Here is a 72,089-nt window from a genome sequence, read left to right on the forward strand (position 1 = left end):
CAAGAACTTTTCATTCAGAAACCTTTGTGAATATGCAAGTTTACAAATAATTTGAGCATATAATTTACTTCCATAAAATGATAAAATGCAACTAGATATAATCACAGAAGTCAAGTTCCATGGGGGTAGGAATTTTTGTCTTTTATTCACTGCTATACTCCTAGTTACCAGAATAATATCAGCACATGTGCATATTTGTTGATTGAATAAATGGTCCAAATATTTAAAGAAACCGCAAATCCTGTTAAATATTTTCCATTAGTTCTTCCAAATTTAATTTACAAACTCCAGCCTACTTTGTACCACAAAATGTGGACCTTTATAGAGTCCACCAAAGGTTGTCCTTACTCTTTGGCTTCAGTTAAGGCTCAACCAATAACGGGCCTAATCAGGAAACCAGGTGGAAGGATAGATATTTTCCTGGCTCATCTCTTTTAAGTTGCCATGGGTTGGCCACACCTCTTCTCTGAAGGCTGCTGCCCGATAAGTTAGCCACCACCATCTTCAGGTTCAAGTACCCACTCCCATTTCTTGGCATTTGGACCTATGAGTGGTAATAGTCCCCACTTTTTCTTGCCCTGGGGTCCCAAACCATTGCTTGCTTGTTTCTTGTAAATTTGTATTCACCTTTGCAAATATTTATTTTTCTTTCTCGCCCTTCAATTATTCAAATGTACAATCTTCTTCCTGCTCAGACTCTACCTCTTACAAAGATTAAATTCATGAAGAGATTACAATAAATGTGATTTGAGCATCTACTGAAACAATTTCATGAGTTATCTGGTCTTCATTCTCTAAAGATAGTTGGTAGATTCATTAAAAAAAGAAATTGATTGGCACTCACTCTAGTGTGCCATGACTTAATTTAATTGATGCTCCTATTTTCTAGCTAAAACCCATTTAGTTTTTAGACTTAGGTATGTTCTCTTCACTGCAGTCATCCATATTTTAGAGCCATTTTCACACACAAACATACAGTCCAGAAAATTTTGTCGTTACTGTTTTATCACTTTGCATGAGCTGTTGCCAACATAGTGATAAGGAGGAACAATAAAGCTGAGTTGAAAGGTGAGTACTTTAACACTCCCATACACTAGCCTTTCTATACCTAAGACTTCTATCTCAGGAGTATTATACATTATTACAGATCTTCAGAGTTGCTCACAACCAGCTAAACTATGAATATATTGGTCATACATGCAAAGAGCCTTGTGTACTATTTTGTGAATCAATTTGCAGTCTCCTAGCTGGTATGACTTATAAAACAGTATCACAGGATGAATTAGTGAAGCACTATATCCCTTATTAATAACAACAAATTATTGAGGCAAGTACTCCTCATTTTCAGATAAGGAAAGAGAAATTCAGTTAAGTACATTACCCAAGTTCACAGGGTTATTAAGTACTATAGATGGGATTCAAATAAGTGGTCTGGAGGCTCCAGAGTTTATGTTCTTAACTCCAAACTCTCAAGTAATTAAATGGAAGTATAGACCAATGAGTATTATTTGTAAGCCAATATACAGTAAGATTAGTCTTGATAAAGACTAATTGTACCCTTAATAAAGATTAAATGACTCATTGTATGTCCTCTTCAGACACCATTTTCACATATGTAAAACACAGATAATAAAAGTGTCAACTGATGGAGTTGTTGTAACTGATCAAATCAAATAAGAAAACGAATGTAAAATACTTGGCTCAGTAAATTTTAAACAATAGTATTTTTTAAGTTTCTGGAAATATCTGTCAATATCTGAGAAAATAAATCTTCTATTTCTTCCACATTGTAACTATAAGCTGTATAATTCACATGTAAGTCACTATTTATAATCTCTCTGATATTTAAAGCAAAAAATACACATTAAAACCCAAATATCAAACAGGGTTAGATGGAAAAACATCTTTCCCAGACTCCCCAGAGATGGAAAAGCAAGTTTTCCTGATTTTTCTGGTGGAAAATTTGAATACTATTTCAAGAATTCCAATGTGTTGGGTGGTATTCTCATGACAGTTCCTCTATGGTCAGACTCTTCTCAAAAGACTAGCTACTCAAGCAGTCCATGACATTATAGGAAATCTAGAATCTTTTTTTGAAACATATTCTTTCCCATCCAGTTCTACCTAGTAGGCAAGATTTAGGGTGAAACGCAGGATCTTATTAGAGTTCAGTAATGGCAAATATGATGAATTCACATGGATAAAAGCTGAGGAAATCCACAGGGCAAACAAATTTAATGCTCTGCTTTACTTCCAAGGTGCATTAACAGTTGTTGCTGCCCAGATTCTCCAATAGATAGGTAGTATAGGTAGTCTGGGAAAGTAACAAGAGCATGCAACATGAATGGCTTTCTTTGTGGCTCATTGCTGATCAAAATGTGTCTTGTACCAGCCCTTAGCCCACTAAGTATGTAAGCCCACTAATGTATGTAATGTATGTATGTAAGCCAATGTTCTTGCAATTACACAACTATGTATGTTTTAATTCCTATCTTTCAAGGTAGTTTAAGAATACAAAGTAAATATGGTACCTATTTTAGAGTATCAACTTATTTGATGGTCAATTAAAATATAATTTTCTTTCTTAAAACAAAATTATTATGGACTATGATTTAAAAGTCACATTAATTTTCATGAAGAAATACAAAATTTCAGAGAAATTTGCCTCTTGGTTCAGGCCTCTTCTACAAAGCCCCCAGTGATGTCTAAGCTACTAATTTATCTATTACAATACTGCTAATGGCAGCTTAGTTAAAACTAAAGGTATCATCTACAAAGCAGATAATAATACTTTGGGTTATGAAATGTTAGGAGGTTTGCCATTGAAATCTTTCCTTAAATCAATATAATAATTCTTTGGCTCTCTTGTATATACCACAGTACATTAAATATAAAAGAGCCTTTCTATGGTTAAAGTAAATACCCAGAAGACACAAAGTTTTTAATTCAAAATGATGATGTACTTGGAGTAGAGGAGGCAACCTTGAGAGTAGAGAACAAGAGCTGATTCAGACATTTTGGATGTTAATTTCAAGACAGTGGTGAAGTGCAGGTCTTGTAAGGTAAGGGAGTCAGGAATGCAATTATATTATACATAAATATAATTTATGTATTTTAACCCTAAACTAGTTTCCATCTACACACACACACACACACACACGCATGCACACATACTTCACTACTGCAGAATAAAAACGTAAAACTAGGGGAGGAGTCAAGATGGCGGAGAAGTAGCAGGCTGAGACTACCTCAGCTAGCAGGAGATCAGCTAGAGAGCTTATCTAAAGATTGCAAACACCTGCAAATCCATCGGCAGATCGAAGAAAAGAAGAACAGCAATTCTAGAAACAGAAAAACAACCACTTTCTGAAAGGTAGGACTGGCGGAGAAGTGAATCCAAAGCGACGGGAAGATAGACCCCGGGGGGGAGGGGCCGGCTCCTGGCAAGCGGCGGAGCAACGGAGCACAGAATCAGGACTTTTAAAAGTCTGTTCCGCTGAGGGACATCGCTCCGGAGGCTAAACCGGGGCGAAGCCCACACGGGGTCCGCGTGACCTCAGGTCCCGCGGGGTCACAGAAGGATCGGGGGTGTCTGAGTGTCGCAAAGCTTGTGGATATTGGAACGGGAAAGCCGGCTGCAGAGACAGAGCCGACAGTAAGCTCGCAGCTCGGAGTTGCCTTGAACCGGTCGCAAGCTTGGTGAGCTCGGAGCGCGGCCGGAGGTTAGGCAGACGCGAGTTACCAGGAGCAGTTCGCTGAGGGCGCACAGGGGAGCGGGGCCCTGGGCTCTCGGCTCCTCCGGGCCGGAGACCAGGAGGCCGCCATTTGTATTCCCGTCCTCCGGAACTCTACGGAAAGCGCTCAGGGAACAAAAGCTCCTGAAAGCAAAGCCGAGCAGATCACTCAGCCCCGGCCCCTGGTAAGGGCGGTGTAATTCCGCCTGGAGCAAAGACACTTGAGAGTCACTACACCAGGCCCCTCCCCCAGAAGATCAACAAGAAATCCAGGCAAGACCAAGTTCACCTACCAAGGAGTGCAGTTTCAATACCAAGGAGAGAGCAGCAGAATTCCAGAGGAGGAGAAAACAAACCACGGAATTCATGGCTTTCTGCCGGTGATTTTTTAGTCTTGCAGTTAATTTATTTTTTTTTTCTTTTTTTTTTTTTCTTTTTCATTTTTTTCTCTTCTTCTGCTAAAATTTTTTGTAATTTTACCCTTTTCTTTTTTAATGTTTTTTAACTAGATTATCTAATATACATATATTTTGCTTTTTTATACTTTTCTTTATTCATTTTCTTTTTTTTTTAATTCTTTTTTTTTCTTTCTTTCTTTTTGAACCTCTTTTTATCCCCAAATCAGAAGAGATCCTAATCTCTTCAATCTTTTTTTTTCTTAACTCTTTTTTAAATTCTTGATTGAATTTTTAATTCAATCTCTTTTTTTTTAATTCTTTTTTACTTTTTTTCTTTCTTTCTTTTTGAACCTCTTTTTATCCCCAAATCAGAAGAGATCCCAAACAGAAGAGATTGGGAGATCCCAATCAGAAGAGATTGGGAGATCCCAATCAGAAGAGATTGGGAGATCCCAAACAAAGGAGATCCCAATCAGAGGAGATCCCTCACCCAATCATGAGGGGGGAGAAATCCCCCCGCATGATTTGGGATCTCTTCTGATTTGGTTAAAGCATATTTTCCTGGGATTGTTGCCACCCTTTTAGTATTTTACTTGCTCCCTCATATACTCTTAGCTGGACAAAATGACAAGGCGGAAAAATTCACAACAAAAAAAAGAACAAGAGGCAGTACCGAAGGCTAGGGACCTAATCAATACAGACATTGGTAATATGTCAGATCTAGAGTTCAAAATGACAATTCTCAAGGTTATAGCCGGGCTTGAAAAAGGCATGGAAGATATTAGAGAAACCCTCTCCAGAGATATAAAAGCCCTTTCTGGAGAAATAAAAGAACTAAAATCTAACCAAGTTGAAATCAAAAAGGCTATTAATGAAGTCCAATCAAAAATGGAGGCTCTCACTGCTAGGATAAATGAGGCAGAAGAAAGAATTAGCGATATAGAAGACCAAATGACAGAGAATAAAGAAGCTGAGCAAAAGAGGGACAAACAGCTACTGGACCATGAGGGGAGAATTCGAGAGATAAGTGACACCATAAGACGAAACAACATTAGAATAATTGGGATTCCAGAAGAAGAAGAAAGAGAGAGGGGAGCAGAAGGTATACTGGAGAGAATTATTGGGGAGAATTTCCCCAATATGGCAAAGGGAACGAGCATCAAAATTCAGGAGGTTCAGAGAACGCCCCTCAAAATCAATAAGAATAGGCCCACACCCCGTCACCTAATAGTAAAACTTACAAGCCTTAGTGACAAAGAGAAAATCTTGAAAGCAGCCCGGGAAAAGAAGTCTGTAACATACAATGGTAAAAGTATTAGATTGGCAGCTGACTTATCCACAGAGACCTGGCAGGCCAGAAAGAGCTGGCATGACATTTTCAGAGCACTAAACGAGAAAAACATGCAGCCAAGAATACTATATCCAGCTAGGCTATCATTGAAAATAGAAGGAGAGATTAAAAGCTTCCAGGACAAACAAAAACTGAAAGAATTTGCAAACACCAAACCAGCTCTACAGGAAATACTGAAAGGGGTCCTCTAAGCAAAGAGAGAGCCTACAAGTGGTAGATCAGAAAGGAACAGAGACAATATACAGTAACAGTCACCTTACAGGCAATACAATGGCACTAAAATCATATCTCTCAATAGTTACCCTGAATGTTAATGGGCTAAATGCCCCAATCAAAAGACACAGGGTATCAGAATGGATAAAAAAACAAAACCCATCTATATGTTGCCTCCAAGAAACTCATTTTAAACCCGAAGACACCTCCAGACTTAAAGTGAGGGGGTGGAAAAGAATTTACCATGCTAATGGACATCAGAAAAAAGCAGGAGTGGCAATCCTTATATCAGATCAATTAGATTTTAAGCCAAAGACTATAATAAGAGATGAGGAAGGACACTATATCATACTCAAAGGGTCTGTCCAACAAGAAGATCTAACAATTTTAAATATCTATGCCCCCAACGTGGGCGCAGCCAACTATATAAACCAATTAATAACAAAATCAAAGAAACACATCAACAATAATACAATAATAGTAGGGGACTTTAACACTCCCCTCACTGAAATGGACAGATCATCCAAGCAAAAGATCAACAGGGAAATAAAGGCCTTAAATGATACACTGGATGAGATGGACATCACAGATATATTCAGAACATTTCATCCCAAAGCAACAGAATACACATTCTTCTCTAGTGCACATGGAACATTCTCCAGAATAGATCACATCCTCGGTCCTAAATCAGGACTCAACCGGTATCAAAAGATTGGGATCATTCCCTGCATATTTTCAGACCACAATGCTCTGAAGCTAGAACTCAACCACAAGAGGAAGTTTGGAAAGAACACAAATACATGGAGACTAAACAGCATCCTTCTAAAGAATGAATGGGTCAACCGGGAAATTAAAGAAGAATTGAAAAAAAATCATGGAAACAAATGATAATGAAAATACAACGGTTCAAAATCTGTGGGACACAACAAAGGCAGTCCTGAGAGGAAAATATATAGCGGTACAAGCTTTTCTCAAGAAACAAGAAAGGTCTCAGGTACACAACCTAACCCTACACCTAAAGGAGCTGGAGAAAGAACAAGAAAGAAACCCTAAGCCCAGCAGGAGAAGAGAAATCATAAAGATCAGAGCAGAAATCAATGAAATAGAAACCAAAAAAACAATAGAACAAATCAACCAAACTAGGAGCTGGTTCTTTGAAAGAATTAATAAAATTGATAAACCCTTGGCCAGACTTATCAAAAAGAAAAGAGAAAGGACCCAAATAAATAAAATCATGAATGAAAGAGGAGAGATCACAACTAACACCAAAGAAATACAAACTATTATAAGAACATACTATGAGCAACTCTATGCCAACAAATTTGACAATCTGGAAGAAATGGATGCATTCCTAGAAACATATAAACTACAAAAATTGAACCAGGAAGAAATAGAAAGCCTGAACAGACCCATAACCAGTAAGGAGATTGAAACAGTCATTAAAAATCTCCAAACAAACAAAAGCCCAGGGCCAGATGGCTTCCCGGGGGAATTCTACCAAACATTTAAAGAAGAACTAATTCCTATTCTCCTGAAACTGTTCCAAAAAATAGAAATGGAAGGAAAACTCCCAAACTCATTTTATGAGGCCAGCATCACCTTGATCCCCAAACCAGACAAGGATCCCATCAAAAAAGAGAGCTATAGACCAATATCCTTGATGAACACAGATGTGAAAATTCTCACCAAAATACTAGCCAATAGGATTCAACAGTACATTAAAAGGATTATTCACCACGACCAAGTGGGATTTATCCCAGGGCTGCAAGGTTGGTTCAACATCCGCAAATCAGTCAATGTGATACAACACATCAATAAAAGAAAGAACAAGAACCATATGATACTCTCAATAGATGCTGAAAAAGCATTTGACAAAGTACAGCATCCCTTCCTGATCAAAACCCTTCAAAGTGTAGGGATAGAGGGCACATACCTCAATATCATCAAAGCCATCTATGAAAAACCCACTGCAAATATCATTCTCAATGGAGAAAAACTGAAAGCTTTTCCACTAAGGTCAGGAACACGGCAGGGATGTCCATTATCACCACTGCTATTCAACATAGTACTAGAAGTCCTAGCCTCAGCAATCAGACAACAAAAGGAAATTAAAGGCATCCAAATCGGCAAAGAAGAAGTCAAATTATCACTCTTCGCGGATGATATGATACTCTATGTGGAAAACCCAAAAGACTCCACTCCAAAACTGCTAGAACTTATACAGGAATTCAGTAAAGTGTCAGGATATAAGATCAATGCACAGAAATCAGTTGCATTTCTCTACACCAACAACAAGACAGAAGAAAGAGAAATTAAGGAGTCAATCCCATTTACAATTGCACCCCAAACCATAAGATACCTAGGAATAAACCTAACCAAAGAGCCTAAGAATCTATACTCAGAAAACTATAAAGTACTCATGAAAGAAATTGAGGAAGACACAAAGAAATGGAAAAATGTTCCATGCTCCTGGATTGGAAGAATAAATATTGTGAAAATGTCTATGTTACCTAGAGCAATCTACACATTTAATGCAATTCCTATCAAAGTACCATCCATCTTCTTCAAAGAAATGGAACAAATAATTTTAAAATTTATATGGAACCAGAAAAGACCTCGAATAGCCAAAGGGATATTGAAAAACAAAGCCAAAGTTGGTGGCATCACAATTCCGGACTTCAAGCTTTATTACAAAGCTGTCATCATCAAGACAGCATGGTACTGGCACAAAAACAGACACATAGACCAATGGAACAGAATAGAGAGCCCAGAAATAGACCCTCAACTCTATGGTCAACTAATCTTCGACAAAGCAGGAAAGAATGTCCAATGGAAAAAAGACAGCCTCTTCAATAAATGGTGTTGGGAAAATTGGACAGCCACGTGCAGAAAAATGAAATTGGACCATTTCCTTACACCACACACAAAAATAGATTCAAAATGGATTAAGGACCTCAATGTGAGAAAGGAATCCATCAAAATCCTTGAGGAGAACACAGGCAGCAACCTCTTCGACCTCAGCCGCAGCAACATCTTCCTAGGAACATCGCCAAAGGCAAGGGAAGCAAGGGCAAAAATGAACTTTTGGGATTTCATCAAAATCAAAAGCTTTTGCACAGCAAAGGAAACAGTTAACAAAACCAAAAGACAACTGACAGAATGGGAGAAGATATTTGCAAACGACATATCAGATAAAGGACTAGTGTCCAAAATCTATAAAGAACTTAACAAACTCAACACCCAAAGAACAAATAATCCAATCAAGAAATGGGCAGAGGACATGAACAGACGTTTCTGCAAAGAAGACATCCAGATGGCCAACAGACACATGAAAAAAGTGCTCCATATCACTCGGCATCAGGGAAATACAAATCAAAAACCACAATGAGATATCACCTCACACCAGTCAGAATGGCTAAAATCAACAAGTCAGGAAATGACAGATGCTGGCGAGGATGCGGAGAAAGGGGAACCCTCCTACACTGTTGGTGGGAATGCAAGCTGGTGCAACCACTCTGGAAAACAGCATGGAGGTTCCTCAAAATGTTGAAAATAGAACTGCCCTATGACCCAGCAATTGCACTACTGGGAATTTACCCTAAAGATACAAACGTAGTGATCCAAAGGGGGCACGGTGCACCCGAATGTTTATAGCAGCAATGTCCACAATAGCCAAACTATGGAAAGAACCTAGATGTCCATCAACAGATGAATGGATCAAGAAGATGTGGTATATATACACAATGGAATACTATGCAGCCATCAAAAGAAACGAAATCTTGCCATTTGCGACAACATGGATGGAACTAGAGCGTATCATGCTTAGCGAAATAAGTCAAGCGGGAGGAAAAGACAACTATCATATGATCTCCCTGATATGAGGGAGTGGTGATGCAACATGGGGGGCTTAAGTGGGTAGGAGAAGAATCCATGAAACAAGATGGGATAGGGAGGGAGAGAAACCATAAGTGACTCTTAATCTCACGAAACAAACTGTGGGTTGCTGGGGGGGGGGGAAGGGGGGTAGGGTTATGGACATTGGGGAGGGTATGTGCTTTTGGGTAAATTGGAAGGGGAGATGAACCATGAGAGACTATGGACTCTGAAAAACAATCTGAGGGGTTTGAAGTGGCGGGGGGGTGGGAGGTTGGGGTACCAGGTGGTGGGTATTATAGAGGGCACAGCTTGCATGGAGCACTGGGTGTGGTGACAAAATAATGAATACTGTTTTTCTGAAAATAAATAAATTGGAAAAAAAAAAAATTTTTATTTTTTATAAACATATAAAAAAAAAAAAAAAAACGTAAAACTAAAAAATTGAAATTAAAATTTTCTCTGAAGTTTTCTCAACTAGATGATGAATAATATAATAATTATCCACACTAAAATAGTTCTGCTATATGATCTGTTTAGCCTCATGTCAAATATTGGCCTTAAAAATCAAGACATTAGATGATTAGTGAGAAAACAGGCACGACCTTAGAGTGACAATACAGTTAATTCATACTTCCACAGTTTCAAATTTTTAAACTCAATTTAATTGATAACAGAGACTTAAAATTTGTTCATATTTTACATACTGTTGGTTGGTGCTAACTGGTATAAAAACTTGAGAAGGGAGTTGACGGAAATTGGAAGGGGAGGTTAACCATGAGAGACTATGGACTCTGAAAAACAATCTGAGGGGTTTGAAGGGGTGGGGGGTGGGAGGTTGGGGGAACCAGGTGGTGGGTATTAGAAATGGCACAGATTGCATGGAGCACTGGGTGTGATGCAAAAACAATGAATACTGTTATGCTGAAAAAAATAAATTAATTAAAAAAAAACTTAAAGATTTGATTTTAACTTCACCAGCATTTGTTTGGAAACCTTTAAGATATTTGGTATACATAATTGGGGTTAATGTACTAATTTTTTATTGAAGAAAAGTACCCGTATCTTATTTCTGTGTGGCTTAAAGAGCTATTAGTCTGGAGAATTTTTTAGGCCCTTGAAATTTGAAAAGTGATATCCATTTATTATCATTACTAACAACATTGTAATTTCTAGGTGATAAAATTCTCTAAGTTGTTTCTCGGTACTTATAGCACTAGATAATGAGATTGGCCAAAGGTTTAATTTACCTGTCACATTATTCTTCTAACTCAGAATCTGTGGCCAAAGAATTACAGAAGTCTGAAAATCTCTTGTTTTTCTTTGTTTCATTGTTTTCTGTCACACACACACACACACACACACACACCATTTCTCCCTATTATCAAGCTCTTCTTGCTCTATTCTGTTCATAATGGAATTCCAACTCTATTCAAGTGATCACTCTTTATTTAGCATGAGAATTATTAAGAAGAAACTAACCTCCAAATCTTAACTTTGCTGTTATTCCTTAAAGAGGCAAGACACTATCAGAGTCAATTTATTTAATTACGCCTTCTCTAACCCACTAAAACATTAGTGCCTCTAACACAAAGTACAGGTTGGATTTTTCCAAAGTGGACCTTTGGACGGTAGACTGTTGGATGTCAAGACTGTTAAGCAGCTTTCCTTTCAAGGTTAAACCTTGCTCTTCTTGTTTGTGTAACATTTTATGAGCTGTTTTCTTTTATCTAATCTTTAAATACACACTCAACATGTTCACACGGTTATTAAAGAGCTCTAGGCTCAGAAGCAGTATAATATTTAACATTCTAACTTAAAGAGCTATACAATTTTCAAATAAATAATTTAAGGCAATAAGGGCTATGAAGAAAATAAAATTAAGTGATATATTAGTGAGTGAAGAGTATAAACTGGTTAGGGAAGGTCTTTCTGAGAAACTGACATTTGAACTGAGATCCAAATAAGGATTCAGCCATGCAAGGATCTCAGGGAACGGTGGTCTACATAGAAAGAAACAAGCAGGACGAACAAAATTGGCATGGCCAAGGAATAGGAAAAAAAGTCAGTCAGTGAAAAGCAAGACTGATAAGACACTGGAGAAGGAACCCCAGGCCTCAGAACATTTAGGACTTGGATTTTATTCTATGTGCTAAGATAAGTCACTGGAAAATTCTAGGCAGGGGAATGTCATATCTTCTTTTTTTTCCCCCCCCAAAGAAATTACCCTGGCCTTTAAAATTTCCCTCATTTGAAAATGTACCCAAGAGGGCAAGAGTTGAACAACAGCCTTCCATGTGAGGAAAAAAAAAATGTGGTAGCGTCTAGAAGGACCATCATCTAAGATCATTTTTTCCAAAGCCAGTGCCACATTATACCACTTAAAATACAGACTTCCAGGCCTCTCTTCTTAAATTTTCTGATTCAGGGGTCTAGGCTTGATACCAGGAATCTATATTTTAAAAATCTTCCCAAATTTGTCTCATGTACAACCCTGCTTAAAAACCCCTGCCCTAAATAAACCATACAGATTTGAAAATAAAATTGAGAAAATGATCTTAAGTAGGAAATAAAATTTCAATATAAGAAAACTATGATGACCAGGCATTTAAAAATAATTTTTCCCATAATTATCTCTCACCATAGTGAAGGGAATCAGCATTTTTTTAAACAAATGAGAACACAGTTACCTAAATATCCCCTTTGATATTCCTTCTGTTTACTGACCTACCAATCTCTCTTATAGCCCACAGTCTCTCTTAAGGCTAGTCAATGTGTTTGCAGTCTAGCACACACAATCTGTATAGAAAAGTACCAGACAATTCAGGTTTCTATTGACCTCTAAACCTAATGTTCAATCTCAATGCTATTGCATTTCTGATGGATATTCTTTGATCTTCCTTTATACAATCCTTTAGCATGTTCATTCTAACCATGGTCTCTCTTGGTTACTATAGCAGCTAATAACTTTTCTGCTCCTGTAATTAATTCTGAAGCACAGCAATGGGATTTGCCTAATGTAACTGATCAGGCCAATTGCATTTAACATTCCTTCCTCTTCTGAAAAACTCAGCAGTGTCACTGTGAACTTGCCTCAACCTAACCTATATTCACTCTCCTTAGTGGACCAGACTTCCAAGTAAACTGAAAGGATTATGTCAGAGATTATAACTCAAATAGGTAACTTCTAAATTGGCTGTTTTCTCTGAGCCTGAGAAGTGACCTTCATCAGAACCCTAGGAGCTTAAGGCAATGTTATTTTTAGATGTAACAAAGGAAAGAACCACCTGACTGCACATGTCCCCCTTTATATCCCTTTATTCTTTTTTTTTTCAATATCCCTTTATTCTAATCCACCAGCCTAGGCATAGTTCTCTAGTTGAAATTCCAGAACTGATTTTATGCTGCTTTTGCAACAGAGTTTTTCCAGTTTTTCATATTGACAAAGTTTATTACATGCTGTTCCAGTGGGTAGATCTACTCCACGAACAATGGTGCTTCTCTAAATCAGTCTAGCACCTGTGACAGCCTCTCCATTGTTGGTGTCCACCACCTTTCATGCTGGAGTTGAAAGTCTGTGTGAGCCTAAAGGGAGATTTTAATTTATCTGGACACCTCAGATCAGGGACTTTGACTCTCCTTGAAATAATACTGAGGTTTGACCTGAGTAGAAACACTTCATCTCTCTCAGTATATCCAAGAAAAGGGGTTGTTGTTCAGTTTAGTGCAACCTGTTGGATGCCTACAGAGCCTGGTACAGTTCTAAAGCATGATGATCATCATATGATCTTGCTGATAGGTGGAGTTTGAGGGGAAAAAAAAGGCAGAGGTTCATGGGGGAAGAGAGGAAAAAATGAAATGGGAGAAAACCAGAGAGGAGGACAAACCATAAAAGACTTTTAATCTCGGAAAACAAACCGAGGGTTGCTGGAGGGGAGGTGTGGGGAGTGGATGGGGTGGCTGGCTGATGGACACTGAGGAAGGTATGTGCTATGGTGAGTACTGTGAATTATGTAAGACTGATGAATCACAGACCTGTACCCCTGAAACAAATAATAGATTGTATGTTAGTTTAAAAAATTGTATGTTAGTTAAAAAAATTAAAAAACAGAGCATGAGTAACTGCTGCTTTCCTCAGGCATGTCCCAAGACCGTGGAGACCTTTCTGAAAATAGGAGGTAGTAAAACTTCCTCCTTAAAGAGTAGCAGTTTTCAGGGGGACTTGTATCACCTCGTAGTGGACATTTTGGAAATGTGTAGGAGTGCTTTAGATTATTGCAAAGGTCAGAGGATGCAGTGTCACTTAGTGGGAAGATAGCGGGGAGCAGTAAGAATTCTTCATGACCTACAGTATTAAGAATTCTGTAGCACAATGAAAAATTGTTTCATGTCCTGCACTATTTTTGAACATCCTTCAGAACAATTATTACAAGTGAAAAATCTCTAACTTTCTGAGGATTTTTTGCACAATTTCAATATAAACTGAATTATGCAGGGATACAACTGCAAAGTAGAATAAGGAAAAATGTTAACCTTGTTTTATTGGAAACTCTGCTGAGAGGTATTCATTATTTCATAAAATCATGTCCCTATTAACTGTTTCACTTCTGGTATTTCAATCAGCTCTATCAATCTCACCTTGGAGTTGTACCATTCATAATGATTCTATGTATGGGGAATATCATCATGTGGCTACTTTACTATGCTTTTTGGAGTGGCATGCCTTTGCATTGCATATTAAAATATACATTTCATTATGAATATCTTTCCTTGAATTTTCCCTTTACACTGCATTAAAATATTTTAATTTTTAAAAATATTTCATATGTGTGTAAGCTATATCATCTATGGATTTTATTTCAGGAGGAGTCAACAATAGTGCCATAAAACACTATGAAAAGGAAATTTTGTCTGATAAAATCAATAACCTCTTCCTAAGTGCAAGCTTTCTTCAGATAGGCTTTATTTATAATAACCTGCCTGAGGATACCACACTCAAAGCCCAGTCTGCCCCCTACCAAATGCTACCAGTACAAAAAGTTACTTATAACATAACTTTCTTATTCCAAATATAATAACAACTCTTATTAACTGAACACCTATTATGTACCAGGCATGCTATATACCTTTCATGTATTACATCTAGCCCTCAACTCTCAGAAGTAGTATTTATCATCAGCATTGTTTTACAGGCAAGAAAACTGATGCAGAGCAAAGATTAAGTAGCTTGACTGAGATCCCACCATTTGTAAGTACTTTGACTCAAATCAATCAAATTCTAGTGCTAATGACTTTCCCAAAGACAGATGGACAGAATTCAAAACTGGAAAGGCAAAGAAGTAGGTAAGTAACTAGACATAGCCATGGTCAGTTTGGCTAAGTTAACTGTGTAAAGGTAAAATCAGACAACAAACAAGACACTAACTACCATCTACCGCCATTTCCCCTGGTCCTTCATCTTGACATTAGGACCCTCACTCAAGCCCTAGGAAGTTCCCACACTTCTCAGACTCTGAGCAACAGCACTTGAAAAGTGGCTAGTCTGAACTGAAATTTGTTATACATGTAAAACACACATCAATTTCAAAGCCTTAGGAAAGAATAGTGTAAACTATCTCACTAATAATTAAAATCATATAGCAATTTTATATGTTCTCATGATCACATTTTTGGATATACTGGGTAAAATACATTACTGAAATTAATTTCACCTATTTCTTATTATATTTCTAAGGAGTCTTTTTAAAATGTTAAGTAATACATATGTAGCTCACATCACGTTGAACCAAGATGAGATGGATGGTTTTCCTATAATTGAGTATCCTTCCCCTGCACAAAAGAAATCTGAAGAAGCTTGGGGCCTTGGCCAAGTGCTACCCAGAACAGCTGTTCAGGTTGCTGGAAGCAGCAGGAGAAAACAGTGTGGGTTGGTGAGGGGAGGGTCAGCAGATGTTCCCACACATTTCATCATGTCATTTGGGTCACTTGGATAGTGAGAACCACATGCTCATTTACTATTTATTACCATTATTTTTATCCCATATGCTTCACACAACTGCCAACACATGGGAGCAGTAGGCAAAATCTGGAACAGAAGCTGTGTTTGAATACAAGTATAAAAAACAGTCAAAATATTTAACATGTTACCTAAATATAATGTTGTTTATATTTACTAACAGTGAAGAAGAAAATAAGTGCCTTGTGGGTCTACCAAAACCCAGACAAGTAGTATTAGTTCATTATAGATGGAAAGCACTTAGGTTAAATATAAACTAATTCAAGGCAGGGGAGTCAAGTCCATTGACCCCTCAAGATCAATGCCCCCAACAATTAGACCCCCAACTTCTGTACTATAATAGTTAAAAAAAAAAAAAAACAACTGAGTTCAATAAGGTTGACTATAGTGACCAATCACAATGATTTTACCTCACAGTTATTAACCAAACAAAATGTCACACACAAAAAAACATATAGACAAAGCATATGTATCACTTCAAGGTCTATTAAAAGGAGAATTAGACATTACTTCTGATGTGCCTGGCTATGAAATATTTCACATTTTGGAAAGGAAGAAAGGAAGGAAGCTAGCTTTAGTTCTAAATGTACGAAACGTATTACTGCCTATGATAGTTTCCTCCCAGCCCATTTCATAGCCCTTAGAGAAAATCAACATACTTTGATTAATAAGACCTGGCCATGCCAGAAAGAGCAAAGAAGAGTTTCTAATTATTTTGTGGATGACAGTGTGAAGCAACTGTTGTAACAACTTGGCTCAGGTCTCTAAGCTCATTACTGGCCACGTGCCCCTGAGGACCATTTGAGAGCATTCTCAGCTGAGCTAGCCAAATTGCAGAGGAACGGCAAAGTCCTTACCACGTCATTTTTTCTGGAAGAAACTAAGCACAATGCAAGTACATTTGGGGGATTGTTTAGTTTCCAACTCATATGTAATCTAATCTGAAAAATTGTTTCTGGAACCCACATGGAAAGAATTCATCTCTCACTTCCCTCACACCCTCACTAATGACATTTACCTCTTTCTGTGTATCACGTAATTAGGCAAATATGTCTGTCTTACCAACCAGACTATAAACTCTGTGATGACAAGGAATACACCTTCATTCCTCTGTAGCTTCCCTAATTCCTGTCATACATGGACAATAGGTTTTTTATAGTATTGGATTTAATCTCTCAACTGTTCCAAAGAGCAGCCACAAAGATGCCTGAGCAGAAGTACATTGGACTGGAACAACTGACAGAGTTGAACTATAATCTGAACTCCACTAAACCAGAGATTTTAGTCTCTCCTGGTTTCAGCAGCATCCTCTATAAAGCAAGAGGACTAAGCTAACCTATTTCCAAGGTTCGTTTCCCTTCCAACCCTTTGTGGTTCTGCTCACCTTTGCTTTAAAAGGTCTGCAAATGTTTCCATTTTGTTATCTAAGATAGAGTAGATTTTTCTAATAAGGATCTAAAATGTTGCTTTCCATGTTTTCATTATTTCCTGGAAATAATGAACCACTTCCAGGAAGTCTACATCAAATTCTACCCACTCAGTTTGAGATCTCTTCTTGTAAATCATAGACTGACTTTTATTTTTATTAAGAAATACTCCAGGTTAAGCTCCTCTGTATGATAGTTTATTGGGTCTAGGCACATGTAAAAGAAATAAAAACAGAGGGTAAGGCAGACAGGGAGGGAGAATGAGAGAGGAGAAAGAAAGAAGGAAGGAAGGAAGGAAGGAAGGGAGGGAGGGAGGGAGGGGTCGCTAAAAAAAACAGTGTAATCATTTCTCAAGCAGTGCCATGTCTTTTTTTCCCTTTTGAACCACTGATTGATTATCCAGGTCTTCTTGCATATGGGATGGTTCTTTACACATAATACATGCTTATTAAATGTTTGAGGAATAAATGTGTGAATAAAGAATGAATAAGTAAATATATGGTTAGAGTTTTTGAAAACTATTACCAAAATGCCTTTGCAGGATTGCATGGAAACAGTATGAATTTGTGTGTGTCCTGGCTTTTGGCTTTCTCCTAGACAGCCTAGATACCTAGGCCAAAAAAAGGCACTAAGTGTAAAAGGAATGAAAACTGCACATCCATAGAAGCCAGGGAAAATTGAAGTGCCATCTTTATCCAAATATACTACAAGGACTGATCTGAAAGAGGTAGAGCAGGCATGCCAACCTCCCCCCCAAGATTAACTCTCAGCAGAGTACCCAGACTTGGAATCCACCTGCAGCATCTCACTATGAAATGCAAAATTATATTTGATTGACCTTTAATGACATGTGACAGTCACCTCTAACACTTATTTTTAAAAAGTTGGGGATTATGGTTTCATGACTTTCTAAAATTACTAGAACCTTCCTGACTTACCTTTAATTGTTGATGACAGCAATGTATTTTTCGTTAATAATTAGATTTTGAAAAAAAAAAACCCAGTAGACACAAATTTCTTATATTAAGAAAACAAACCCTGGGAGAAGAGGAACTTCAGTAAATAATATGGGAAATAACATATTTAACACAGGAAGAAGACAGAGCCCAATATTTTTCCAGGAAAAAAAAAAAGATGGTGTAAAGGATAGTCTGGGACTGAGAAGGAGCCCTAGAGTTTAATTGGCAGTAAATCCACTTGGCTCCTCTAGCACCACGCTGAAATACAGAAAAGAGCTCAATAACTGCAAGAGTAATACTCTCTATTAAGTAGAGAGTAATACTCTCTATTAAGAAGTACAAATGCTTGAAGCAACCAAAGATGTGCTGTGGGAATAACTGAAAAAAGCCATCAGCATATAAACAAAAAGGAAAAGAAAGTACTAATACTTTCACACCCTTTTCCATTCATCTTCTTAAAAGCTTAGCAAACAAGGAGGAATTAAAGCAATAATACAGTAAGTTGGAAGTATGAACTTGTTCTGGTGATTTTCAAGACTTGCAATTCAAAAGATATTCTTATATATTGATTAAAGTTTTCATTTTAGAAAATAATGAAGTATTAACTGGTATTAAAATGGAAATATAAATGGTCAAAAATCCCCCTTGTCCCCAAAATTTCCCTTCTATTAATTTTAAAATCTTCCTTATGGTAGGCAGCCTCCAAAATGATTCCCAATTATTCTTGCCACCTGGCATGCCTGTTCCTATGAACTCCCCTGACACACTGAATAAAGGTCATCTGTGTAACCATGGGATATTGCAGAAATAATGAGTGTGACTTTTGAGGGTGAAGAACAAAACCCTCTCCACAGTGCAGGTACACAGAGAACTGAGAATGGGATAGAAATAAGGGGGAAAAAAATCTAGCATCTCAGTCCCCACCTAAGTACAAAGTGACACAAAAGGAATTTGAAGCTGATGGTACACTTAAAGTAATCACAGCACAACAAAATCCAAGACCAGCAAAATTCCTGACACAAACAGCCAGCAGAAAAAGCAGACCCAATATTAGACATAAATACCCTCAGTATCTATTACATTATACACATTGGCCAGCACTCAATCAAAAGCAACTAGCAAGATGATAGATTTAAATCCATCCATATCATTAATTTTAAATGGTAGAAACATACCAATAAAAAGAAAGAAATGATCATACTGAATAAAGACTTAAGACCCAATTATATGGGGGGGGGACAAGATGGCGGGGTACTAGGAAGAGGTGTCTTTTCAGCTGGTACCCCAAAGTGAGCTGATTACCTACCAAAGAACTCTGATCACCCATGAAATCAGCCTGAGATCAGAATTATACACGTCTGGATCTCTACAGGGGCAGAAGACGCCAGTGAGCAGGTAAAGCGGAATGGGAACAGCGAACTGATATCGGAAGACAAACAAAAGGGGGAGGGAGCCACCAGAGGCGACCGGTGCAAAAGTAATACCCCGATACGAGCGAGAGTGCCCTGCGTCTGGGGACCAGCATTAACTCGGAGACTGGTTGAAAGCACTCCAAAAGAGCAAAGGATCGCGGGGGCAAATTGTGGGAATCGGGGCGGCTAGGGACAGGGGCTTAAGTCCCCGGTCCCAGACGGCCTCCCCGGCGCGGAGGCAGAGAGAGTGCGGCGGAGAAACCGGCTCCTGGTCCCTAAGCCACCAGCGCGCCCCAGAGCGCAGGGGTTCCGGCTCCTGTGAGGGGATGGGAGCCCCGCCGGTCTGCAGAACGCGCGCTAGCCCTACCACAAAGCTTGAGATGCGCGCGCACGTCGCTCCAGCTCTCCTGGGTTTCTAAGGCCCTGGGGCGCTTCTTGACCCGGGCCATTGTTTCAAAGTCTAAGCCGCGCACCCGCGAAACTCTTCCCCGGACAGAGGCGCGCAAAAAGCCCAGCCTGCGGCTTACGGACCAGCGCCCCGTTCTCAGTGTCCCAGACGCGCGCCCGACCCACAGCCGCCTCTGAAAAGAGGTGCGCGCAAGCCGGGCACTCCCAGCCCCGGCCAGCGGCAAAATCTCAGTGTGCGATCGCTGCTTGGAACCTCTCTGGCGGTCAGGAGCTCCCAGACAGCCGCCACTGCCTTGGCTTTGGGGATGAGCAAAAGATCCTGCGCCCCCAGGGTCTTTAACTTGGAACCTGCACTGCCAGCGTCCAAGGGGGAATTTATTCAGCTTCTGCACCCAGACTGAGGCTTCTGAGACGGAGATCAGGAAGTGTTCCAGGGTGCACCTTGACTGCACCAGAGTTGATACATCCAGCTACATCTGTTCAGTCTTCTCCCACCAAAATGACTAGGAGGAGGAATGCCCAACAGAAGAAAAATACAGAGGATGGACCTTCCGCAATAGAGCTAACGGCTATCAACATAGACAATATGTCGGAAAGAGAATTCAGGCTAACAATTATCCAGGCAATAGCTAGGTTGGAGAAAGCCATGGATGACCAAACAGAATTGATTAGAGCCGAACTGAAAGCGACCAGACAGGATGTTCACAATGTTAGGGCGGAGCTTAAAGCTACCAGGGAGGAGGTCCACAATGCTCTCAATGAGTTCCAATCCAATCTAAACTCTCTCAAAGCTAGGGTAACTGAGACAGAAGATAGAATTAGTGATCTGGAAGACAAACAGATAGAGAGAAAGGATCAGGAGGAAGCCTGGAACAAACAGCTTAGATCCCACGAAAGCAGAATTAGGGAAATAAGTGATGCCATGAAGCGTTCCAACGTCAGAATTATTGGAATTCCTGAAGGGGAGGAGAAAGAAAGAAGTCTAGAAGATGTCGTGGAACAAGTCCATCATGAAAACTTTCCGAATCTCGCGAATGAAACCAGCGTTCATGTACTAGAGGCTGAACGGTCTCCACCCAAGATTATACACTCCAAAAAAACATCACGACACCTGATAGTCAAATTGAGAAATTATAATTGTAGGTATAATCTCTTGAAAGCTGCCAGGGCAAAGAGGCTCCTTACTTACAGAGGGAAGCCCATCAGAATGACGTCAGACCTGTCCACAGAGACCTGGCAAGCCAGAAGAGGCTGGCAAGATATATTCAGGGCACTAAATGAGAAGAACATGCAGCCAAGAATACTTTATCCAGCAAGACTGACATTCAAAATGGATGGAGAGATAAAGAGTTTCCAAGACCGGCAAGACTTAAAAGACTATGCAACCACCAAGCCGACACTGCAGGAAATATTAAGGGGGGTTCTATAAAAGAGGAAAAATCCCAAGAATAGCATTGAACAGAAATATAGAGACAGTCTACAGAAAGAAAGACTTCAAAGGTAACTCGATGTCAATAAAAACGTATCTATCAATAATCACTCTCAATGTGAATGGCCTAAATGAACCCATAAAACGGCACAGGGTTGCAGATTGGATAAAACGACAGGACCCATCCGTATGCTGTCTACAAGAGACCCATTTTGAACCTAAAGATACACGCAGACTGAAAGTGAAGGGGTGGAGAAGCATCTTTCATGCCAATGGGACTCAAAAGAAGGCTGGGGTAGCGATTCTCATATCAGATAAATTAGACTTCAAACTAAAGACTGTAGTCAGAGATACAGAAGGACACTACATAATCCTTAAAGGGGACTATCCACCAAGATGATCTAACAATTGTAAATATCTATGCTCCCAATATGGGAGCAGCCAATTACTTAAGAAAACTGTTAATCAAGATAAAGAGTCATATTGATATGAATACACTAATCGTAGGTGATCTTAACACGCCTCTTTCAGAATTAGACAGATCATCGAAGCAGAAAATCAATAAAGAAACAAGAGCATTGAACGACACATTGGACCAGATGGACCTCATAGATATATACAGAACATTCCACCCTAAAACAGCAGAATACTCATTCTTCTCAAGTGCACACGGAACCTTCTCCAGAATAGACCACATACTGGGTCACAAATCAGGACTCAGCCGATACCAAAAGACTGAGATTATTCCCTGCATATTCTCAGATCACAATGCTTTGAAACTGGAGCTCAATCACAAGGAAAAGTTCCGAAGGAACTCAAACACCTGGAAGCTAAAGACCACCTTGCTTAAGAATGCTTGGATCAACCAGGAGATCAAAGAAGAACTGAAACAATTCATGGGAAACCAATGAGAATGAAGACACTTCGGTCCAAAACCTATGGGATACAGCAAAGGCGGTCCTAAGGGGAAAATATATAGCCATCCAAGCCTTGCTCAAAAAAATTGAAAAATCCAGAACACACCAGCTGTCTCTACACCTTAAAGAACTGGAGGATCAACAACAAATCAAACCAACTCCACACATAAGAAGGGAAATCATCAAGATTAGAGCTGAGATCAATGAGGGAGAAACCAGAGATACAGTAAAACGTATCAATGAAACTAGAAGCTGGTTTTTTGAAAGAATCAATAAGATCGATAAGCCACTGGCTACACTAATCCAAAAGAAAAGAGAGAAATCCCAAATTCATAAAATTATGAATGAAAAGGGAGAGATCACAACTAACACCAAGGAAGTAGAAACAATCATCAGAAGTTACTACGAACAGTTATATGCCAATAAGCTTAGCAACCTAGATGAAATGGATGCATTCCTGGAAAAATATAAACTACCAAAATTGAACCAGGAAGAAATCGACAACCTGAATAGACCGATATCTAATAACGAGATTGAAGCAGTGATCAAAAATCTCCCAAAAAACGAGAGCCCAGGACCTGACGGATTCCCTGGGGAATTCTACCAAACCTTCCAAGAAGAAATAACACCTATTCTCCTGAAGCTGTTTCAAAAAATTGAAGCAGAAGGAAAACTTCCAGACTCTTTCTATGAAGCCAGCATTACCCTGATCCCCAAACCAGGCAAGAACCATACCAAAAAGGAGAATTTCAGACCAATATCACTGATGAATATGGATGCTAAGTTTCTCAACAAGATCCTAGCCAACAGGATCCAACAACACATTAAAAAGATTATCCACCATGATCAGGTGGGATTCATCCCTGGGCTACAAGGATGGTTCAACATTCGTAAATCAATCAATGTGATACAACAAATTAATAGGAGAAGAGAGAAGAACCACATGGTCCTCTCAATTGATGCAGAAAAAGCATTTGACAAAATCCAACATCCGTTCCTGATTAAAACGCTTCAAAGTATAGGGATAGAGGGAACATTCCTGAACCTCATCAAATCTATCTATGAAAGACCCACAGCAAATATCATCCTCAATGGGAAAAAGCTTGCAGCCTTCCCGTTGAGATCAGGAACAAGACAAGGATGCCCACTTTCACCACTCTTGTTCAACATAGTATTAGAAGTCCTAGCAACAGCAATCAGACAACAGAGAGAAATAAAAGGTATCCAAATTGGTAATGAAGAAGTCAAACTCTCTCTCTTCGCAGATGACATGATTCTTTATATGGAAAACCCAAAAGACTCCACCCCCAAACTACTAGAACTCATACAGCAATTCAGCAGCGTGGCAGGATACAAAGTCAATGTGCAGAAATCAGTGGCTTTCTTATACACTAACAATGAAAATACAGAAAGGGAAATTAGAGAATCGATTCCATTTACTATAGCACCAAGAACCATAAGATACCTGGGAATAAACCTAACTAAAGAGGTAAAGGATCTATACTTGAGGAACTATAGAACACTTATGAAAGAAATTGAAGAAGACACAAAAAGATGGAAGACCATTCCATGCTCTTGGATCGGAAGAATAAACATCGTTAAAATGTCTATACTGCCTAGAGCAATCTATACTTTTAATGCCATTCCGATCAAAATTCCACCAGCATTCTTCAAAGAGCTGGAGCAAATAATCCTAAAATTTGTATGGAATCAGAAGAGACCCCGAATCGCTAAGGAAACGTTGAAAAACAAAAATAAAGCTGGCGGCATCACCTTACCTGATTTCAAGCTTTATTACAAAGCTGTGATCACCAAGACAGCATGGTACTGGCATAAAAACAGACACATAGACCAGTGGAACAGAGTAGAGAGCCCTGATATGGACCCTCAACTCTATGGTCAATTAATCTTCGACAAAACAGGAAAAAATATACAGTGGAAAAAAGACAGTCTCTTCAATAAATGGTGCTGGGAAAACTGGACAGCTATATGTAGAAGAATGAAACTCGACCATTCTCTTACACCGTACACGAAGATCAACTCAAAATGGATAAAAGACCTCAACGTGAGACAGGAATCTATCAGAATCTTAGAGGAGAACATAGGCAGTAATCTCTTCGATATCAGCCACAGCAACTTCTTTCAAGATACGTCTCCAAAGGCAAAGGAAACAAAAGCGAAAATAAACTTCTGGGACTTCATCAAAATCAAAAGCTTCTGCACAGCAAAGGAAACAGTCAAAAAAACAAAGAGGCAACCCACGGAATGGGAGAAGATATTTGCAAATGACAGTACAGACAAAAGGTTGATATCCAGGATCTATAATGAACTCCTCAAACTCAACCCACACGAAACAGACAAACACATCAAAAAATGGGCAGAAGATATGAACAGACACTTCTCCAATCAAGAAATACAAATGGCTATCAGACACATGAAAAAATGCTCATCATCATTAGCCCTCAGGGAGATTCAAATTAAAACCACATTGAGATATCACCTTACACCAGTTAGAATGGCCAAAATTAACAAAACAGGAAACAACATGTGTTGGAGAGGATGTGGAGAAAGGGGAACCCTCTTCCACTGTTGGTGGGAATGCAAGTTGGTGCAGCCTCTTTGGAGAACAGTGTGGAGATTCCTCAAGAAATTAAAAATAGAGCTTCCCTACGACCCTGCAATTGCACTCCTGGGTATTTACCCCAAAGATACAGATGTCGTGAAAAGAAGGGCCATCTGTACCCCAATGTTTATAGCAGCAATGGCCACAGTCGCCAAACTATGGAAAGAACCAAGATGCCCTTCAACGGATGAATGGATAAGGAAGATGTGGTCCATATACACTATGGAGTATTATGCCTCCATCAGAAAGGACGAATACCCAACTTTTGTAGCAACATGGACGGGACTGGAAGAGATTATGCTGAGTGAAATCAGTCAAGCAGAGAGAGTCAATTATCATATGGTTTCACTCATTTGTGGAGCATAACCAATAGCATGGAGGACAAGGGGCGTTAGAGAGTAGTAGGGAATTTGGGTCAATTGGAAGGGGAAGTGAACCATGAGAGACTATGGACTCTGAAAAACAGTCTGAGGGGTTTGAAGTGGCGGGGGGGGGGTGGGAGGTTGGGGTACCAGGTGGTGGGTATTATAGAGGGCACAGCTTGCATGGAGCACTGGGTGTGGTGAAAAAATAATGAATACTGTTTTTCTGAAAATAAATAAATTGGGAAAAAAAAAAAGACCCAATTATATGCTATCTACAATAAATCCATTTGTAAGTATATAAACATGGGTTAAAAGTAAAATAACAGAAAAAAATATACATCATGTAAACACTAAATAAAAGAAAGCAGGAGTGAGTATATTAACATGAGAAAAAGTAGACTTCAGAAGAAGAAATACTCCAAGGGATAAAAAGGACATTATAAAGAAAAGAAAACATTACATAATGATAAGAAGTCAATCCATCAAGAAGAAATAACCATCCTAATAATCTGTAGGCACCTAACAACAGAGTATAACAATACATGAAAAATAATTTGGAAGATCTAGAAAATAGACAAATCCACAATTACAATTGATGATTCAACAATCCCTCAGGTAAACAATAGAACACATAGACACACACAGGTAAGGATATGGAAGATGTGAACAACACTATTAACCAACTTAACCTGATACTTTTAGAATGCTCCACCGAAAAATGACAGAATGCAAATTATTTTCAGGTGCACAAAAGCGTTTGTAAATATAGACTAGAGCCAGGACTATAAACCAAGATCAAGAAATTTAAAATAATTGAAAAACAAAGAAGTTTAAAATAATCAAAATCAGAGTGTGTTCTTTAGATTATGTGGAATCAACCTAGAAATCACTGTCAAAACAGATAATCATATCAAAAAATGGGCAGAAGATATGAACAGACACTTCTTCAATGAAGACATACAAATGACTATCAGACACATAAAAAAATGTTCATCATCACTAGCCATCAGGGAGATTCAAATTAAAGCTACATTGAGATACCACCTTACACCAGTTAGAATGGCCAAAATTAACAAGACAGAAAACAACGTGTGTTGGAGAGGATGTGGAGAAAGGGGAACCCTCTTACAATGTTGGTGGGAATGCAAGTTGGTGCAGCCTCTTTGGAGAACGGTGTAGAGATTCCTTACAAAATTAAAAATAGAGCTTCCCTATGACCCTGCAATTGCACTACTAGGTACGTACCTCAAAGATACAGATGTAGTGAAAAGAAGGGATATCTGTACCCCAATGTTTATAGCAGCAATGGCCACGGTTGCCAAACTGTGGAAAGAATCAAGATGCCCTTCAACAGACGAATCGATAAGGAAGATGTGGTCCATATACACTATGGAGTATTATGCCTCCATCAGAAAGGATGAATACCCAACTTTTGTAGCAACATGGACAGGACTGGAAGAGATTATGCTGAGTGAAATAAGTCAAGCAGAGAGAGTCAATTATCATATGGTTTCACTTATTTGCGGAGCATAACAAATAACACAGAGGACATGGGGAGATGGAGAGGAAAAGGGAGTTGAGGGAAATTGGAAGGGGAGATGAACCATGAGAGACTATGGACTCTGAAAAACAACCTGAGGGTTTTGAAGGGGCAGGGGGTGGGAGGTTGGGGGAGCCAGGTGGTGGGTATTATGGAGGGCACACATTGCATGGAGCAATGGGTGTGGTGCAAAAAACAAGGAATTCTGTTGTGCTGAAAAGAAATTTAAAAAAAAGAAAGAAAGAAAGATATCTGAAAATTTCCCTAATATTTGGAAATTAAGCAACATAGTTTTAAATAACTATGTCAAAGCAACAGAAGTCAAAATGGAAATTAGAAAATATTTTGAATTGAATGAAAAGAAAACACACCATAACAAAACTTGTTAAATGTAGCAAAAGCAAGCTTAAAGGGAAATTTATATTGTTAAGTGTTTATATTAAAAAAAAAAAAAAAAAGTCTTGGGCACCTGGGTGGCTCAGTTGGTTGTACTCTTGATTTCAGCTCAGGTCATGATCTCAGGTTGTGCAATCAAATCCCACATGGGCTGCTCACTCATCGGGGAGTCGCTTGAGATTTTCTCCCTCTCCCTCTGCTCCTCCCCCAACTCATGTGTGCATGCTCTTTAAACCAAATCTTTTTTGAAAAAGAAAAAAATCCTTTAATCAATTATGTAAACTTCTTAAATAAAGATTTTAAGAGGAGGGTCCAAAATGATAGTGTAGGAAGACGCTAAACTCATCTTCTCCCACAAATCTACACCTACATACAGAGTAGTTCCTCCTGAAGAAGAACTGAGGGCTGACTGAATAACTTCTGCACAACAAAAGATAAAAGGACCACAAAGAAAACAACATGAGAGATGGAGACAGTCCAATAACAAGAACCAAATCCCTATGCTACAGACTGCAATAGGGAGGGATATCACTGAGAGGTCCGCGTGCAGATTCACCCAACTTGGGGCACAGAAAAAGGAAAGCAGATTTTTTTCCTCTAATTTTTACTTAAATTCCATTTAGTTAGCAAAACACTGCAAAATTGGTTTCAGAAATAGAACTCAGTGATTCATCACTTATATACAACACCCTTTCCTCCTCAAATCAAGTGCTTTCCTTAAAACCTATCACCCATCTAGCCCAACCCATCCACCCCCTCTTCATCACCCCAGTTTGTTTTCTGTCTCTAGGTTTCTTGTGATTTGTTTTGCTCTTCCCCCCGCCCCAAAAGTAGCAGTTTAAAGACAACTAGACTATAAGTGAAGGAAACCCATTAGTTAGCCCTAGAGCATTCACCAAGTAATGGGGAATCTGCTGGAATTCTTTCCCGGGTTGGAACTACTGATGAGTGCCATTATTTATGTTCCTCCTCCACCTAATAGCACAAATTAAGTAAGATCTGAGCACTCCACCTGGCTTGCTGGCTTGGGGAGTCCTGGACCTCAGCACACCTGAGCTCCAGCTGTCCCCACAAGACTGCTATTTCCACCTCTGCCCATTTTAGCTCCAGCTGTCCCACCAAGGCCAGTCCAGCATGGAGCAACCTGGGAGCTCCTGGTCTGCAATTACTTCATCTCCAGTCATTCCACCAGAACAGCCTTGATGCTGAGTACCCTGGGTCCTCCAGCCCATGCCCACCAGAACTCTAGCCAGTCAACCTAAGATACACAAGTCTACGCAGGGAACATTCCTATACAAGGCCACTCCTTCAAGACTGGGAGAGATAGTTCTTTCACCTAATTCATAAAAACAAACAGAAAATCAAACAAAATGAGGAGACAAACAAAAGGACAAAACTTTAGAAAAAGAACTCAATGAAACAGATTAGCAATCCACGTAATAAAGAGTTTGAATAATGGTCATTACTAATTTATTAATGGTAAAGATGCTCACCAGTCTAGAAAGAGTTGTATAGACTCAATGAGAACTTCAACCAAGAGACAAAAAATTTATAAAAAGAACCAATCAGAGTCGAAGAATACAATAACTGAAATGAAAAATACACTGGAAGAAAGCAACAGCAAATTAGAGGATGCACAACAGCAATGTCGAAGACAGGGTGGTAGAAAGAACTCAAGTTGAATAGTAAAGTAAAAAAAAAAAATTTAATGGGGGTAGGTTTTGAGATCTCTGAGACAATATCAAGTATACTAACATTTACATTATAGGGATCCTAGAAGGACAAAAGAGAGAGAAAGTGGCAGAAATTAATTTGAAAGAAATAATAGCTGAAAACTTCCTACCTGAGGAGGGAAACAGACATCCAGGCCCAAGAATCACAGAGAACCCCAAACAAGATGAACCCAAAGAGGTCCACACCAAGACACTTAATAATTAAAATGGCAAAAGTTAAAAGATAAGGAGAGATGGATGGTACTTTGATAGGAATTGCATTAAATGTGTAGATTGCTTTAGGTAGCATAGACATTTTCACAATATTTATTCTTCCAATCCAGGAGCATGGAACATTTTTCCATTTCTTTGTGTCTTCCTCAATTTTGGCGAAATAAGTCAAGCAGAGAAAGACAACTATCATATGATCTCCCTAATATGAGGAAGTGGTGATGCAACATGGGGGCTTAAGTGGGTAGGAGAAGAATCCATGAAACAAGATGGGATAGGGAGGGAGACAAACCATAAGTGACTCTTAATCTCACGAAACAAACTGTGGGTTGCTGGGGGGAGGGGGGCTGGGAGAAGGGGGGTGGGGTTACGGACATTGGGGAGGGTATGTGCTTTTGGGTAAATTGGAAGGGGAGGTGAACCATGAGAGACTATGGACTCTGAAAAACAATCTGAGGGGTTTGAAGTGGCGGGGAGGTGGGAGGTTGGGATACCAGGTGGTGGGTATTATAGAGGGCACAGCTTGCATGGAGCACTGGGTGTGGTGAAAAAATAATGAATACTGCTTTTCTGAAAATAAATAAATTGGAAAAAAAGATAAGGAGAGAATATTAAAAGCAGCAAGAGAAAAACAACTAGTTGCACACAAAGGAAATGGTATAAGGCTATCAGTTGATTTTTCTGCAGAAACTTTGCAGGCCAAAAGAGAGTATCAATAACATAGTCAAAGGGCTAAAAAATAAAAACCTACAACCAAAAACACTCTACCCAGCAAGGTTATCATTCAGGATTGAAGAAGAGATAAAAAGTTTCCCAGGCAAACAAAAGTTAAAGGGGCTCTTCACCAATAAACCAACCTTACAAAAAATGTTAAAGGAACTTCCTTAAGTGGAAAAGAACAGGTCAGAGCTAGAAGAAAATAGAAAGGAAAAAGTTTCACTGTTAAAGCAAATATATAATAAAGATCACCAATAATGGTAGTGTGAAGGTTAAAATATAAAAGCAGTAAAACCAATTTTACCTTAAAAACTAGTTAAAGGATTCACAAAATAAAAATATGAAAATATGATATCATACATAAAATGTGGGGTAATGGAATAAAAGAATGTGTTTAAAATTAAGTGGCCATCAACCTAATGGAGTACCATATGCTTAGAATGTTATATATGAACCTCATGATAACCACAAATCAAAAATATGCAATAGATACAACAAAAGAAAAAAAATAATAAAGGAATCCAAACATAAGAACACTAAGGAAAATCATCAATCAAAAGGGAAGAGAGCAAAAGAAAAAGAAAGTTGCAGAGAACTACAAAAATAACCATAAAACAATTAACAAAATAACAATAAGTACATACCTATCAATAATTACTTTAAAAGTAAATGGTCTAAATGCTCAATCAAAAGACAAAAGGTGAATGAATAGATAAAAAAGCAAGACCCATCTATATGCTGCTTACAAGAGATTTATCTCAGACTAAAGACATATAAAGACTGAAAGTGAATGGATGGAAAAAGATACTCCAGGCAAATAGAAGTGAAACAAAGCAAAACAATTCAGGATTGCAATACTTTATCAGAAAAAATAGTCTTTAAAGCAAAGACTATAACTAGAGACATAGTAGGGTGTAACATAATAATCCAACAGATGAAATAACAATTACAAATACCTATGTATCCAACATAGAAGCATCTAAAAAGCAAATATTAATAGACATAAAGGGAGAAATTGACAGTAATACAATAACAGTAGGGGACTTTAACATTCCACTTACATCAGTGGATTGATCATCTGGACAGAAAAAGAGGAAACAGTGTCTTTGAAAGACACATTAGATCACCTTCCTTTTAAATCTTCATCACTAACTCTTCTGTCTATATTAAACTAGCCTATCTTTTTATAAACTTTCTATAAGTGCAATGCCAAAGAATCATTGAACACATTCCTAAATATTTCTGAGAATTTGCATTTTGGTCTAAACCTTCATTTGAAATTTTATTTTTATATATTTTGATGGCTCAGCCAAAATTTCTAAATTCAAATCCCATTACATGAATGTGAAACTTTGGTTACTTTTTTTCTACTTAATCTTCCTGATTCTGATTGTATTCCTGTACCATCCTTCTAAAGAATGAGAATTTTTTCACAGAAGAGCCTTCATTAGTTCTACTTGCCATAATGTCGCTGATGTTTGAACTTTCTGTTTTTGATTTGACAATTTAAGAGGCAAAATGGTTCCTAATTTGGGAAATGTGGGTTTAATATATCTGCTATGCATCAATTGGACTGGGCTGAATTTAGCTGATATTGTGGGAGTTCCTTAATAATTCAGCATTTCTATAAATGTATCATCCTGCCAAATGATGTTCTCACACATTTGCACAGTACTTTTGGCCTTTCCAGTAAATTGAAGATAATGAAAACTGATAGTGTTAGAAATTGTCTCTTTGTGGTAATACCTGGAGGAATTGCCCATAAATTGTGATCTATTATCTTTAACAAGTTCTTTTGAATTCTCCTTATGAGCAAAACAGATTGCTCAACTCTCAAATGACACTTCAACCTGGAAAAAGAGTGATATTACCTCCCATAGAGTACAGCATCTGCTTAACATGAAGAAGTACATAAATGTTGGTAACTAATCTCCCCAAACTGTGCTGTCATTTTTGCATTGCCAGCACAGTTAATTTTCCTAAAATCAGAGTTTAAACTGGGAAGGACCTTAAGAGATCTCTAGTATCATTGCAGAAGAAACAACCCAAACTGGCAGTAGGAGCCTTTCCATCAACTATCTAAGAGAGAGCATCAATTCTTAAGAGTCCAAATGATTCCATAGATCAGCCAATATCTTGACAAAAGGGCAAATCTTCATCACTGACAGCAGACAGTTTGAGGGAGACAGCAGAGGGAGGTCTTCTCTGTCTAAAATTCTTCTCATTTAAGTTCAGCAAAGTTGATCAATTCAGGGCTAGATAGCAAGTATTTTAGTCTTCATGGGCCATGTAGTTTCTGCCACAACTCCTTAACTTAACTAATGCAAAAACAGAGACAATATGGAAACAACTGGGCATAGCTATGTTACAATAAAACTTTATTCACAAAAACAGATGGTGGGTATGACCTGACTCACTATACATCTTAACATTAAAAAATTGTCCTTCTCAAGGCAACTGGATGGCTCAGTCAGTTGAGTGGCTGCCTTCAGCTCAGGTCATGATTTTAGGGTTCTGGGATCAAGCTACATATTGGGCTCTCTGTGCAGCAGGGAGTCTGCTTCTCCCTCTCCCTTTGTGCTCATCCTCTCTCTCTCAAATAAAATCTTTTTCAAAAAATTGTCCTTCTCAATAAATAAATAAATAACAAAAAAGTGTCCTTCTCATTATAATGCAACTATGTCTGTAAGGAGTCACACATCAAAAATTCCTTAGTGTGTGGGCGCCTGGGTGGCTCAGTGGGTTAAACTGCTGCCTTCGGCTCGGGTCATGATCTCAGGGTCCTGGGATGGAGTCCCGCATCGGGCTCTCTGCTCAGCAGGGAGCCTTCTTCCCTCTCTCTCTCTCTCTGCCTGCCTCTCTGTCTACTTGTGATTTCTCTCTGTCAAATAAATAAATAAAATCTTTTAAAAAAAAATTCCTTAGTGTGTATGACAGACCCCATCCCATATCTACTTCAGGTGCTAGTAGGCTAACATTCTACTTCAAGAACGAGCGTCTCCCTTCTTCTCTGAATAAGGGTTTTCTCTGTAACACTGAAATCCAGGTGTGTGGGTATTAATCCCTCCAGAAAAATCTTCAGCCATGGGAAGATGAGAGTCATGTAGGTAAATGTCAGCCTGCTCTCCTGTCTCCAGAGATAATTCTGAGATATATGTTTCATGGTCTGTCAGAAAACTCCTGAGTAGAATTGAGTTCCAATTGCCTAAAGAATAATTTGTTTATTACAGACAATGTATTTTCATTTTTCTGTCTCTATCACTTCCTCCCATGAGCTCCCCAGAATCACTTCCCAAATAACTTTGTGAGTTTAACATTCTTGCCTTAAAGATCACTTTGAAGACAACCCAAACTAATACAAATGGAGTCATGTGTTTTCTGTTGTTTCTCCATAGCAGAAGAGACTGGAGTACATGAAAACAATGGAAGCCCTGAGAGTAAAATGGGATAAATTGTGCTGAAATAGATTGTGGGCAAATGAGAGGTAATGTGAAATGATAAAATAATCCATTTAGTTTAAAGATGTAGGTCTAGATCCCCAATTCACCATTTACTTTTTGATTGCCTGGCCTTGGACAAGTTACTTAAACTCTGAAGCACTGGGGTTTGTTATTGTTGTTGTTGTTTAATAAAATAATGTCATTATATTATGATTAGCAAATTCTCCAGTCCACAACAAAAGGAACTCAATTTAATGTAGTTTGACAATATTAAAGAGGTCTTACCAGTGGTTGTTGGTCTACAGCAAAAAGTAGGTTAAGAGAAATATGACCCCAATTTTTTCTTAGTTGGTACTATAATTAGTAATTTAGACTAATGGTCCTATACTTAAATGTTATGGTGGCTGTGTGCTGACCCTGTAAAATATAACTAATCATAAGGAACTCTTCAACATATATACTCCAGACAGAAGTAAAAAGGTAGAAACAGAAATGACTGGGGCGCCTGTGTGGCTCAGTGGGTTAAAGCCTCTGCCTTCGGCTTGGGTCACGATCCCAGGGTCCTGGGATTGAGCCCCACATCAGGCTCTCTGCTCGGCAGGGAGCCTGATTCCTCCTCTCTCTCTCTGCCTGCCTCTCTGCCTAGTTGTGATCTCTATCTGTCAAATAAATAAACAAAATATTAAAAAAAACAGAAATGACTAACAAGACATAATTACATACATAATTTCTTCATAATTAATATTTTTTAGAAAATGGAGTTTGACATTACTTACAATTATATCAACATTCACAGAGGCTGACTATCATAACCGTATGAGGGTACTGTCACCACAAAATGTCTTTACTTCCCAACTAGTTTTCAATTTTAAATATGAAGGATCAGTTACCAGAGCCAACTTTGTTCTCAACAAGTAGACTTTTTATGTTCATTCAATCACAGATTCTCTTACATCTTTCTGGGCCTATTCACTTCCAGATAGGAATGGAAACTGTAACTGGGTACTTCATATCATGCATTCACATGTAATGCCATCTTCATATGTTGTCCAATTTCTTTTTTTTTAAGATTTTATTTATTTATTTGACATAGAGATAGAGAGTACAAGTAGGCAGAGCGGAAGGCTGAGGGAGAGGGAGAAGCAGGCTCCCTGCCGAGCAGGCAGCCCGATGCGGGACTTGATCCCAGGACCACCTGAGCCGAAGGCAGACACTCAACTGACTGAGCCACCCAGGCACCCCTGTTGTCCAATTTCTTCAAGATAAAAAAGTGTGACTCACAGCAGGACCACACAAATGAGGAAGCTCCGTATGGAGGGGATCACAGCCTTGCATATATTCCGTTTCATCTCCTCAGGTTATAGCTTTGGCAGGAGGCACTTGATCTGGAACATCCCAGCTTTGCTTCCTTGCCATCCATACCTTTCTCATCTGCTGCCTGACACCAATGAAGCTCTTTTTACTATCTGAAATAGGGGGAAAATCACCTCCATATTTTTTAACTTTAATAGTTTTAGATTCACAGAAAAATTGTGAAGATAGTTCAGTTTCTATAAGCTCCTTACCCAGTTTCCTCTATTATTTATGTGTTATAGTAGTATGCTACATTTCTTACAATTCATATGCCACTATTGAGGAATATTAACTGAAGTCCATACTTTATTCAGATTTCCTTAGTTTTTAGCTACTGTCCATTTTTCTGTTTCAGGATACCGTCTAGGGTATTATATCATATTTATTTGTCAAGTCTCCTTAGCTCCTCTTAACTATAGTAGTTTATCAGACATTGTTAATGTCTGAATGTTTTAATGTTAATGACATTGAGTGTTTTGAGGAGTACTGATCAAGAATTTTATAGAATGTGGGGCACCTGAGTGGCTCAGTGGGTTAAAGCCTCTGCATTTGGCTCAGATCATGATCTCAGGGTCCTGGGATGGAGCCCTGAACTGGGCTCTCTGCTCAGCAGGGAGGCTGCTTCCCCCTCTCTCTCTGCCTGCCTCTCTGCCTACTTGTGATCTCTGTCAAATAAATAAAATCTTTTTTAAAAAGAATTTTATAGAATGTACCTCAGTATTCAATATTTTCCCCATGGTTAGACTGAAGTTATGAGTTTTGCGGAGGAAGATCACACAGGAAAGTATTTTCAATCCATCATACCAAGGGGAGATACCACCAATGTAATTTTTTTCATTGCTGATGTTGAACATGATCATCTAGCTGAAGCATTGTTTTTCACACTATAAAATTAACACTACAAAAGTAATTTTTCTTTTTTTCAAATTGTAATTTGGAAGAAAGTCAATATGTATAGCTCACACTTAAAGAGTAGAGAATTATGTTCCACCTCCTTGAAAGAGGAATATATACACAAATTATTTGAAAATTTTGCCTGAAGCATTTGTCTCTTCTCCCATTTATTAATGTATTAATTAATTTATATTGACATTCATATCAACAGAGTTAGAATCCAATTCTACTTTATTCATTTTGTTGCCTCTGTTCTTCTAATTTGGTCATTAGGAACTCTTTCAGTCAGTTCTTGTGTCCTTTGATAAACCCTCATTAGAGTGGATCTTTTTTTCATCACTTCCTTACTTTCTGGTGCCATAAGATGTGTCTGCTCCAGTCCAATTAGTCATTGATCCCCAAGGATCCCTGCTTCCCTTTGTTGGGAATATTACTAGAAACCAAGATCTGGGTGCCAGGTGTTCTCACTATGTCCTTTTAAGGCTTGAGTAAAAATAAACTAGAGTCCCAATATGATACTCTAAAAGCTGTTCAACAAACATAAGTGTAAATTTTGTCTAGTTCTAGCTCTGATAAGGATAGTCCTTGATAAATTATTACTCTATTTTTGAAATGAAATGATTAATAATGCTGTGACCTTCTTCATTTATTTCAAGGATAGAGAAGCTAAAAGACAACTTGAGACTTTTGGAGACTTGGCTTCTTCCCAAGAAAGCATGTGGTCCTTGGATCCTCCATGCCATTCTTGATTATTCAAATTTCACAAAATTATTTTCTTTACCTCAAGATTATGATTATATTAACTCCATATAAACTTTGAAACTCTATGTTATCATGAGTTATTACTTTCATATGCTCAGAGAAGAAGAAAGTTTTAAAATCAAATGACCTAACTTTCTACCTTCAGAAATTAGGAAAAGAAATTAAACCCAAAGCAAGCAGAAATGACGAGGTCATTAAGATTAGAGCAGAAGTAAATGGAATGAAAAATGGACCAGAAAATGGAGAAAATTATCATCATAAGTTGGGTTCTTTGAAAAAATTAATAAAAATAAAATCCTACTAAGACTAGCCAAGAAAAAAGGGGAAAATCACAGATTACTAGTATCAAGAATGAAAGAGGGATTACTGCCACAGATAATACAAACAAAAATGATAATAAAGGAATATTTTAAATAATATCATGCCAATAAATTCAACAACTTTGATTAAATAGGCAAACTCCTTGCCAATTACAACAAAAAATTGGCATGAGAAGAAATAGAAAATAGGACTAATCATGTATGTGGTAAATAATTGAAACTGTCCTTAAAAGAAAACTCCATCCCCAGATGGCTTGACTGGTGAATTATACCAAATGTTTATGGAAAAAGTATGACCCAAATTTATACTATCTCTTAAAACACACAAACTCTTTCTTTTATACAAATCCTTTAGAATAACAGAAAGGAAACACTACACAACTCTTATGAGGCTAGAATAACCCTTCCAGTAAAATCTGACATGATATTATAAAGAAAAAAAATTATGGACCAATAGCCCTAATGAATGTAGGCAAATTAACCTATCAAATTCAGCATATTGCATTACAACATGAACAAGTGGTACTTATCTAAGAATGCAAGTTTGGTTTGAAAATGATTCAATACAATTTGCTACATTAAAAAAATCATATATTCACTACATTAAAAGAATGAATATTGATCAAAGAAACACTTACACTAACATTGTACTTAATAGGATAATATGAATATTTTTTTCACCTGAAAATCAGGAATAAAACAAGAATGTTCACTTATAACTTCTAAACAATTGTATCAGAGGTCCTTGTCAGTGCAATGAAGAAAGGCTCAAAACATGGAAACATAATGATGGAAAAGGAAAAAGTAAATTTTTTTTATTCACTAACATCATTTTTTTTATGTAGAAAATCCTAAGGAATCTACAAACAACTACTAGAACTAATAAGTAAATTTTGCAAGGTTTAGGGATACAAGGTCCTTATACAAATAGCAATTGTATTTCTATATATATTAACAACAAAAAATTGAAAATAAAATGTAAGACAATGCCGGAGTGCCTGGGTGGCTCAGTGGGTTGAGCCTCTGCCTTCAGGTCAGGTCATGGTCATGGTTCTTGGATCAAGCCCCGCATTGGGCTCTCTGCTCAGCAGGGAATCTGCTTCCCCCTCTCTCTCTGCCTGCCTCTCTGCCTACTTATGATCTCTCTCCTCTTTCTGTCAAGTAAATAAATAAAACCTTTGAAAAAAAATTTTTTTTTAATGTAAGACAATACTGTTTATAACAACATCAGAAAGGAAATTCAGTATTAAATTTAATAAAAAGTGTACAAGATCTCTACACTGAAAACTAACAAAAATTCCTAAAAGAAAAATTTACTAAGTGAAGACATGTACCATGTTTATAAATTATAAGATACGATTTTGTTAAGATGTTTAGAACAAGGGGCAGAAAACTATTTCTTTAAAGGGCCAAATAATGACTATTTTAGTTTTTGTGGGACATAAAGTCTCTGTTTCATCTACTCAACACTGTTGTTTAAGGGCCATTCAGTTATACATAATGCATAAACAGATAAGCTTGGCTATGATTCTGTAATACTATATTTACAAAAAGAGGTGGTAGGCTATCTATGACCTATAGGCTATAACTTGTCAAACTCTGATCTAGAATGTTAATTTTGTTAACATGCTACTTTAGAATATATACAAGGAATGTCTATAAATCAATAATAAAAGATAAACAACCGTTTAATAAAATGAACAAAGACTTTTACAGACACATTACTAAAGATCTAAAAATGATACACACACACACACACACACACACACCCAGGAAAGAAATGACCTATATGAGAAGTTTTTCACAACTCTTTATTTCAACACAAATCAGTTATTTACATGTTGGTTGTTTAGAATAAGTACTATGGACTTTAGATTAGCTTTGCCCACAGAGAGAAGCACTCTCACTGACTGGCGCACTCTCCCTTCTTGCCACAGAACTATTTTTAGTAACACTGGCTGGAAGAGAGCGGGAAGCCCCTCGGTTGGGGAGGGTGGACATGGCCAGGACTGTTGCAGCATGTTGGGGATTTGAGGAAGCACAAATGCTTCCTTCGAAATCCAATCATCAGTTTTGTTGACTCTAGCTGTGATTTAAAAAAAAAAAAAAAAAATTCTGAAACCCTCACAAAACCTGCTAGGTTAGTTACTTCTCTAAATTCCCTCCACATTACTTTTCGTTGTTTATTTACTTTGTGTTATTTTGTGAGGCGTGAAAAGAAGAAAACAATCAGATTTTGCGCTTTAAAATTAAACATCATGTAAATAGAAACAAAGTTTAATTATGAGAACAAACATTTGACAAGGTACAATCATTTTCTGTAGATATATGCCATACTCATTTGACAAGTGTTTGACATGTAACATATGAAAAGTATTGTGGGATGTATATATAGAATTGATTTTTGGAATCTCACAGTTGAGGGTAGCATAGGGTGAGGAATCAGACCAATCTGAATTCAAATCCCTACTCTGTCTCTTAAATATTTGGTTGAGCCTGGATGAGGTATATCAACTCTTTTAGTTTTTTAATTTGAGGAATAGGAGCAGTATTACCTCTTCAAGTGTCCCCATGAAGGAAATATATATAAAACACCTGCACTGTCCTTGAACACAGCAGACATCCAGACATTAGTTCCAGTTCTCATTATTTTCACAGCTTACAAGGTCAGCTATAAAGACCTAGTAGATGAACAAGAACACGATGCATTCAGTTTCAGACACTACTAAAACCCAAAGTACACATGGTCTTTATCCTTCTGGGTTACAGAAGGAGAAATGTACTGACTGATCAAAATAACTGTGTCCAGAGCATAGAGCACTCTCATTATACTCTGAACAGAGACTACTGGTTTGTAGAAATAATAACTAAAAAAAGCCCTCTGCTTTCCTAGGTATAAAGATATTCTTGAACTTGTGTTTTCAAAATTATTTTCAAATTTGCCTATCTTCATTTGAGAAATGTTGAGTTTCATTTTTTGTTATTAAGTTGAATAAATTGGTCGAGATAGTGAGTATTTACTGTTGTGCCCATTCCCCAAAGCAGTTTCATTATGAGTATCTGGGGCCTGAGAGACTCAGATGGAAGCTAGCTTCTCTATTTTCCTATGCTCTGAACTCTCTTGAATCACTGTGCAGGTTTCCCTTAATCATAAGCCAAAGAAGAGATCACTGTTGAATCAGAACTATGTATAATGTGTATTACACAATCAATGCTGTGTTGCTTACCCCAAAGTACCCTTTGATGTTGCTGAAATGTCCCCAACAATTATGTTTCTTCTTCCTTCACATCAGAGACTATGGTTATAGTTCCTTCCTTTAGAAAATTGTAACTTGTTTTATCTCTTAACCATGGCATGATAGCATTTTTGTTGCTTCCTCTTCAAGCCTTGCCTTTAGCTCTTAAGACTTCAATATCAATATAACTATTAACAGAATCGTGTGCACACACTATTATGTTGGTGGATATGTGTCCAGGATCTTTCCTTACTAATCTAATTTGCTAAAAATGACCTATTCTATCTAATTTACCAGAATAAAAAAATACCTGGTAGAGTATATTATAAGAATTCTACCATTCTATAAAAAATGTGTTTTCAATTTTAGAATAACTAAAGCAAATTTTTTAGAGAGTCCGGTTTCCAAAACTAAGGAGAAGCCAACAGATTGGTAATGTATAACTATAAGTAACATGAATAAAGATTGATTTTAAGCAAAGATTCATTTCTAAGGGCTTGCATTTGGAGAGGAAAAATGAATGTCAGAGAAAAAAATATATTCTAATTGGAAAATAGCCTTTATTGAGTTTTATGGAATTCTGGAAACTTCATACAATGGCATAGCAAGTTGCATAAAAGCAGCGGTCCATTCTGTCACTCATTAGCTAGGTGACCTGAGGACATTACTTCATCTCTCTAAGTCCTAGTTACCCTGACAAAAAAATAAAAATTGTAATAACATTATTTACCTCATACACTTACTGTAAAAATTGAATGCGTTAATGCCTACGTAACTTGTTTAAGTGACAAGAACAAAAATATATCCTTGTATGAGTTCTGTCATGTTTCCTCCCACCCAATCCTTCAAAAGAAATTGAACTTGTCTTTCTCTTTCCTTTTTTTATTTCCTTTTCTTCCCCCAGTTACCGTTGAAAGAATTCTGTCTTTACTGACTACATTCCCAAGCTTTTCAGATATTGGTTCAGAATAAAAGTGTGTGTAGGAGGCTGGGGAGTAACAGAGGTAGAGAAAAGTAGGAGAAATAGACAAACCTTGCACAGACTTCAGGGAGAGTAAGAAGCAGTTGTGTAAGAGACATCAGAGCAGGAGGAACATTGGATATTTTAGGAGAGGAAAGGGGCTTTTGAGATGTATTGAGATTTGTGTTGCTGTGGGTTATGGATAGAATACCTTTAAAGACATTGAATTTCCTTTGTGTTGTTATTTAATGTTTCTTTGAAAGTGACTTGATACAGAGACTGGACCACATGGAACTCCAGCTTACATATAAATTACTACTGTAGTGGTGACAATGACAATGATGATGACAGTTGTGTGGCCCTTTTCCTAAATGAAAGTGTGTGCCAAGATACAATCACTAATTTTCCATGGGAACAGGATACTGTTTTGAGGTCAAAGCATACTCAAAGAAGATAGTATGAAAGAGAATATTTTGAATTCTAAATGGGAAATTGGTGCCATCTTTTTGAGGACTTATACGCAAAATTTAAAAGAATGTTAAGAAATAATTACTGCAATAAATTCTCTAGGGACATCTGGGTGGCTCAGTCCTTAGGCATCTGTCTTTGGCTTGGGTCATGATCCTGGGGTCCTGGGATGGAGCCCCACATCAGGCTCCCTGCTCAGTGGGAAGCCTGCTTCTCCCTCTCCCACTCCCCCTGCTTGTGTTCCCTCTCTCTCTGTCTCTCTCTATGTCAAACAAATATATAAAATCTTAAAAAAATAATAACTTCTCTAAAGTCCCCAAAACAGACAACAAAACTAGCCAGAAACTACTAAAATATTTTGACATAAAAGAAAATGTGCTAGGAAGTAGAGAATAGGGAAAGCCAAAATCAGATTATTTGTATATTACAGTTAACATTTTAAAAAAGAAAACTTTGTTTCCCAGTTTCCACATCTCTAAAATAAAAGGGGGAAAGAAGTCACATTATGTCTGAAGAAGTATTAAGGTCCTATGGAGTTGCCCTTGACATTAAAATGGCTAAGTAAAAACCAGTGAACTAGGTTATCAGAGCTCTGAGTCCTTCACCCCAACTCCAATGAGGGACATACTCATAACTTTTATTGACTGAGATAACATTAATTTGGAACTTTTTAAAAAGAATTCTTTGGTTTAAAAAATGTGTTTCAGTATTAAATTAACAAGTCTATTCTCTATTATCTCTGAAGTGCTCCCAGATCCAGATATGTTTTAAATATTGCTCTAAACAGTATTTTCCATTTAAAGTATACACAATTGTATTTTATCGATAATTCAGTGCTTCTATAATGTAATTTACTAAAGCATCATATTTTATGGAAAAGATCATTTTAAACAAATTTAGAACTTAACTCTAAAATTTAAAAATAGAAGAGCAGAGCATACTTAATGAAATCAATAGACAGAAATGAATTAATGTGCTAAATCTAACCTCCTTAGCACAATGACTGGCAGAGTAGGTAATTTCACTCACCAGCTAAATAAAGAAAAAAATTCTAATAAAGTAGGAAGCAGAAATATTAATAAAAGCAGTAATTAATAAATCAAGGGCAAAATCACTCAAGTAGATGTATGGGGTGGAGAGCAGAAGAATGAGACACAAAATAGACCAAATATCAGCAAGTCAGATCAAGGAAAAATAAAATCACAAAGCAAATAAATATTATTAGAAATAAGACACAAGTGATACAGAAGATATATAGAATTAAAATTGTCTTTTTTTTAAATGATTTTTATTTATTTTAGAGAGAGCACACACACATGCATGCAAGTGGGGGGAGGGGCAGAGAGAGAATTCCAAGCAGACTTCACACTGAGCATGGAGCCAGATGTAGGGCTCAGTCTCACAACTCTGAGATCATGACCTGAGTCAAAACCAAGAGCCAGGCACTCAATGAACTGAGCCACCCAAGAACCTAGGAACCTCTGGATGACTCAGAACTAAAACCGTCTTTAAACAAGGTGAGAACACTAACCTATGACTAGGAAAATTTCCCAGAACCTCGGGGATTCAATGTTTTTGAATACTTCTTATCACAGGTACCTGGGAGAGAAAATGTGAGTAGATTCTGAAGGCAGAAGTAATCTTGCAGGCAGAAGTCTCTATATTGTCTCCAAGGAAGGTGGGAGACCTAGCCTTCAAATGGAAAAAGTGATAACTCTTACCTCTGCAGGCTTAGAGAGTCCAGGAAATTCAAGACATTTGAGGGCATCAACTCAAATGTCTAGATCCCAAGTGTTAATATTCTATTCCTCCCAAATCAGGATGCTGATCTTGGCATAACAGACTTGTTAAGATTAAAGATTCAAAATTTTCTGGAACTCTACAACTCTCATAATTAAAGCATACACACACACACGTATTTACACATACATATAATCATATATAATTAAAATATATAATAAAGATATAATTAGGAAATAAATCTAAAAATAAAATAAAGCTGATGGAATGAATTATATAATTTCTTCTATGTGCACAAGTTATTTCCAAAATGAGTACATGAATAAATGAGTAAATTATTTTTTCTCATTTACTGTACCTGTAGAAAACTTAGCTGATCATCTGTCCTAAACTTCCTCAACAAAATAAATTTTTAAAAACTAGCAGGGCTGAGGCAGAGGAAGATGGCTGTGGAGTAGGAGGACACTAGGCTCACCTCATTCCATGAACACAATTAGATAATTATCAAATCATTCTAAATACCTCAGAAATTGACCAGAAGACTGAAAGAGCAAACTCCACAACTACAGGGAGAGAGGAGGCCGCATTGAAGAAGATAGGAAATACAGAGATGTGGTTCAGGGGAGAAATGGATCACAGGTTCTGTGGAAGAGAAGGAACTGTGGTCTTGAAGAAGGATGTGAAAGAGACGCAGGGGTGGGGGGGGGGATGAATAAGGAGAATATTTTCCCAAAGCCATTGGCTTAGAAAATAAGAGGGGCTGAACACTGTGAGTTCTTACAATAAGCAGAGCTTATGCTCCTGAAGATAAGGAAGACAAACAACCTGGGGGCAGACAGAATAGAAACAGTGATTTGAAGAGTGTCTGGGGCACACAATGCAGATTATTTGTTTCTCAGAGCACCTCCCTGAGAGGCAGCATTCACAGAATCACCTCTCCAGGAACAAAGGAGCTCACAGGCACAATTTCCCTCCCCCCATTCCTCAGCATAAACACAAAGCACGTGAGGGAAGCAACAGAGTTCCAACACCAGCTGCCTATCTTGCATATGCCAAGCCCCAATCCCTGTACTCTGGTGGGACTGCTCTTTACAGCCAAGGTTGCCTCAATCCCAGCACAGTGGGCCCCTTCTCGAGAAGACCAGCACAAACCCCTGCCTAACCATGTCTCCTAACCAGAGAGTTCTGCAGGGCCTCAGTTCCAGTAGAGTAGTGACATATCTCATTTCACAAGCAGACCAGAGCACGCCTAATTAACACTTGCCATATTCAAACCCTGCTCACAGCAGACAAGGAAAGTTTTTTTAGACCACCAGCCTGAGGGCCAAAGCAGCCAAACACAACAGCAGAGTGCACGCAGCATACATCAGAGACTCTCCCTGAAGTGCCAGGCCCTGGGCACTACATGACCTCTTTTTCATAACGCCATTACATTCCGGAGCAGGAAACATAACAGCCTTTTCTAACATAGAGAGGAAGGCAAAGACTTAGACAAAATATGAAGATGGAGGAATTTATCCAAATGCCAGAACAAGATAAGTCCACAGTCAGACATTCCACTGAATGGAAAAAATATGCACCCAAGAAAATTCTATCTGGCAAGGCTAAAATTCAGAATAGAAAGAGAGAGAAAGAATTTCCTGAACAAACAAAAACTGAAAGAATTTGTGACCACTAATCAAGACTTATAAGCAATTTTAAAGAGAACTCTTTAAAATACGAGAAGCCAAAAGTGACAAATCCAAGAAAGGATCAGAGGAAATTTCCAGAAACAATGACAAAACATGTATTAAAATGCCAATAAAAACACATCTAGCAATAATTACCTTGGGGGCATCTGTAGCATGTGACTCTCAAGGTCATGAGTTCAAGCACCACATTAGGTGTGGAACCTACTTAAAAAATAATTACTTTGAATGTAAATGGACTAAATGCTCCAATCTAAAGACACAGGATGTCAGAATGGATTAAAAAAAAAAAAACAAAAGACTCATCTATATGCTGCCTACAAGAGATTGATTTTATACCTAAAGACACCTGCAGGTTGAAACTGCGGGGATGGAGAAATGCTTATGCAAACATTTCAAAAGAAAGAAAAAGTAGCAACACTTAAATTGGACAAACAAGACTTTAAAAACAAATTAACAAGAGACAAAGAAGGGTACTATATAATCAAAAAGGGGACAATCCAACAAGGAGATTTAACAGATGTAAATAATTATGCGTCCAACATGGGAGCACTCAAATACATAAAGCAGTTAATAACAAACATAAAGGAACTAACTGATAATAATATAGTAAGAATAGGGGTATTTAACACCCCACCTACATCAATAGACAGATCATTTAAACAGAAAGTCAACAAGGAAACAATGACTTTGAATGACACACTGGACCAGATGGGTTAACAGATATACTCAGAACATTCCATCCTAAAGCAGAATGCACATGTTTTCAAGTGCACACAGGAAATTCTCCAGATGAGACCACACATTAGATCACAAAACAGGCTTCAACATAACAAAAAGTTGAATTCATACCATGCATCTTTTCTGACGACAACACTATGAAACTGGAAATCGAACACAAGAAAAAATCTGGAAAAACCACAAATACATGGAGGTTAAACAACATGCTATTAAACAATGAATGGGTCAAATAGGAAACCAAATAAGAAATTAAAAAAAAAAATACAAGGAAACAAATGAAAACACAATCGTCCAAGACCTTTGGGAGGCAGCAAAATTGGTCCTAAGCAGGAAGCATATAGCAATACAGACATGCATCAAGAAGCAAGAAAAATCTCAAATAAGCAACCAAACCTTACCCCTAAAGAGCTAGAAAAAGAACATTAAATGAAGCCTACAGCCAGCAGAAGGAAAGAAATTAATAAAGATTAGAGCAGAAATAAATGATATAGAAACTAAAAAATAATAGAACAGATCAATGAAACCAGAAGTTGTTTCTTTGAAAAAAATAAAATTAATAAACCTTTAACCATACTTATCCAAAAAAAGAGGACTCTGAAAAACAGTCTGAGGGGTTTAAAGTGGCGGGGGGTGGGGTGGGAGGTTGGGGTACCAGGTGGTGGGTATTATAGAGGGCACGGCTTGCATGGAGCACTGGGTGTGGTGAAAAAATAATGAATACTGTTTTTCTGAAAATAAATAAATTGGAAAAAAAAAAGAGGACAAAATAAAATCATAAATGAGAGAGGAGAAATAATAGCCAACACTACAGAAATACAAATAATTATAAGAGAATATTATGAAAACTATATGTCAACAAATTGGGTAACCTGGAAGAAATGGATAAATTCCCAGAAACAAATTACTGAAACAGGAGGAAAGAAAAAACTTGAATAGACTGATAACAAGGAAAGAAATTAAATCGGTGATTTAAAAACTTCCAATAATCAAAATCCCAGGACAAGATGGCTTCACTGTGAATTCTATCAAATATTTAAAGAAGAGTTAATACCCTTTCTTCCCAAATTATTTTAAAAAGTAGAAAAAGAAAGACTTCTAAATTCATTCTATGAGGCCAGCATTACCTTGATACTAAAACCAAATAAAGACAACACTAAAAAAGAGAATAGGCCAATCTTCTGGATAAACATAGTTGCAAAAAATCTAAATAAAATATTAGCAAACCAAGTCCAATAGTACATTAAGGGAGTTATTCACTGCAATCAAGTGGGATTTATTCCTGAGCTGCAAGGATGGTTCGGTATTCTGAATCAATCAGTGTGTTACACCACATTAATAAAAGGAAGGATAAGACCTATATGATCCTTTCAATGGATGCATAAAAAGTATTTGAGAAAGTACAACATCCATTCATGATAAAATACCTCAACAAAGTAGGATTAGAGGGAACATACCTCAACATAATAAAGGCCATATATGAAAACCCCCAGTGGACCTCATACTCAGTTGGGAAAAACAAAGCTTCTCCTCTATGGTCAGGAAAAAGACAGGGATGTCCACTCTCACTACTCTTATTTAACATAGTACTGAATGCTCTAGCCACAGCAATCAGAAAACAAAAAGAAATGAAGGGCATCCAAAGAAAGAAGTAAAACTTTAAGTATTTGCAGATGGCATATTTTATACAGAAAACAGGAAACTTCCACCAAGAAACTGCTAGAATGGATATACAAATTAAATAAACTCACAGGACATGAAATCAATGTACAGAAACCTGTTGCATTTCTATACAGCAATAATGAAGCAGCAGTAAGAGAAATGAAAGAATCCACCCCATTTTCAATTGCACCAAAAGCAATAAGACACTTAGGAATAAACAACCAAAAATATGGAAGACCTGTACTCTGAAAACCATAAAACACTGAAGAAACTGAAGATGACACAAAGAAATGGAAAGACATTCCATGTCCATGGATGGGAAGAAAAAATATTGTTGAAATGTTTATACTATCCAAAGCAATCTACACATTTATTGCAATCCCTAACAATATGATAACAACAATTTTTACAGAGCCAGAACGAAAAATCCTAAAGTTTTTATGGAACCACAAAAGACCCCAAATAGTCAAAGAAATTTTTTAAAGATTTTATTTATTTATTTGTCAGAGAGAGAGCACAAAATGGGGAAGTGGAAGGCAGAGGGAGAAGGCGGCTCCCTGCTGAGCCCAATGTGGGACTCAATCCCAGGATCCTAGGATCATGGTTTGAGCTGAAGACAGGCACTTAACTGACTGAGCCACCCAGGCATCCCCAAAATTTGAAAAAAGTAAAGCAAAACCATAGGAATTGCAAATCCAGACTTCAAGTTATATTACAAAGCTGTAATAATCAAAACAATATGGCACTGGCTCAAAGGTAGAAGCATAGATCAATAGAACCAAATAGAAACTCAGAAATAAACCCACAATTATGCAGTCAATTAATTTTCAACAAAGCAGGAAAGAATATGCAATGGGTAAAAGAATATCTCTCAACAAATGATGTTGGGAAACCTGGACAGCAACATGAAAAGAAAGAAACTGGACTCCTTTTTTATACTATTCACAAAAACAAATTCAGAATGGATTAAAGACCTCAATGTGAGACCTGAAACCATCAAAATCCTAGAGAATACAGGCAGTAACTTCTTTGACATAGACCATAGCAACTTTTTTCTAGATATGACTCTTAAGACAAGGAAAACAAAAGCAAAAATAAACTATTGGGACTGCATCAAAATAAAAAGTTTCTGCACAGGAAAGGAAACAAAGAACAAAATTAAAAGACAACCTACATTATTAAAGGATTAGTGTCCAAAATATGTAAAGAACTTATAAAGCTCAAGACCCAAAAAACAAATCCTCCAATTAAAATATGTGCAGGAGAAACAGACAGACAGTTTTCCAAAGAAGACATCCAAATGGCCAAAAGACACATGGAAAGACACTCAACATCAGTCATGATCAGGGAAATGCAAATCAAATCTACAAGTTATCACTTCAAACCTGTCAGAATGGCTAAAATCAACAACACATGAAACAATAGGCGTTGGCAACCATGTGGAGAAAGGGGAACCTGCTTGCAGTGTTGGTAGGAGTGCAAAGTGGTGCAGCCACTCTGAAAAATAGTGTGGAGATTCCTCAAAAAGTTAAAAATAGAACTACCCTACAATCCAGCAATTAAAACCTGCAAGTTTAAAATGGGTCGGGGATTTGAAAGTAAAATCCCCTGATAGGAAGCAGTGTGATTAAGTAGAAAGACTTGAGATTCTAATCATATCTGATGCCTCGATGAACCATGACATTGAGCAATTTAGTTAACCCTTTGATGACTTTATTATATAAAGTGAAGAAAAGCAAATATTTGGATGCCAACTTTGCAAGAGAAATGATATTGTCAGAAGCAATGTTTGTCAGAAGTAAATGCACACCTCAAAAGATGACCTAGAAATCCATAATTTCTAAAGTTTGCTTTGTCAATCCAAGATTATTTTCTTGGTCCCATGGTTTCCCCACAGGAACTTAATATCGTTTGTAAAGGTTTGAGTGGCATGCAGCTAAGTGGCACACATTAAGGCTTAGTGGCATGCAGCTCCAAGTTAATTACCAATACTTTTTCTGGAATGTTTTCTCTATAAGCCCAGCTTGGATGTAATGGAGAAGGAGACATTTAGTTTGAACAGAAAACTTTATTAGGTCTACTTCTCAATACTCTACCTATTATTTCCCTTACCAAATTCCATGAATTAAGGTTAATTTGGATTAAAAAAAAAAACTCTTCTTTGGGACTCCAAATGAGTATTAAATATAGCATTCATTTACTCCATGTTGAAAATCAATAAATTAATTCAAGCTCAATATTTGGGATTTTTTGAGTTTGAACAGAGGAGGAAAAGCAATCATAGAAAATCAACTACTTAGAGAGTGAGGAGTAAAGCAAACCACCTTTGGGTGAGAATTTGGGAGCATGTTGGCACGTGTGAATACTGTGTGCCCAGAGGATGGCGTGGGCTCTGGAAATGGAGACAGAAAAGGAGGCACATGGCCCTAGTTTGCCAGGTAAATGCCTCAACATTCATTTGTGGGAAATCTTACTTGTGGGAAATTTTTCTTACTAATGTCTTGATTGGAGCGATTTGGACTTGCTTTGAAAACTATAATCTTCCACTTGCATAATTCAATCCAGATACCCCAATCCCACCTAGTCTAATTCCACATCTAAGGTATCCAGTTCCTGATTTCTCATGATAAAACTGAAATAGAAGAAAATGGAGAAGAGAAGGCAAAAATCTATCTGCCAGTTGCTTGGGGACACAGGAAAAGGGAGGGCATTCCTGCTTTCAGGATCCCTACTCTTACTCATTTTATCCCATTAGGACCTCTTCTACATAAGTGAGCAACAGAAATTATTCCCCATACATGAGTTATATCTCTAAGAATCATATGATTTAGAATAAAGCTGCTTTACCCTGGGTCTTTTTCAAGTGTTTAGGGGTATTTAGACTCATGAAGGAAACATTATAAAATAGACTTCCTCTTCTATAGAAAAACCAAATGGCCACTGATAAAGGATAAAACAAAATAAATGGTTTGCAAAGGTCACCATCTGAATAGTTAGGGTCTAGACAGGAGACAGAAACCACACAGTGATGTAAATGAAAAAAGTATAAAATAAAGGACTATTAGCATGGAATTAGAATAATGGAGGATTGGCTAATGAAAGTTAAAGAGAATTCTTAGTTGCACAGGAGTAGCAGATATATGGAGCAAGCAGTATCCCTAAAGCAGCTATAGGATGCCCACAGAAGGGCCCTCCTCTGCAGGGCTAAAATGCAGTCCTCATGGGAAAGGGCAAAGTCATGGCTCTGACTGGTGCAAAAATGACTGAGGTCCTCCTTGGGGGATTTGTTGACAATCTGCCCTTTCGAGCAGGCACCAAAGGAGAACTGTTGGCCTCTGAGAAGGGCTGAGATTGGGAGCTGGAGGAATTGTCCCTAGGAGTTCAGTGCAGGAAAAACCATGACTCCACAGAATCTCAGACCTAGAGATTGCCATAGGAAGAGTTGAGTACTGAAGAAAGTGCTTCGTGGAGGAGCCCAGGTTAGAAAAACCAGGCTGCTGCAGAAGATGAGTGCTGAAGAAAGTACACTCTGCCAGCACTGGAGAAAGTGCACACAGGGAACCCTGTCCAAGACTGGGAGATAAATATACTAAAGAGGTTGCAGCAAGAGGCCCCCTCACCAGCAGGGCTTGAGAAGATCTTGGGTGCGTGATGTCCACATAAGGTGGTCAGAAGGCCAGGATTAGGGCTGAGACCTTTCAAAAGGACTATGTACTATGGGCACAGAGCTAGCTCCCCACCACCTGTGCCCCCAACCCTCACAGACACACACATATAGTACTGATAAATCCATGAAAAAGGAACTAGCCGGCAGCTGCAGAACTAGGAAGCCCCATCCTCCTACAATACCCCACTATCTCCCTCTACAGGCAAAGCTTGATGTAAGTGTGACAAAGGAAAAATACTCCAGTGTGGCAGAGAAGGTAATGAAGGTTGAATGTGTGGATGAGAAATAATATATTGATAATTGGCATAATGTCTAGGAAAGATCACAAAACTTAATTAAATGTACTTATAAATAATAATACAAATACCAGTTATGTAGTCTTGAAATAACTTGGAAAGCCCCACTTAAAGTATAATCTTGGATAGGTAAAAACTAATAGTAGCCTCTGTTTTATCTTTTGTTGAGGTATAATTAATATATATTATTCTAGTTTTACATGTATAACATGATTCAACATTTGTATACATTGAGAAACAATCACTACGGTAGGTCTAGTTAATGTTCATCACTGTACATATTTTTTTGTGTAATGAGAACTTTCAAGATGTACTATTAGCAAATTCCTTTTTTTTAATATTTTATTTATTTATTTGACAGACAGAGATCACAAGTAGGTAGAGAGGCAGGCCGAGAGAGAGGAGGGGAGTCCTGCTCCCTGCTGAGCAGAGAGCCCGATGCAGGGTTCGATCCCAGGACCTTGGGATCATGACCTGAGCTGAAGGCAGAGGCTTTAACCCACTGAGCCACCCAGGCGCCCCAGCAAATTCATTTTTTTAAGATGTTATCTATCTATCTATTTACTTATTTAGAGAACAAGGGGAGGGACAGAGGGAGAAGGAAAGAGAATTTCGAGCAGACTCCACAGTGAGCATGGAGCCAGATACAAGGCTCAGTCTCACAGCCCCAAGATCACAACCTAAGCCGAAATTAAGAGTCTGGCTTTCAACTGACAAAACCATCCACGTGCCCCTCTTTCAGCAAATTTCGAATGCGCCCTACAGTATTATTAACTATAGTCACAATGCTGTACATTACATCCCCAGGGCTTACTTATTTTAATAAGTCCCCTTGATCTCCATTCCCCATTAGTCCACCACCCACGCTCCAACTCTGGCAACCACCAATCTGTTTTTATTTAGAGATTCCACATGTAAAGTAAATCATGCAGAATTTGTCTTTCTCTTACTTATTCCACCTAACATAATGCCCTTATCGTTCAACTGTGTTGTCACAAATGGCAAGATTTCATTCTTTTTTGTATGGCTGAATAATATTCCATATATATATACATATATATAAGATTTTCTTTAGTCATTTATCCATTGATGGACACCTAGGTTGTCTCCAAATCATGGCTATTGTAATTAATGTGGCCATGAACACAGGGGTGCATATATCTTTTTGAATGTTTTCATTTTCTTCAGATAAATGCCCAGAAGGGAATTGCTAGATCAAAAAAGAGTCCTGTTTTAATTTTTTGAGGAACCTCCCTACTGTTTTCCACAGTGGCTACACCAAATTACATTCCCACCAACAGAGCACAAGGGTTCCCTTTTCTCTATATTCTCACCAACACTTACGATTGCTTGTCTTTTTTATAATAGCCATTCTAACAGGTATGAGGTAATATCTCATTGTTTAGAAGTGCATTCTCCTGTTTATTGGCAATGTTGAAGACCTTTTCTTATACCTGTTAGCCTTCTAAATGTCTTCTTTGGAAAAATGTCTATTTAGTTCCTCTGCCCATTTTTAATCATATTATCTTGGGGGTTTTGCTGTTTGGCTTGCATGAGTTCTTTATATATTTTGGATATTTGCCCCTTGGTTTGCAAATATTTTCTTCCACTGGTAGGTTGTTTTTATATCTTGTTGATGATTTCCTTCGCTGTGCAGAAGATTTTAGTTTGACGTAGTCCACTTATTATTGCTATTGTTGCCTTCACTTTTGGTGTCAAATCGAAAAAAATCACCACCAAGAATGATGTCAAGGAGCTTGCCTTCTGTATTTTCTCCAGACATTTTATGGTTTTTAATCTCGTACTCAGGTTTACACTCATTTTGAACTAATTTTTGTGTGTGGTATAAGATATTTGCTCCCTCTCATTCTTTCACATGTGGTTATCCAGTTTCCTCAACACCACTTACGTTAGAGACTGTCCTTTCTCCATTGTGTATTCTTGGCTTGTTTGTCATTAGCCTCTCTCTTAATTACAAAATATGTGTTGCTCATCCCAATTCAGCAGTTGAATTTAGCAAATTAAAATGGCGAAATTAAAACTCATTATTGGTCACAACCCCAACAGCTTTCTTCCTCATTTCTTCAAACCTCATCCTCCAAAGACCTAAAGTTTAGAGTTACACAAGATTCTTTTCATTTGGTAGCCCTTCTGCTGCCAGCATTCAATGAATCACCACTCTAATCATTTATCTTAATTTTTTACAGAAAAATTACTGAGGAAATTAGCACCTAACACCATGATTTTTATCATTGCATTCTCATTCATGTTTCTAGCTTTCCATTTTTACTATTCTATTATATTGTATTGTAATGTTCACGAATTACCTAAATACTTTGACTACATCACAGTTGTTTCAAAAAGCAGTTAACAGTGTTTGTTTGCTCAAATTAAATTTTTTAGATTTACATAAAATATTCCATATCCCTTGACCCTCAAATGACTTTTCCAAGCTATTTTATTAGACTTTTTTTTTGTTTGTTTTGTATAAGCAAGTTGTATAAGCTATAAGGTAGTGCTTTTCTACTCCTTTCAGCATCTTTGCCCTGTCTCATAAAGCAAGAATCTGTCAGTTTACACCCCTGAAAGACATAGTCTTCATGAACTATCTCATTTATCTTTTTTGGTGCACTTAACCAAAAACACTTGATCCAGCACCTTCTGAATACTCTTTCTGGAAGTGTGCCCTCAGAATGCATACTTTTTTTTTTTTTTAACTTCTCCAGGAAGTAACCTTACAGAGGCATAAATTTTCAGTTCCAGCGAACATATCAATGCACCATGCGGAGAAGCACTATAATGAAATGTAAGGAAATACATGTGGCTGAAGATATAAACCATATTCTCTAATCCAGTTTTTTTCAAAATTGAAATTTGGTCTCCATCTGTTTTACTCACATATTTTACTTTCATGTGACTCCAAATTCTTGAGAGGAAGAATAATGCTACTTAGTTCTCTCCCTAAGCCCCATCCCTATGCATGATATAGGAGAAATTCCTCAATTGTATGCTGGCTAGCAAAATCATGATTTATGAAGTCTAGATTTCAGAAGTCCAAATGTAATGCAACTGATAATAAACCCTGGGTCCTTTCTATGTGGGTCCCTTTGAGAATCTAGTGAAAGTGAAAAATCTTCTCTTCTGAAAAATGCACATTATAACAATAACATGTGCAACAATTTCAGGAGATTTACAGACTCCCATGACAGAGATATGCGCTTCTATGGAGCCCACAGTAAAGACTTCAAATGAACTCTTATTCTGCTTATTCCTTTTTTAAAGATATTTTTAAAGTTTTTTGCTTATTCCTTTTTAAATTTATACTTATACTCTCCCTTGCACTCTAATTTTACCTTCCATTCTATAAATCTCACTCTTCCTTTAATGTCCCCTGATTTTTGGTCATTTACTCTTAAGTTTTAAATTATTAGAAGGTATGTTTCCCAGGTCCATGCTCTTAGTTCTAACTGGTATTTATTTGTAGAAACAACCAATATCCCCTCCAAAAGAGCAGCAGGACACAGCTATTACAATATGTATAAAAATATTACCTCTATAGATTTCTGAAACTAGGTTTTGACACAGTTTAACAGAATTTTCAAAGTTGGAACGATGCCTTTAATTCATACACACATGGACCCAAATTTAGAAGTTGATAGGTTTATTAAATTTGGGGCATTTAGGTTTGGTCAGTACTATCCAGATGCCTAAATTTGCCTGAGTATGTTAGGTTAAATTAACATATAAGCTTGATTAATAATGAACAGTTGGGGGGCGCCTGGGTGGCTCAGTGGGTTAAAGCCTCTGCCTTTGGCTCAGGTCATGGTCCCAGGGTCCTGGGATCGAGCCCCGCATGCTGAGCAGAGAGCCTGCTTCCTCCTCTCTCTCGGCCTGCCTTTCTGCCTACTTGTGATCTCTGTCTGTCAAATAAATAAATAAAATCTTTAAAAAAAAAATGAACAGTTGGCATAGTCCTAATATTCACTGATTCTCAGATTATGCCAACTTTTCTGTCGAATTAAACATGCAAATTAAAATCATTCATAATATGCAACATGAACATAATAACAGCTGTCATCCTCTTAATGTAACAGGATGTTAAATACAAATTTCACCCAAAGACCTAAGGGACAACGCATACTTCCTTCCAAAGGAAGTGCTAGATCATACGCAGAATTCATAAAGTAGATGTCTGGAAACAGTTTGTAAGCCTCATTTCCACTCTCATTAAGTATATTTTTAAAATTGCCCAATTTGGATTATCCAAATAATCTAATAAAATTAGGATAATGAAGTAAGATGGATTGGGGAGAATCTTTAAAAACAGGTTTTCTTCTAAGAGTGAAGAGAAAGGATGTACTTCCTCTTCACCTCCAGTCATGAGAAAGAGCCTTCATATGTCCCCTAACTCAGAGGACATGGTCAACTGGTACCTTTTTCCTGCCTAAAAGACCTAAGGTACAAGAGATTACCTTTGATGGTACAGTCAAAGAAAAATTACTGGATCATGGATGCCCTGAATTAAAGGAGTTTTCAGAGAAAAAAAAAAGTGAGTATTTGGGGTTGATCAGATGTGGGACACTCATGGGAGAATTCATGTTCCCCAACCTTGGTCTTATCCAAAAGGGCTGGCTGACTTGGCTTTAAACACTTGCCAAGCATGTAGAGTGCTGATGTCAGGTCATGGGCTAGTCGTCAAATGAGAACTTTTTGATGCACTTTCCTTAACTTTCTTCTTATGTGAAACCCTGGTGAAGGAACAAACATGAGGAAAGAGGCAGGAAACTGAGCAACATAGACCCTAACCAAAGAGAGACCTTGCACACACAACAGGGCCACGAAGAAGATTTACCTTTCAGTGATGGGTAAAGTTGTGTGTACTATGTGGGACTGGGCATTTTAGTCATTGGAATGAAGCCATTTATATTTGCTAGGAGAGATCAGAATACCTAGCAAACATGACTTATATTGAATCCTGAGCAAAAGAGAAACAAGGGATAGTGGGAGCCAAAAATAAAGTTGTTTATGATTAAATCCCTCAGGAAATGTTTGTTCAACATTTATTAAATATTGTGGAACCAAAAGAAGAAAATTTATTTTTGAAAATGGGTGGAGATGAAATTAAGATATAAAATTGGTCTCTGAGCTCTAGAAACATGTAAACATAAAGATAAGCAAGTGCCTGCCGGAGGTGGGGAAAATACACAAAAAGTAAAAAAAAGACTGGTCAATTTACTCTAACTGATATCAATGCAATATAATTATCTCATTCTTAGATGGTTTTAAACACATCAGCATAATATGGCATGCATAAACTCAGGAACAATTAGCTACCATTATGGTTATCACCAAGAAAAGCCTGCCAAGGCAGCAAAGTCGACTGAGACACCAAATCAAACCCCATATTTAATGGTATAATGATAAAAAATAAATGCATTATGAACCTAATGTCAACAGGTAGAATTTATTGAAAATTAACTCCAAGAGAGGCACCAGGCAGGATAAAGAAAAAGCACACAAGAGGATGAGATATTTTGGTTTGAACTGTATATAAAAATGCCAGAAACAGGTTTTTCTCCTTGGGAATTTTGTTAGGAGTGGTTCAGTTGTGTGCTGATAAACATTTAACACCAATTCTCCCAGGAAAAGAGGCTCCAGTTTCTAGCATTTAGTGATTTCTTTGATGTAAATACTGCCATCACATTTCAGACTACCAAAATGAGGTCATTGATACAGAGATATATACTCTCTCTTTGAATTTCCACTTTATGAACTATAGGAGTAAATTATCATAGATAATAGTAAATGTGCTAAAATAATTAAGAAGTCGTAAGTTTTTGAGAATTTATTGTCCTTGTTTTTAATATTTAATTATATTTATATAGTTTAATTTTAATGATGGCTGTGTTTAACAAGCAGCACAAAGATTCTGACATTTTTACGGTAAATCTTGGTGAGCTAGTCTGAGCTCCTACAAGCTCAGATGTCTTGTTTCTCCTGCTGGCTCTGGGCAAAGATAGTGGAAGTAAAAAAGAAAAAAAATCTGAATGTGTTTGACACAAGTTCAAAGGCTTGACAATATGCCCTTAGGTTATGCTATGCAAAAACAAGACTTTCATATGTTGTTGGTAGGAATTCAAAATGTTTTGACCTCAGTAAAGGGGGATTGGTAATACATAGCATAATAACATGTATTTTCCCTTTGAACGATTACACTTTGGGGCACTTTCTCTGAAGAGACACCTCCACAAAGATGAAACATTTGTACAAACTTATTCATTGAGTCATTAGTTATAATAACAAGTGTTAGAAACACCCAAATTTCCATCAGTAGGGAACTGATTGGATAATCTATGGGGCAGCCACCCAATGAAGTATTATGCAGCCATAAAAAATATATTTCTTTGCACCAACTGAACTGATCTCCAAGGTAGATCATTAATTAAAAAAAGAAAAAAAAAAGATGCAGAACAACATATATAGTACACTTCTTTGGGTAAGAAAGAAGAAATAGTAAGAATACATATGTATTTCTTTCCAAAGATAAACACTGAAAGGATGAACAAAAATTATTTTTAGGGGCCTTGGGTGAAGGGGGATAGGATGGGAAGAATAGGAACAGAAATGAAACCTCTCTGAGTACACCTTTTAAAAAACACTTTTACTATTAACCAGATAAATGTTTTATATATTTAAATTATCAGTCCAAAGGTTTTTCAAAAGCAAATCCTAAAACTCTAAACAGACAAAACAAAAAGCATAACAGAGGTTATTATAGGTGACTTTCAAACCCTATGCTCTGATCATATATCCTTTATGAGATTCTAAAAACAAACAAACTTTAAAGAAATTCTAAACTTCACTCAGTAGTAAAATATTGTTTAAAAGTAAAATTAGAATTGCAATTTTTGGGATGCCTAGGTGGCTCAGTTGGTTGAGCATCTGCCTTTGGCTCAAGTCATGATCTCAGGGTCCTAGGATCCAGTCCACATCAGGGCTCCTTGCTCAGCAGGTAGCCTCCTTCCCCCTCTGCCTGCTCTGCCTGCCACTACCCCCTGCATGTTCTCTTCCCTCTCTCTAACAAATAAATAAATACAATCTTTAAAAAAAAAAAAAAGAATTGCAATTTTCAAATGTTTCATGTATGTTGCAAAGTAAAGCATATAAGAAAACCACTAAATATTACATTTGAATTGGAAATGCCAATACTAATATAAACTTGTGGCATTAAAAAACATATTTCCTACTCAGTGTAAGAACCTAAGCCTATAATGTCCCTGAACAGTATACTTAAAAATAGTTAAATCATAAATTCTGTTATGTAAATTTTATGCAATTTTTAAAAATAAAGGGTTTTTTTTAATTTAAAGTTCCTGAGGGTATAGAAAAGGAAGATTAATTCTTGCTTAGCATGTGGTTGAGGTGAGAAATCCCTCTGGACTCAGCTGCCCTCACCTGAAGGTCATATTGGAGCAGTGACTGGATAAATTGGGTCTAGAATTGGAGACCACTCCAGGGATATCCCATGCACTTAAGCAGGGCTCTTCCAGAAAAGGCTTTCCAGAGAATAATCAATAAACTTCATCAGACTGTGCTGCGCCTTTGTTCATTGACACATGAATAACGGCTCATCTGCTAAGTTCTTCCACCAAAGGTATTTGGATGGACTAACCTACAGAAGCCCCGTCTGTTTTAGATAACAAGGACGGAGGAGAGGCTCAAAAAAATGCCAGGAGCCTCTAGATGGCTCAGTGGGTTAAGCCTCTGTCTTCAGCTTGGGCATGGTCCTGGGGTCCTGGGATCAGGCTCCACGTCGGGCTCCCTGCTCTGTGGGGACCTTGCTTCTCCCTCTCCCATCCTTTTCTCCTGGCTTTCATTCGCTCTCTTGCTATGTCTCTCTCTGTCAAATAAATAAATAAAGTCTTAAAAAAAAAAAAATCCCAGACTTACTCCTCCTAAAGACAGATAGGGTTTCAGGCAATCTTTTTAACAGTAAAAAAGAAGTATATGCTTTGCCGGTGCGGCCTCTCTTCACTTTCTACATTTGATTATGGGTTGATTTATTTGGGGACTACAGCACCTATGACAACATCAAACCTGACTGTTTATTTCAGCATCCATGAACAACTAAAATCACTCTGCTTAGTTATTCCATCTTATTTATTTGTTTGTTTGTTTGAAAGAGGGAACACAAGCAGGGGGAGTAGGAGAGGGAGAAGCAGGCATCCCACTGAGCTGGGGGCCCCATGTGAGGCTCAATCCCAGGATCCTGGGATCATGACCTGAGCTGAAGGCAGATGCTTAATGACTAAAGCCACCCAGGCACCGCAAGTTATTCCATTTTTCAATTTTCTTTGTGTGCCTACGTGTGCATGTCCCTGCTGAGTGAAGACGTACATATGCTTGCCGTAAACTCAGATTAAGTGGGATTCGATGAACCATAAAAAAGCCTTTTCAGTCTTGAGCTGGGACAAGCAGCAGGTTCCAGGGAGCAAATCAATGCTCCCATGGTAGTTTTAACTATTCTTTATACTTGAAATCCACATTATTTTGAAAGAAAAAGGAAGCACTGATGTCTATCTAGTCTATCTAGTGAGGAAGAATAGGGGCGCTGAGTGGTCCAGGTCCATACATTACCTAATCTCCCACTCTGAGCATAATTATCTTGTTTTTCTATCCTCTTACCTCATGTGTCAAAGAGAATGGATTTCCAAAATAAAGGAAGTCATCTAGAATACCAGTCTTTCATTTTAAAAAAATACTCATCTGTTTTGAGACTTTCCTGTAATTTTTAAGGACAAAGCTATACTAACTATTAATAGAACCTGGCTTTGCTTGACAGAAATTTGGACAGCTGAAATAAAACTGAATGACAGTGGATAAAAACTGCTAGGCAAATTCCACCCGTCTCCTGTTTAAACTTGCATCTTCACAGAAACTCTCAGTAACACATTTTCAGCCACAGAAATAAGCTGTTAAGAATGGTACCTTCCAGCATGGAAAAGTTTGGCTATACCAGGAAATTACTCCTCATTCATTTGGTTTACAGCATCTGACAACGCCAGTGACAGACATGTCTTCGGGTGGCAGCCACAGCTGTGAGAACTGCTATGACACCGTGTTATCTCTCTTGTTTTGCTGTTCCTTCAGGCCATGTGGTCACTGGCTCAGAGGACCAGGCCCCAACCACGAATTCCAGAACGGGATCACCTTGAATTAAATGTGATGCACTTTCTCCACCAATACCAATCTCTCCAAAAACTGTTTCTTTGGCCCAGCTTATTAATCTTCCTAAAATTTCTAGCAAAAGGGAAATCCTAAGATGTGTGTACATATGGCTATCAGACACATGAAAAAATGCTCATCATCATTAGCCCTCAGGGAGATTCAAATTAAAACCACATTGAGATATCACCTTACACCAGTTAGAATGGCCAAAATTAACAAAACAGGAAACAACATGTGTTGGAGAGGATGTGGAGAAAGGGGAACCCTCTTACACTGTTGGTGGGAATGCAAGTTGGTGCAGCCTCTTTGGAGAACAGTGTGGAGATTCCTCAAGAAATTAAAAATAGAGCTTCCCTACGACCCTGCAATTGCACTCCTGGGTATTTACCCCAAAGATACAGATGTCGTGAAAAGAAGGGCCATCTGTACCCCAATGTTTATAGCAGCAATGGCCACAGTCGCCAAACTATGGAAAGAACCAAGATGCCCTTCAACGGATGAATGGATAAGGAAGATGTGGTCCATATACACTATGGAGTATTATGCCTCCATCAGAAAGGACGAATATCCAACTTTTGTAGCAACATGGACGGGACTGGAAGAGATTATGCTGAGTGAAATCAGTCAAGCAGAGAGAGTCAATTATCATATGGTTTCACTCATTTGTGGAGCATAACCAATAGCATGGAGGACAAGGGGCATTAGAGAGTAGTAGGGAATTTGGGTAAATTGGAAGGGGAGGTGAACCATGAGAGACTATGGACTCTGAAAAACAGTCTGAGGGGTTTGAAGTGGCGGGGGGGTGGGAGGTTGGGGTACCAGGTGGTGGGTATTATAGAGGGCACAGCTTGCATGGAGCACTGGGTGTGGTGAAAAAATAATGAATACTGTTTTTCTGAAAATAAATAAATTGGGGGGAAAAAAAAAAAAAAAAGATGTGTGTACATGGAGGCTGAAGGGCATATGCCTGTGTTATTTGATCAGAACCGATGTTATCCTTGTGCGGAAATGTGGGAACATGGAAAGAAACCAAAATTCACTCAATTCAAAGGTACTCTAGAAATTATCTCATCTCTTGTTCACCCTGCTGTGTCTTTGCAGGAAGGAATTCTAGAATATGAAAATTTACATTGGGAGTGAGTGAAGACATAAGCATTATTTTTAAATATCTTTTGAAAAACTTCAAACTTAGGAAAGCTTCAAGTATGGTTGTATCTTTATACAGACTTGACAGTTGCTACCATTTGTTTTATCATATGTATGTTATTATTATTACAAAACTAATTGAAACTTACAGGCAACACAACTGTTCCTTCTAAAAAAGTCCTAAATATTTCATCATATGTCCCTAAGAATAAGGGCATTATCTTGCATAGTCACAGTAAAGTAATCAAATTCAGGAAATATAGCATAGTGATTTTATTTAATCTGTAGACCGCTTTGAGGAGTATCGTCATTTCAACAACAACTACTTTTCCTACGATGCCACTTTAGAGTTAATTCTCCATAAGAATGCAATTTTATGTTCTGTTCCTCAAGGTATTTCCTCTTTAAATATGTATTATTTATTCATGACACAACTAATCAAAAGTGATTTATATAAACATCTCTTGTGACATGGAAATTCAATTTCTGAAAATGAAAGTCACTCTACCGTCCAAAATGAATACCTATAAAACCAAATGACCTGGTATAATGAAAACAAGTACTTTGAGAAGTACTCTTTTAATGGTTCCCCAATCCTAACGATGCCATTGTAGAAGTTTAATATATACATACCCAAGTGTGTGTTTCTCTCCCTCCCTTGTTCCCTCTAACTTAAATTAACATTTTTAACCTGAAAGCCTTTTTCAATAAGGAGAAAGTAGCGGGACCAGGGCAAGGAGAGAGATTGCTGGAAGGAAATGTGATTGTCATGTGGGAAGCAGACTGGCTACAAATGTTCTTAGGTTATCGGCAACGGACTTGTAGCAGGCATGCCTCTGGCTCATATGTTCCCAGAGTAGAAGACAACAAGAGCAAGAATTCTTGGCAGGCCGCTGGCCTGCTGGGGTGCTCAGAGATGTACAGTTAGGACTGCGGGCTATGAGAAGCCAAGTATTAAGTCACACCTGAAAAGGAAAATCAAGGCAGTGCCTTCATAATAATTTCAATTAAAATTAGCAGCAGGTGACATCAGTGACCTTTAGGGCAAGTAGGTTCTCATTATATGAAGACCTTCCCAGACCCTGGAAGAATCCAAACATATTCTGAGGCTATAGCCTCAGAATGATGAGCATGAAATGAAGCTGATCAACAAAAATCATGCCATCCAAGAAAAATGTCACAGCCCATCTTCACTTTAAGTTCTTGAGTTTCTTCTTAACAAAACAATGCAGATTTTACTTGATTGTTAAAAAACCAACACACTGGGCTAAGAATTCAAAATCTGCATTTCTTATCGTCACCACCACTCAATAGGTACATGACACTGGGCAAGTCACAAGGTCTGTATACCTTGACATATCTGAAGCAGGTTAGAACAGAGGTGAAGAGCATCGGCTTTGGAGTTAGGGAAAACTGGGATTCAGTCCCAGTTCTGTGAATTAGTAGTGCTGAAAAAAGTTTCTTCAAAAGACCTGAAAGAAGCGGCTTCCAGCCCAGCCATCTCCAGTACCTCAGGGGACAGAGAAGAGCTAAATAAAAGGGACTGTAGAAAGAAAATGCCCCTACAGTTTATGTGATCTTGGCCTGGTATTTATCAAGGATATTTTAAGAGGAAAATATTCACACAAAGAAAAATTACGTCAATCCCTCAGCAGCTGCACAACCCATTTGTTGGGGTGTGGCCTGCCCCAAGAGGTAATGTGAACTCAAGTGATAAAATAACAGTAGCAAAGAACACGGAATGTCTGTCTTTCTCAGTTTTGTCTACGATTACAAGAATACCATACCGAGTGCATTAAACAACAGAAATTTGAGCTCTGGTCAAAGTGACAACATAAGAAGATGCTGAAGTGACCTCCTCCCACAGACATACTGAATGTACAGCTCCATATAGAAAAATTTCCTCTTACTGGAGGGTGGAGGGTGAATAACCAGCTAGCAACAACATATCAGGCAAATGAGAGAGAGAGAGAGAGAGAAAAAAAAAAAAAAAAGGCATGTTGAAGTGAGTGGGTGAGACTGAAACACAGTCTCACCATAAACCTCACCCCTAGCGTGGCAACTGGTAATTACAAGGGAACTCAAAACCCAGGGCTTCTCTCTGAGGAGCCAAGAGTTTGATTCTTACATCAGGTCCTGCACCTGAGTGATGGGCCCCCCAAAGCATCTAGTTTTGAAAACCAGTGGGGCTATCCATGAGACCACAAAGCTGGAGCAAACTGGAAAAAAAAAAAAAAGGCTCTTTAAGAGCCAATGCACCCGGACTCACTCACCCTGAGGATCACAATAGAGGCAGCTGATTGAGAGGCACCCAGAATTTTATGTGAAAGAGGTTCATTTGTTCATCCTAAGGCATCAGCCTGAGAGCATGCGGTTAATTTAACACATGCCTAGGAGCCTGCTGGGATACTCTCCAGGGATATGACTTGTGGGGACCATCTCTATTTTAGGTCCTCCACTGGTCTTGCTTCAGCTCACTGGTATCTCAAAAAAAAAAAAAAAAAAAAAAAAAAAAAAACAACTTATACCCACTTCTGGCATCCCCATTTTTGCAGCTGCCACAAAATCTAGTAAGTTGTCTGATTCTCATAGCCAGTGGGCCTTAGGCTAGAGCATCCTACAGGATAGGAACCAGTGGAGAAATAGGTCTTAAATGGTTACTATCCCCAGGGCACAGCAAGAGGCAATAATCCTAGGAATGAATCTTTTTGTGGAAGAGGTCTATTAGCTTATCTTTATGGCTGTGGCCTGAAGGGCAGGCTTCTAATTAAACATATATCTAAGGGCCTACTTTAATCTTTTCCAGAGACCTTGGAGGGCACTTGCCCTCCCTTCACTGCACTCCAGAGAATCAGTATCTGCTGGAGGAGAGTTTTACATTGGTTTTGTGCCCTGGTTTCTATGTCCAGTGCTCCCATTTTTTTCACTTGCTACACAGGTGTTAGCCCTGATCACCTAGCCTGGAGTTAGGGAGGTGTTTGTGTTGTTGTGTCTCCTGAAGCTATAACAATGAGACAGCTTTTGGCAGGATACCACCTGCAGGGCATTGCACAGATAGGAGACTAAACACACACCCAATTTACCTGAGAAATAGTTCTATTGCTCATTCTGGGGTTTTAGTCAGAGGGGCAGGTATCTGATTTAGCAAACATCTGGAGACTCACTGAGGTTCCCTCAGGGGACGAGAGATGGTGGCTATCATCTTTGCATGTTCCTTATGCCTTGCTTCAACTTGTTGGTATCTCCCAGAAAGGAGCTCTTACACATGTCAGTGCCCTGGTTTTTGTGACTCTTGCCCAGGAGTGTCCCAGGATTGCCTAGCCCCAGGATTGCATAGCTTGTTTCCTGGGTTCCATGGAAGCATAACCAATGAAGAGACAATTCTTGGCTGGCTACCACCCTCACGGCACTGCACAGACAGCAAACTGAAACCTAGCCTTTCTGTGCAAGAGGCCTATTTGCTTCTACTGGAGCTTTGGCCTCTGAAGCAGGCTTCAGGTTTAACACACATCTAGGAGCCTATGGAGATGTATATGGAGGACAGAGTCTGGTGTATGGCATATTTGTGCTCTCCCTCTGCCTTGCTTCAGACCATTTGCTTCCTAGAAAAGGAACTTATACACTAATCTGGCACCTTGAGTTTTGTGACTGCCACCCAGGGGGCACCTCTACATTGCTGGGTCTGGTGGCCACTTGACACTTACAATAGGTTTATACACAGGAATGTAAATATTTGCATAACATAAAAGCTGCTGCCTGGGGATCTGCATTCTAACCAGCCTGAATCTAGGTGCTGATTGAGATCCTCCCCTTTGGATACCAATGGGTTTTGGCACACCTTCAACTAGTGAGAGTCACTAAAAATAAAATGGGTTGATGGGGGGGGAAATCACAAAGGTATGACTCAATAAAGAGCAAGTGAAGATTTAAATGGTAAATTTCATCCCCAATTCCAACCCACTCCTTTAAGACGGGAAGAGGCGGCTATTTTATTTCATGCACAGAAACCAACACAGTCAAGGAAAATGAAAAACAGAGGAATATATTCCAAATGAAAGAACAAGATGAAACTTCAAAAAAAAATGTACTTACTAAAATGGGGAAAATGACTTACCTGATAAAAATTTCAAAATAATAGTCATAAAGTTGATTACTGATTGCAAGAGAAGAATGAATGAACACAGTGCTGACTTGAACAAAGAGAGAGAAATACTTAAGAAAGTAACAAATAGGAGTCATGAAGCTGAAGAATATAACAACTGAGCGGAAAAATACACTAGAAGTGTTCAGCATCAGACTAGATGAAGCAGAAGAAATGATCAGTGAACTCAAAGACAGCATTCGCATTATAGGGGTCCCAGAAGGAGAAGAGAGAGAAAGTGGCAGTATACTATTTGAAGAAATAAGAGGTGAAAACTTAACCTGGGGAAGGAAACAGCTATCCAGGTCCAGGAAAACCAGAAAGTTCCAAATAAGAGGAACCTAAAGATACAGATACAAAGATACAAAGATAAATTATAATTAAAATGTCAAAAGTTAAAAAAAAATCTTAAAAGCAGCGAGAAAAAAAACAACTTGTAATGTATAGGGGAAATCCCATAAAATCATCAGGAGATTTTTTAGCAGAAACTTTGCAGCCAGTGGAAGGTGGCATGATATATTCAAAGTGCTGAAAGAAAACAAAACAAAACACTTCCAGAACACTCTATCCAGAAAAGTTGTCGTTAAGAAATGAAGAAGAGATATAGAGTTTTCTAGACAACAAAAGCTAAAAGATTTCATTACCATTTAACTGGACTTCCAAGAAATGTTAAAGGGCTTTGAAAACTTTAAATAGAAAGTGCTAATTACTAATAGGAAAACATGAAAGTATAAAATTCATTGATAATGGTGAATACACAGTAAAATGTAAAATAATCAAATAGCATAAAGGTAATGGATTCATCAAACAAAGCTAACATAAAAATAACTACAAAAATTAGTTAAGAGTGGGGTTCCTGGGTGGCTCAGTGGGTTAAAGCCTCTGCTTTGGCTCGGGTCATGGTCCCAGGGTCCTGGGATCAAGCCCTGCATCGGGCTCTCTGCTCAGCAAGGAGCCTGCTTTCTCCTCTCTCTCTGCCTGCCCCTCTGCCTACTTGTGATCTCTCTCTGTCAAATAAATAAAATCTTTTTATTTATTTATTTTTTTTTCCAATTTATTTATTTTCATAAAAACATTACTCATTATTTTTTCACCACACCCAGTGCTCCATGCAAGCCGTGCCCTCTATAATACCCACCACCTGGTACCCCAACCTCCCACCCCCCCCACCGCTTCAAACCCCTCAGATTGTTTTTCAGAGTCCATAGTCTCTCATGGAAAAAATAATAATAATAATTAGCTAAGGGATACACAAGATAAATGTAAAATGTTACATTAAAGCACAGAGAGGTTGGGGAATAATTAAAAATGTAGAATTTCAGAATGCATTCAAACTTAAGTGGTTATCACTTAAATAGACATTTATAAGTTGTTATACATGAGCCTTATGATAACCACAAAGCAAAAACTACAGATACACAAAAGATAAAGAAATCTAAGCACAGCATAAAGAAATCATCAAACTGCAAAGGAAGAGAACAGAAGAAAAGAACAGAGAAACTACAAAACAGCTAGAATATAATTAACAAAATGGCAATAAGTACATACCTATCAATAACTTTAAATGTAAATAGACTAAATTCTCCAATCAAAAGACATAAAGTGACTGAACAGATTAAAAAATAAAAATAACAACAAAGAAAAATAAGATCTATCTATATGTTGCCTAAAGAGGCTCCCTTGAGTTTTAAGGATACACAAAGACTGAAAGCAAAAGAATGAAAAAATATATTCTATGCAACTGGAAACCAAAAGAAAGGTATGGTAGCTATATTAATTTTAGGCAAAATAGGCTTTAAAACAAAGATTGTAATGAGACAAAGAAACGTATTACCTTATTATAAGGGGATCAATCCAACAAGAGAATATATTTATCCATCCCACATAGGAGCATCTAAATATATAAAGTGAATTTTAATATATCTAAAGGGAAGAATAGACAGAAATTCATTAATAATAGGGGATTTTATTATCCCAGTTTCATCAGTGGATAGATCATTCAAATAGAAAATGAGTAAGACTTAAATTACACAATACACCAGATGAACTTTACAGATATATACAGATCATTCCATATTAAAAGCAACAGAATACACATTCTTCTTACTTACACTGGGAGCATTTTCTGGTATAGATCTTATGTTATACTGCAAAACAAGTATACATAAATTTTAAAAGATGTAAATCCTATCAAGCATCTTCTCAAACCACTCTGGTATGAAACCAAAAATCAATTCCAAAAGATATCTGGAAAATTTGCTAATATGTGGAGATCAAACAACATGCTACTAAACATCCAATGGGTTGGAGGCATCTCAGTGACTCCATCAGTTAAATGTTTGCCTCCAGCTCAGGTCATGATCTCAGGGTCCTGGGGTTGAGCCCACATTGGGCTCCCTACTCAGCAGGGAGAATGCTTCTCTCTCTCCCTCTACCTGCTGCTCCCCCTGCTTGTGTGCTCTCTTATCACATAAGTAAATAAATAAAATTGTTAAAAAATACTAAAAAAAAAACCAATGGGTTGAAGAAAAATCAAACTATAAATCAAAAAAACACCATGAAACAAATAAAAATGGAAATACAACATAATAAAACTCATGGGATGCAATGAAAACAGTTCTAAGAGGGAAGTTCATACTGATAAGTGCTTACCTCAAGATAGAATAAAAATCTCATGTAAGCAACAAAAGTTAACATCTCAAAGAACTATTAAAATAATAAAGACCAAATTCGTAAAATGAATGAAATAACACAGATTACAGCAGAAATAAATGAAATCTAGACTAAAAACACAATTTTTAAAAAATCAATGAAATTTGTATGGAATCAGAAGAGACCCCGAATCGCTAAGGAAATGTTGAAAAACAAAAATAAAGCTGGCGGCATCACCTTACCTGATTTCAAGCTTTATTACAAAGCTGTGATCACCAAGACAGCATGGTACTGGCATAAAAACAGACACATAGACCAGTGGAACAGAGTAGAGAGCCCTGATATGGACCCTCAACTCTATGGTCAATTAATCTTCGACAAAACAGGAAAAAATATACAGTGGAAAAAAGACAGTCTCTTCAATAAATGGTGCTGGGAAAACTGGACAGCTATATGTAGAAGAATGAAACTCGACCATTCTCTTACACCGTACACAAAGATCAACTCAAAATGGATAAAAGACCTCAACGTGAGACAGGAATCTATCAGAATCTTAGAGGAGAACATAGGCAGTAATCTCTTCGATATCAGCCACAGCAACTTCTTTCAAGATACGTCTCCAAAGGCAAAGGAAACAAAAGCGAAAATAAACTTCTGGGACTTCATCAAAATCAAAAGCTTCTGCACAGCAAAGGAAACAGTCAAAAAAACAAAGAGGCAACCCACGGAATGGGAGAAGATATTTGCAAATGACAGTACAGACAAAAGGTTGATATCCAGGATCTATAATGAACTCCTCACAGACAAACACATCAAAAAATGGGCAGAAGATATGAACAGACACTTCTCCAATCAAGAAATACAAATGGCTATCAGACACATGAAAAAATGCTCATCATCATTAGCCCTCAGGGAGATTCAAATTAAAACCACATTGAGATATCACCTTACACCAGTTAGAATGGCCAAAATTAACAAAACAGGAAACAACATGTGTTGGAGAGGATGTGGAGAAAGGGGAACCCTCTTACACTGTTGGTGGGAATGCAAGTTGGTGCAGCCTCTTTGGAGAACAGTGTGGAGATTCCTCAAGAAATTAAAAATAGAGCTTCCCTACGACCCTGCAATTGCACTCCTGGGTATTTACCCCAAAGATACAGATGTCATGAAAAGAAGGGCCATCTGTACCCCAATGTTTATAGCAGCAATGGCCACAGTCGCCAAACTATGGAAAGAACCAAGATGCCCTTCAACGGATGAATGGATAAGGAAGATGTGGTCCATATACACTATGGAGTATTATGCCTCCATCAGAAAGGACGAATATCCAACTTTTGTAGCAACATGGACGGGACTGGAAGAGATTATGCTGAGTGAAATAAGTCAAGCAGAGAGAGTCAATTATCATATGGTTTCACTTATTTATGGAGCATAACCAATAGCATGGAGGACAAGGGGTGTTAGAGAGGAGTAGGGAATTTGGGTAAATTGGAAGGGGAGGTGAACCATGAGAGACTATGGACCCTGAAAAACCATCTGAGGGGTTTGAAGTGGCGAGGGGATGGGAGGTTGGGGTACCAGGTGGTGGGTATTATAGAGGGCACGGCTTGCATGGAGCACTGGGTGTGGTGAAAAAATAATGAATAATGTTTTTCTGAAAATAAATAAATTGAAAAAAAATTGGATTGTTTGGTATTTTGATATTGAGTCATGTGGGTTCTTTATATATTTTGTGTATTAACCCCTTATTAGATATGTCATTTGCAAATACCTTCTCTTATTTAAGAGGTTGTCTTTCTGTTTTGTTGATTATCCCTCTGCTATATAAAGCTTTTTAGTTTGACATAGTCTCATTTGTTTATTTTTTTTTTTGTGGTGGAGACAGACCCCAAAAAGTTGCTACTCAAACTGATGCACCAAGAGCTTATTGCCTGTGCTTTCTTCTAGGAGTTTTGATTTCCAGTCTTACATTTAAGTCTTTAATCCATTTGCGTTTATTTTTGTATATAGTGTAAGCCAGTACTCTAGTTTTATTCTTTTGCATATGCTTGTCCAGTTTCCCAATACCATTATTGAAGAGATGGTCTTTTCCCCATTATATAATCTTCCCTCCTTTGTCATAGATTAATTGACTATGTAAATTTGGGTTTATTTGTGGACTTGTTATTCTGTTCCATTGATCTATGTGTCTTTTTCTGTGTGCTAGTAACACTGTTGTAATTACTATAGCTTCATATTACAGTTTAAAACCAGAGAGCATGATACTTGTCACTTTGTTCTTTTTCAAGACACTTTGGCTTTTCAGGGTCTTTTGTGGTTCCACACAAATGTTAGGATTGTTTGTTCTACTTCTTTGAAAAAGAAGAGGTACCCCAACCTCCCACCCCCCCGCCACTTCAAACCCCTCAGATTGTTTTTCAGAGTCCATAGTCTCTCATGGTTCACCCCCCCTTCCAATTTACCCAATCCAATTTTTTAAAAAGGGACAGAGGACCTGAAAAGACATTTCTCCAAAGAATACCTACAAGCACTTGAAAAGATGTTCAACATTACGAATCACCAGGAAAATGCAAATTAAAACATAATGAGATATCACCACACACTAGCCATTATCAAAAACACAAGAAATAGCAAACATTGGTGAGGATACAAGAAAAGGGAAACCTTTCTTATTCACTGTTGGTGGGAATGCAAAATGATGCAGCCATTATGCAAAACAGTACAGAGGTTCCTCAAAATATTAAATATAGAGTTACCATATGATATAGCAATTCCACCTATAGGTATTATCTGAGGGAAATTAGACACTAATTTGAAAATATATATGCATCCCTATGTTCATTGTAGCATTAATTACAACAGACAAGATATGAAGCAACCTAGGTATCCATTGATAGACAAATACATAAAAAAAGATGTGGTACAATATGATCTCTTGATATAAGGAATTTGAGAGGCAGGGTGGGAAATCATGGGGGGTAGGGAGGGGAAAAAATGAAACGTGATCAGGAGGGAGACAAATCATAAGGGACTCTTAATCTCATGAAACAAACTGAGGGTTGCTGGGGGGTGGGGGCAAAGGGGTAGGGTGGCTGGGTTATGGACATTGGGGAGTGTATATGCTATGGTGAGTGCTGAAATGTTTAAGTCTGATGATTCACAGACCTATACACCTGGGGCAAATAATACATTATATGTTAATTAAGAAAAGATGTGGTAATATATAAAATCGAATATTACTCAGCCATAAAAAAGAGTGAAAACAGGGATAGACCTAGAGATATTAAGCTAAAAGAATTAAGTCAGACAGAGAAGGACAAATACTGTGAGATATCATTTATATGAAGATTAAAAAGGCAAAATGAATGAATAACAGAAATAAACTTATAGATAGAGAAAAACTGTGTAGTAGTTGCCCAGGAATTGGGGAGGGAGGATGGGCAAAATAGGGGAAGGGGATTCAAATGTACAAACTTCCAGTTATAAAATAAGTAGGACACAGAGATACAAAGTACACTATAGGGAATACAGTTAATAACATGTAATAAATTGGTATGGTGACAGATGGTAACTGTCTTTGTATAATGGTAACATTATAGTGATCACTTTGTAATCTGAGTGTTAAATCACTAGACCGTACACCCATAACTAACACAATATTGTATGTCAGCTACACCTCAATTAGGGGGAAAAAAAAAAAAAAACAACTACTGATTTCTCACCAAAGAAGACAAATAGCTTTTGCCTTTAAGCCCAATGTATCCTTTAGGCTGAGTCAGTTCTGTAATGGTTTCTGTCATAAACATGAAAGTAAAAACTTAATTCAGTTCTCAAATTTATCTCTGCATTTTATTGATAGTGTATCGAACCAAATGAGCTTCTCGGTTCCAATAATCAGTATATTAATAGGATCTCCTGATATTCTTACTGGTGACCATCATCAGCATTCTACCAGTGACTTTAAACGTCAGCCCGC

The 72,089-nt window shown here is 37.8% G+C and overlaps 1 pseudogene; it reads right to left on the bottom strand.

Moving 5' to 3' along the window:
* Positions 1-18,189: 18,189 nt before the first annotated feature.
* Positions 18,190-34,555, bottom strand: LOC122903599 (annotated as a pseudogene).
* Positions 34,556-72,089: the final 37,534 nt, after the last annotated feature.

This window comes from Neovison vison, chromosome 3, assembly GCF_020171115.1.
Source record: "Neovison vison isolate M4711 chromosome 3, ASM_NN_V1, whole genome shotgun sequence".
Lineage (NCBI taxonomy): Eukaryota > Metazoa > Chordata > Mammalia > Carnivora > Mustelidae > Neogale > Neogale vison.